At 41.0% G+C, this 51495-nt stretch overlaps 1 protein-coding gene and 1 pseudogene across 3 annotated transcripts; both read right to left on the bottom strand.

Annotated features, from left to right (window-relative positions):
* Positions 1-21592: 21592 nt before the first annotated feature.
* On the bottom strand, positions 21593-23959 carry TCEAL1 (transcription elongation factor A like 1). 3 transcript variants are annotated; one of them, XM_027053384.2, is made up of 3 exons: positions 23451-23959; positions 22964-23030; positions 21593-22615 (listed from the first exon to the last, which is right to left on the bottom strand). In XM_027053384.2, the coding sequence occupies exon 3, from the start codon at positions 22601-22603 to the stop codon at positions 22124-22126; it is 480 nt and encodes a 159-aa protein (XP_026909185.1). In that variant the 5' UTR covers positions 22604-22615; positions 22964-23030; positions 23451-23959; the 3' UTR covers positions 21593-22123. The 3 variants fall into 3 exon arrangements, with proteins under 3 accessions (XP_026909185.1, XP_026909186.1, XP_053057463.1); XM_027053385.2 differs by lacking the exon at positions 23451-23959 and adding an exon at positions 23180-23311; XM_053201488.1 differs by lacking the exon at positions 23451-23959 and adding an exon at positions 23278-23302.
* A 23451-nt stretch (positions 23960-47410) lies between these two features.
* LOC113597415 (transcription elongation factor A protein-like 3) lies at positions 47411-48592 on the bottom strand (annotated as a pseudogene).
* Positions 48593-51495: the final 2903 nt, after the last annotated feature.

The following is a 51495-nucleotide window of genomic DNA, read 5'->3' as shown; positions in this document are numbered from 1 at the left end:
CCCTTTGGGAACAGAGAAAATCATACTTCCTGTTCCCATAGCACCCCCAGCCTCTTGCTGTTGGGTAAGGCCGCACGACTAGTTTGGGCCAGTCAGCTCTGCACAGCAGTCATTTCTATTACTTCTAGATTATCACTTTAGAAGAATGAGTGAGAGATCTCCATGACACTTCACTTGCCAGTGACCAGCAATGTTCCAGGTAGTGGAGACTTTGTCACCTGGAGTCTCTGACAGACTATGGGAAGCAGAGCCCTCTCACTCATGACCTTCACCAATATATGTTGGGCATTTATTGTGTGCTAGGAATAAGCATTTGCCCATTAAGCCACAGAGGCTTGGGGGGTTTTTACCCCAGCATAAGCTTAGCTTAACCTGACAAACACAGCAATGACTCTCAAAATTTAGAGTCCAACAGTCACCTGTGAAACTTGTTAAAATGCCTATTGTGTCACAAAAATATACTGAGGGCATATCTATGGATTAGTGTGATTACTCTCTTAGCTGATTTAATACATCGTTCAAAATTGCATACATTTTCATTTTGAACCTTATAATAGTATATGGTACCCAGGTAATAGATACACTCTTTGGAAAAACAAAAGACACAAGAAAAAAGCAAAAATTAACATAAAAATCCAGAATTCTGACATACAGATTTATTGCTAATCTTCGGGTGTTATCGTGTCAGGAAATTTCTTGTGAAAAAAAGACCAGGATAGGAATGGAAAAAAAGAATCCATTGTACTTCTTTCGAGAGAGCTCTGTCAAGTCTAAATGCCGCGCGCGCGTGCATGCGCGCGCGCGCGCGCACACACACACACACACACACTCACCCGGTTGTACACATACACGCGCACGTGTGGGAGTGTACACCTCAAGGTGGGAGTATAAAGAATGCAATCCCAGAAAGGATTGTCCGCCTGCCCCACCACTGGGGGCTACCGGTATCAGCCAAGCTCGTGCCCATCTGCTGGTATCCAGGGTGCTTACCTCGCTTTCTCCATTTTTCGCTCGACCCGCCCACATCCCCCGCAATAGGAAGCTGGCACCAACGCAGGTTCCCGCCCACCTCCCCAGCATTCCCCATTGCCCACCATTTTCTGAATCTAAATGAATGGAGGGTGGTCCTGTGGTGTGAGAAGTGCTTTACAAGACCTGCTGGGAGTCCTCTTACCCTCTTTTCTCTTCCAGTGATTGGCAGGTGGCTCCCACATTCACACTGTCTTGCAGGGAACCTGGGCATTTTCTTCTTCCTCTTTACCTGGGCCGGTGACCAGCCTGTTTTCAATGCAATAGGGAGCTGATACCCAAATCTGACCGCCCGTCTCCTCCCCAGATCCCTCACCCTAGCCCACAAGTTTTGCTCCCAAATGGACCCGATCAAGGGCAGGAAAAGGGTATAGGCAGTGCAGTCCTAGACTCGCTTTGGTGTTCGCCCTCGCCTTCGGATACCCTTAGCCTCCAGATACTTTCTGCTCTTTCAAACTTCCTGAGATCCGGGGCAGGCAGTAGTCTCCTCCTCTAATGTTTGGGGTCCAGAAGCTCACCCGCCTGCCTGCAAGGTAATAGGGAGATGGTGCTGGGGCAGGAAAGAGGACTCAGAGTACAGTGACTTAAATTCACGCCTGCGTTTTAACCAGTGAAGCCCGCGTTATCAGTGAGCACAGATAACCCTTCCTACAACACAGCAGCAGGAATTAGGTTGTCCCTCCCTACCCCGTCTCCTCCCCCCAGCCAACTTGACTCTGTTAGTCTTTTCAGTCTTTCCCAGAAACATGAAAAGTGTGTCATCTTCCTGGAATTTCTACTTGCCTTTCTCAGATTATCAGGGAGGATCAACCCGTGTCTCCTTTTTTTTCCTCTCTTGCTCCCTAGACTGTCCCCCTCCCCCCTCCCTCAAGACCCAGATCTCTACCATATCCTTTGCAATCCTGTCCAGGCACTGAAATGGGGTTAAGGATATGAGGCCCCAAGTGAGAGAGATTTTTATGAGTTTTTTTTTTTTAAATATTTGTCAGTTCTGTTCCATACGGTTATTATTACTGATACTAATATCCACCTACATCCAGTTTTTCATTAGACAAGAGAAAAGAGCTGTTTGTTGTCATTTGGGAAGCAGGCGGTAGATTCAAGTGTGTGTGGGTAAACAAATAATCCAGCCACCTGTTTTTTCTGCTCAGTAACACAAATATAGATCCTTTAGGCAGCCACTTTTTTGAAAGTTTGAAATGTACACAGCAGCTGGGGGCTGCCCTTGTGAGGGGGGTAGGATGGTTTTCCACAAAGTCAGTCTCTGAGGTCATATAATCTCATAGTACTAAGGACAACTTGGAATTTCAGATTTTGAAAGCTGGTCACATTGGGATGCCCAGTGGCTCAGTCAGATAAGCATCCGACTTTGGCTCAGGTCATGATCTCACGGCTGGTGAGTATGAGCCCCGGGTCAGGTTCTGTGGTGAAAGCTCAGGACCTGGAGCCTGCTTCAGCTTCTGTGTCTCCTTCTCTCTCTGTCCCTCCACGCTCACGCTCTGCCTCTCCCTGAAAAATAAATAAACATTAAAAAAAAAACTGGTCACAATATTCTGGTCTTCAAAATTATTATTAATTCAACTTCTACAGTTGATCTATTTCCCACTTCCATACCACGCTCATATTCTTATTAACGCTTTCCAACTGCAAACAAAATTTTCATACTACTTACCACTCCAGAGATAAGAGCTAGGTTGCAGGGCCTAAAACTTAAACTTTGGGGACTGTCTTTAAAAAAAGAAGCATTTTTTAAAGTTCATTTATTTATTTTGAGAGAGAGAGACAGCCCAAACAGTGGCGGGCAGAGAGAGAGAGGGAGAGAGAGAATCTCAATCAGGCTCCACACTGTGAGGAGTGCAATGCAGGGCTCAAACTCACAAAACCTGAGATCATGACAAGAAATGAAATCAAGACTCAGACACTGAACTGATTGAGGCACCCAGGCACCCCAAGAAAAGAAGCATTTGCTAAGCATATTAAGTCAATCAGAGGAAGACAAATACCATATTATTTCACTCATATGTGGAATTTAACAACAACAACAACAACAACAACAACAACAAAAACGGATGAACATAGGGGAAATGGGGGTGTGGGTAGAGAGAAGAGAGAAACAAACAACAAGAGACTCTTAACAAGGGGCTCCTGGGTGGCTGAGTCGGTTAAGATTTTGACTCTTGGTTTCATGCTCAGATCATCATCTTGTGGTTCGTAGGTTGGAGCCCTTCGACGGGCTCTGTGCTGACAGTTGTGGAGCCGGCTTGGATTCTCTGTTTCCCTCTCTCTCTGCCTCTCTCCCTGCTTGCTCTCTATCTCTCTCTCTCAAAATAAATAAACATTAAAAAAAAATAAACCCAAAGCTGAAGAAATTCAATGAAATATCAGAGCTCAGCTCAGCATGAATTTACTTCCCAGATATGGGCAGATTGGTATCTCAAACAAGTAGACACAAGAAGTCTAAGCTATCTATGGTCACTATTACTAAGTGGAAGAGCTGGGTCCAAGGAAGTGAGTGTTTCAACTGAATCTCATTGAACCTCCATTTCTGTCAATGTCCTCCAGCCAAAGACCACAAAGAGCACACCTGGGGTTGAACAAGTTGAGCTTATTGCTTGTTGCCAGGAAGGCCAACACAAGGTGGAAAGTGGGGATGTTGAGGTGTCTCTCTTTGTTGCAATGAACAATAATCCCAGCTTGAATCAACCGCAGGCATGTCCTGGTGGTGTTTGGCTGAAGGGCATTGACAGTGTATGATGTCCGAGAGTCTACATTTTTGCTTCTGCCATTTAGTAACTGTGTGACCTCAGTCAAGTCACTTAAGTTCTCTGATATTCAATTTGCTTATCTGTAAATTGTACATAGTAACAGTATTCACTTCTTTCAGCTGCTATAAGACCTACAAGGAAAATTTGTTTAAAAAAACGTAAGTGTCCAGGTTGTGTCTCAACTGGCACCTAGACTAAATAGCTCAGGAATCCAGTGGCCTAGTGAATCTGGGTGCCTGTGATTTTTCTGCAGATAGTGGGCACTGCTCTACTGGCCCTGGAGTTGGCCTCAGTGAGAGGCTTGTAGCCTGCAGTATACCCTTCTCCCCCAGTTAGGGAACCCTTCACCTGAGAGCAATTTCTGCAACCCTCATCCTGGACATACTTGTTCTCTAATTGTAGTGTACTGGGTAGTGGGAAGAAGACTAGACTCAGACTGAGAAAAACTGGGTTTCAATCCTAACCCTTTCAGTGCTAGCTGTGGGCTTCAGAAGCCTCAGTTTACTCGTGTGTAAAAATGGGTATAACAAACCCTACTTCATGTCTTGTGCAACTAACAAAGATTATGATTTTGCATGAGGAGTGGGGTGATAAAATGATTCTTTCCTTAGTTGACAGCAAGGTTTCTGTTCAGAAAAAGACAGTCTCTTTTAAGGAGAATACTCTGATATGGCAATTGCAGGGAAGAAGGAGAAGTTCTGATGGAAAGGACTGGAAGATAACACATATGTAGCTAAACTGCCCTTCATAAGAAACAAACATGAATTTGGGGTGGGACAAAGAGGGAAAAAAAGGAAATGGGAGAAGGGAGAAAGAAGCAAGAGTGGATCTATGACAGGAGAATGGTTTGCAGAGAACTCCCAAATAGTAATGCAGCCAAGAACTTCTAAATGCAGGAGTGTTTAGTAATCAATTTTTGATTGTTTATACTGCTATAACATATGACCCTTCATCTACTCAAACTTTGATAAATTATGTTAGTTGCATAAATGCTTCATGTGAGAGGTCTTCATAGAAATCCAGGAAGAAAAGCAAGGATTCTCTCTCTCTCCGTCTCTCTCTGCCCCTTCCCTGCTTATGCTCTCTCTCAAAATAAATCAGTAAACTTAAAAAAAAGATACTCTTAACAATAGAGAACAAACTAAGGATTGATAGAGGGAGGTGCGTGGGAGATGGGCTAGAGGGGTGATGGATATTAAGGAGGACACTTCTGATGAGCTCTGGGTATTGTATGTAAGTGAAGAATCGTGAATTCTACTTCTGAAATCGATATTGCACTGTATGTCAACTAACTAGAATTTGGGGCACTTGGGTGGCTCAGTCAGTTAATCGTCTGACTATTGATTTTGCCACAGGTCTTGATTTCACAGTTCGTGAGTTCGAGCCACATGTGGGGCTCCACACTACCTGTGCAGAGCCTGCTTGGGATTCTCTCTCTCTCTCTCTCTCTCTCTCTCTCTCTCTCTCTCTCTCTCCCTCCCTCCCTCCCTCCCCTCTGTCTCTCTCTCTCTGCCCCTTCTCCACTCAATCTCTCTCCCCATCAAAATAAATACACTTCAAAAAACCAGACTAATAGAATTTAAAAAAAGAAGCATTAAAAAGGTATGTGTGTACATGATGCAGGCACTTAGGTACCAAAGCTAATATTTATATATAATGAGAAAAATATTACAAAATTTGGACAGCTGACATATGTGAAACATCCCCATTTCCGTAGAAATCTTGACACAACATGAACAAACCTTTTAGAATCTCTGAAAGTACGAAAGAGTTTTATTTGAGCCCAAGTTAGGATAGCTGCCTGGGAAAGAAATCCTTCACTGGAAAATAAAGTGTTCTGGAGAACACTTCACAGGAAAGAAAAGTGTTCTGGAGAATGAATAGTCTTTACAGGGCTATATAGTTTTTATACCTTGTAAAAGCTCAAAAGACTATAGGTTAGCATATAGGCAGGAATCGGGAGTTTTACTGTAAAGGAATGCAGGCAGTAAGAGCAATTATCCATATCTCAAGGTCAAGATGGTTTTTCTTTAGGCTACTCATTCACAAAGCAGGTGTACAATGTATGTATGGCATGTGTGGTGGGCCATAAACCAGGATTTTGGTTTGAACAAAGTTTATATACAGTCATGGTGACTTAGAAAGAAATCTAAAATGACTTCCCTTGTTTATCAGGCCTTTAGAGAGTTTTTCTCTCATCCCAAATAACATTTTAATTAATTAACTGCCTGGCACACCTCTAATTTTTTCCCCTACAATTTTTTGGCTACAAACTCTTGGGTCCTCTCTTCACATGACAGCTTTGTAATATCATTTTTTCCTAGAGGAAATGTTAAGATAATTCAATCTTTCCTTTGCATAGTTAACCAATTTATTATGATTATTGATAAAACTTTCAGCTTTACTACTCATTATTGGTGATGGGCAAATTTTTAGTATTGTCCAATTTGAGTAAACAGCTGTCAAACTCTATCAAGTTTCTTCCTTATGTGGGTTTAAGATTTTATTTTAAATTTTCTTGTGCAAATTCTTATCTTAAATATTCTTTTGGGGTGCCTGGGTGTCTCAGTTGGTTAAGCACCTGACTTCAGCTCAGGTCATGATCTAGCAGTCCTTGGGTTCAAGCCCCACATCTGGCTCTGTGCTGACAGCTCAGAGTCTGGAGCCTGCTTCAGATTCTGTTTCTCTTTCTCTCTCTTTCTCTCTGCCCCTCCCCTGCTTGCACTTTGACTCTCTCTCTCTCAAAAATAAATAAACATTAAATTTTTTTTTAAATATTCTTTTTTTTTTCTATGTCTATTTATTATTTTGAGAGAGACAGATAGAGAGTGAGCAGGAGAGGGGCAGAGAGAGAGGGAGACAGAGAATCCCAAGCAGGATCCACACTGCCAGTGCAGATCCCAACTTGGGGCTTAAACCCACGAACCATGGGATCATGACCTGAGCCCATCAAGAGTCAGGTGCTTAACCCACTGAGCCACTCAGGTGCCTCTTATCTTAAATATTCTTAATGATTACAGTCACAGTGTCATGTCAGTGTCCTGAAGGGGAGTAGAATTTGCCACCCCCAAATGTGTCTCTTTGGCATATTTGGCACAAGGATTATTTTAGGTTTTCTTTAAAAAACAAAAACAAAAACAAAAACAACAAAAACAAAAACCCACCAGCATCCACAGGAAAAGCTCTGAAAACTAAGTAGAAGCTATCCTTTTGAAAGAGGCATTTACATTTATAAAGGGAAATATTCATTTGTAACGGTGTCTCTCTCTGTGTACCAAGAAAAAAAAGGGTGACTAAATCTCTAGAAATTCTTGCTTTGCCTGGCTGGCTCAGTCAGTGGAGCATGAGTTTTGATCTTGGGGTCCTGAGTTCAAGTCCCATGTAGGATGTAGAGATTACTAAAGAAAAAATCTCTAGAAACTCCTATCAATGGGAAAGGCAAAGACCTAAATCTACATAACAACCTTACCCTTGTTTACTAAGCTTTGCCTAGTAACCTCCCTTAACTGACTCTCCCACTCCCAACGTTTTTTGTCTTTAGCTAGAGTTGGTATTTAAAGTGGTGATTTGGGCCATTTTGGGGAGTTACTCAGTTTTCCTGGGTTTCTCCCACATATATAGGAGATAAATATGTTATTAAACTAGTTTTTCTCCTGTTAATCTTTTATTACAGTGGGTGGCTGGTCTCAGCCAAGAATCTAGAAGGATAAAGGGAAAATTATTTTTCTTCCCGTACCCTTCAAGATTATCCAGCTGGACTAAGAATTAGATTTACATGAGACAGATTAATAGGGAAAAAAAAACCCTTTATTATGTGCACACAGAGGCCCTGTCATGAAATTGAGACCTAAAGAAATGACCAAAGCAGCTAGTTTTTATACTTTTTAGACAGAGACTAAATAAATCTGTGAGGAATTGACAGGACAAAGAAAACTTAACTTTGGGAGCTTCAATTAGTAATGAATTCTTTTTTTAATTTTTTAACGTTTATTTATTATTGAGAGACAGAGCATGAGCATGGGTGGGGTAGAGAGAGGGGAGACACAGAATCTGAAGCAGGCTCCAGACTCTGAGCTGTCTGCACAGAGCCCAACGCGGGGCTCGAACTCACAAACCACGAGATGATGGCCTGAGCCCAAGTTGACGCCTAACCAACTGAGCCACCCAGGTGCCCCAGTTAGTAATGCATTCTAAACAGAATTCAGGCTGGGGTAGTAAATTAATAAAAAGTAACAAGGTTGTTAATACAGTTTTCTCAGCCCTGAATTCCCTATCTCTGATGATAAGACAGGATACAGTGAGGGTGCTTTTCACATGGGAGATTTATTTCCTTTTGTCAGGATAGAGGAGGGTCTGAGTGTCCTTCTTACAAATAAAGTAACTTTTAAAAATAATAATATTCCAGGGGCTCCTGGCTGGCTCAGTTGGTACAGTACGTGACTCTTGATCTCAGGGTCTTGAGTTTGAGCTTTATGTTGGGAGTAGAGTTTATTTTTTTAAGGAAACACATACATACATACATAAAGTAATCATATGCCAAAGTGCCACATTTTGGGCATCTTGCCCTTGGTCTCTACAATGGTATCTTAGTCAATGTCAATATTTCATGCCAAATCACCAAGAAATTAATATGAACCTGTGTAGATGTGATCGGGCAAAGCCACAAGCATGGTTTGTGTAGCAAAGGCAAGAATCCATTTTTGATAACTCATACTGTACATATAGGACAGCAATGGAAGTCAAGATGAAAAAAATACCTTGGGATCAGGGAATGAAGTAGGAAATAATGTCAAATGCTGTCAAGTTGCTGGTGTTAAGCAAAGCATATGAAAGTTATTAAGAATGCAGCATTAGGCTCATTAGCCTTAGACTCACACAACCCTAGTTTGAATCCTAGAGCTTCTACTCACCACCTTATGAAGACTTTCTAGTAATTACTTAATTATACACAGAAGGCACTGATAAACACATGAATAAATTATCTAATTAAACCCAAACTAAAAATGATCCCAAATCAACTTCCTGTTAGCTTGATCCAAAACATGCCCACATCCATCCCACCACCAAAAATATGATAGGAAGTAGGAGTGGCAGAAGACAGTAGTCTTAAATTGCAGTCAATATTCTTGCTTTAATGTACTTTACAAAAATATAAGAGACATAGCATGGCCTTTATATTACTTTTCTATTGCCATGTAACAAGATATGAAACTTAGCTATTTAAATTAACACCCATTTATTTGGATCACAGTTTCGTAAGTCAGAAGTCCAGATGTGTTATGATGGTTCTCTGCTCAGGATCTCTTAAGGTGTCAGACAGCCTGCATTCTCATCTGGAGCTTAGAACCCTTTTTCAAGCCTACATGACTGTGGCAGAATTCAGTTCCTTGTGGTTGTAGGACTGAGATCATACTTTGCTCCTAGCCAGTAGCTAGAACCATTCTCAGCTTAGAGATCATCCACATTCCTTGCCACATGGCTCCTCTATCTTCAAAGCCAAAAGTGGAAAATATCAGTCCTGTTGAATCTCTTTCCTTTCATGCTTCAAATCTCTCTGACACAAGGAAGAGCTATCTCTTTAAGGACTCCATCCAATTAGGTTGGGCCCACTTAGTGATTGTCCTTTGATTGACTCAATGATTTGAGACTCTGCATCAGAAAAATCTCTTTTGCCATGTAATGCAACATAATCATAGGTCATCTTATATTCACAGGTTCCATCTATAATCAAAAGGAGGGAATCAGGGAAGTGTGAAGGTCATTGAGGGGATCATCTTAGAACTTTGCCAACTATTACCCTTCCCAGAGGCCTAATATGGTGCCCATACAAATCCAGGGACCATGAAATGTAAGCTTCATTAGTTTCAAGGTGAATTCACCTCTGCATTACCTCCACTCATTCTGAGTTTTTCACTTTACCTATACAACTGCATTCTGCTAAAGGGACCCCTAAACCTCAACCATACATAATCATGAAATAGTTCCTGCTTACAGTTCTAACAGAAGTTACAAGCTGAATGACCAACACTGGTTTTGCATTTACCTATATTGGGGATGATAGAACCTTACATCTTGGGCATGCAATGAAAGGTAGTCATGATTTCTTGTATATCCACTAGAGTATTTTGGATTGAGACTGGATAGGTTGGGGGAAACACAAAGGCAAACCACAAGGAAATGGTCCTTGTCCTTTAGAGACATTTGGGAACCTTATCATTACTTAGCCTGCTATGTGGCCCACATGGGGATGGTTGCTTGCATAGGGGAGTGGGCTATTCCACACATGCTCTCTCAGCAGTCTGTGAGGTAGGGATTATTAGTCAGTCCATAGGAATTTGGAGAGAATAATGTCCAGTGCAGATTGGAGTTACTAGAGAAAAATTCAAAGGAGAAGCAAATGACCAAATTAATCTACTTTATTTCCTGATTTCACCTTGCCATTCTCTTCAAACACTGGATGGTAACCCCACAATCCATTGAATAATCTTAGATTCTCTATCTTGACATTTAAGACAACCCGAGTCACATATTCTCGGCTTTGTCAACCATTTTTCCTCTGCTTCAGCCAAAAGAGACCCCTAATTAGTGTGACCCAAACATGCTTTATACTTACCCACTCTGTGCACTTGCTGTGCCATTCTCCTAGAATGAGTAATTCCTGAAAAGAAAGGAATAGAAATAGGTAATATAAAAGAAAGTACATCTTGTAAAACAATTGTTCCTTGGGATGTTTCAGGAGAGCCATGAGAAGCCAGCCCTATGACAGCAAAGTCTTCACGGCACCATTGCTTCTGGAAAGAACGAGATAGTTTATCTCAACCTAGAGAAAAAGGGATTCTTTCAGAGCACTATAGATCCATTGCTTAGTTTGTAGTCTATGTCTTATTTCATTACTTATCATGGTATGTACATGATCTCTTCACTTTGAACACTTTTGATCCTTTCTTCCATCCTTTCTCATGTCTCCACTTTTGCTACAAGTTCCTCAATTTATTCCATGCACTCTTTGAATAAACATTCTAGAACTCTTCTTCAGCCAAATGGAGCATAGGTGGAAATATTCTCCTCCCAATGAAGTAGATCTTAATCAATCTTGCTCACACACACAAAAAAGCCCTTAAGCTGACTGCATTGAAAACTCCTTCTCTGAAGAGCAAACAGAGAAGAGAGGAATTCCCAGTGTGATCATAGAAAGAATGTTAACGCTTACAGCCTGGACATTAGGCCTTGGTGAAGTGGCTCACTGTGTAGCAGATAATGTTGCTTTGTAGGTTAGTCCAAAATTCTTTCTGAGAGCTGACTAGACTGGGAGTTTAAAAAGTAGTGCACCCGCAGGTCTGTGCTCCTCTGACTTGGTGAGTATTTCAGGTTATAGGGTCTGCCAAGACCACCAAGCTGCCACGACCACCACAAGGCACAGAATGGGTTGCTACAGGGATGCCTGGGTGGCTCAGTAGGTTAAGTGTCAACTCTTGAATTCAACTCAAGTTATGATCTCATGGTTCCTGAGTTCGAGCCCCACGAGTTCGAGCCCCACGAGTTTGAGCACGTGTCAGGCTCTGTGCTGACAGTGGGAGTCTGTTTGGGATTCTCTCTCCCTCTATCTCTGCCCCTCCCTGGCACTCTCACAAGCTCTCTCTCTCTCAAAATAAATAAACAGTTAAAAAAAAAGAATGGGTTGCTGCATTCATTCACAAGCACTGTCACTTCTTTTATATACTTTGCATTGTATATTTGTTACTTTAGTAGTAACCAGTGTCACACCACTTGGCACCAAATCCAAATCATCATTCTTGCACATCTCTGAATTCAGACTAGACTAAAAATTTAGAAATATAAATTTGTAAATGCTATAAGGATACAATTTAATAAATCGGCTTTTGACCTCATTTATATATGAGAAAATAGAGAGAGAAAAAGATTAAATATGTTTCTAAATTCATCTAGCAAGCCAGGAAAAAGATTGGCCCTGGAATGCATGTCTGTGGAATCCCAGCTATTGTTACTAGATTCCTTGACTAGCCTATATAATTCAGGAGGGACTTTTCCCCACATCTCACCTTCCAGAGTCTTTCAGAATATGTTACAGGGGTATTCCCTTAGTGAAAGCTGCTCACAAAAAGTGGACAGTACAGGCCTTTTCAGGTAGCAGGAGTTGAAGGTATCAGAAGGCAAGCAGGGCAGCCATGCAAGCAAGGGGGAAGGCAGTCAGCCCCTGGCAGCTGCTGCCATGACAACCGTATCCAGGGGCGTGGCCTTTCTCTGGGGGATCTGAGGAAGCCCAGAGTGAGTTTCTGGTTTAGGGATTCCTGTTCCCTGATGAGGCTGCACTTCTGTGGCAGAAACAGAGCCCCTCCCTCTGAGTCTGTCTACAGCACAGACTCCATGGAGGTCTGGTTTTACTTTGCAGGGCCTGTCTGCCTGGAGTTGAGGAGAAATGCCCTCCCCAGCTCAGAGGTTCCCCCTTCTTCTGCCGCCTCTGCATTCTTTCTTAATGACACCCATGGCAGTACTTTAGTCTCAAGACTATCTGCTGTTGATTGCAGCAGGCCCTATTCAGCCTATAGCTCTCAGGCTCTCCCAAATAGCCAAGTGGAAATGGAATGACAAGAGTCTTCTCTTTTCTGCTTCTGGCCATCCTAACTGGGACTACCTCCTCTCCTCTCCTCTCCTCTCCTCTCCTCTCCTCTCCTCTCCTCTCTTCTTCTCTCCTCCCCTCCCCTCTCCTCTCCTCCCCTCTTCTTTCCTCACTCCTCTAGTCTCCTCTCCTCTCCCTCTCTCCTCCCCTCCTGTCCCTTCCTCACCCCTCCCCTCCCCTTCTATGTCTCTCTCCCTCTCTCTCTCTGCTTATGCCCAGAGAAACAAGGAAGGGACTCTGAGGAAAGGTGGGGTAGCAACTCAGGCTTCTGGGGAATACTTCGGGGCTGGGAAGACAGGCCCAACAGGGGCCAAAGGGAGGCAGTACTGTTGCAGGATTTTTTACTTCAATACCCGGGGTTTGTCATCTTGTTGCTTTTTATAGGTTTTTTTTTTTTTAATTTTTTTAATGTTTATTTATTTTTGAGACAGAGAGAGACAGAACATGAATGGGGGAGGGTCAGAGAGAGAGAGGGAGACACAGAATCTGAAGCAGGCTCCAGGCTCTCAGCTGTCAGCACAGAGCCCGACATGGGGCTTGAACTCACGGACCGTGAGATCATGACCTGAGCCAAAGTCAGACGGTTAACCGACTGAGCCACCCAGGCGCCCCATCTTGTTGCTTTTTAGAATGAAGAGGTGGACACAAAATGAGCAGCAGCCAAAGTTTATTAGAGTATAAAATCAGACAGGAGGAAGAGTATGAAAGCTCTCTTTATGGAGAGGGGGCATTTGAAAGTGAATGCCGGCAACAATAAGCAAGGGCCTTTGTTTTATAAGGTTCTGGTCCCAGCCCTCCCCCCTCATTCCCTTCCCCCCTTGTTCCTTCTCAGGTTCTACCCTTATTGGCTTGATAGTTTTAGGTGCTGGGTTGTCCATTCCTGATTGGCTCAGCTCCACTGTATGAGGGGTGGTCTATGGCCATATCATTCCTTCTGGGTCATATGTCTTATGGTCTACTAGTTATTTTTAGTTAGGTCTTTTGTCAAATTCCTGAGGGGTAGTAGGTGGTGTCTGTCACATTCTTAAGAGGAACCTTAGGCCCAAGGGGGTTTTCTGTGGTCAGATGCTCCAAGTATTGTTCCAAAATATGTTTTTCCCCACTCAGGAACCTCAGGTCCTAACCTTTCCCTCTCTGCCTACAGAATCCTGTCTTTTCCTCTCATAGTACCAGGCTCTGGGCTGGGCAGGACCCAGACTGTAACTTACTCACTGGAAGGTTCTGGAGGCCTGGGAACTTTACCCCTCTTCATGCCTCTGTTTGTTTGCTCCTTGTCCCTAAAAGATGGAGGAAGGGGTTGTGGTAGAACAATCAGGGGCGCCTGGGTGGCTTAGTCAGTTAAGCGTCCAACTTCAGCTCAGGTCATGATGTCACCATCAGTGATTTCGAGCCCCATGTCAGGCTCTGTGCTGGCAGCTCAGAGCTTTGGATTCTGTTTCCTTCTCTCTCTGCCCCTCTCCCATTTGCGCTCTCTCTCTCTCTCTCTCAAAACTAAATAAACATTAAACGAAATAAAAAAAAAAAAGAACAATCAGTGAGGTTCCTTCCAGCTCTAAGATGCTAGGACTTCACCCTACCTACAATGGTGAGGAGGGGCTTCTCTTAGGAACACCATTTGGCCTGAGTGGGGACCTCTCCAGATTGTGGCTGCTGCTGCTGTTTTCCTCAGAATCCAGACAAGCTCAGGGCACAGAACTTGTCCTATGTTGTCCTTCCCTGCTAGACTCCAACATATATACTCACAGCCTTCCCCTTAGCCTCAGGGACTCTCAGATGGACCCAGAACAATTGCAGTCTGAGATCTGAATGACAGAGGTTGGAATAGAGAAGACAAATTCACAATCTTGGATATTTGCTTCGAAAAACTTACATTTAATGAGTGTTTTGCTGTCTTCTGTCCTGTACATGCTGATGAATAAGACACAAATGTCCCTGAAGAATTCACTGACTTATAGGGGAGATAGATGTCTAAACACAGTTTTAACACAGGATAATAATAATGTCTGAGTCACCTGGTGATTTAGGAGCACCAGGAAAAGAACACCTAACTCAGCTTGCTCTGGTGACTGCCAGGGAAGTCCTTTGGGAGTAAGTGATAGTGTAGTTGAATTTTAATGATTGAATAAGATTTTGTTTAACAGAGAAGGGAAGGGCAGTCTAGACAGAAGAAGCAGCAGGAAAGAGTTTGAGGCAAAGTCTTGGAGGCTTGGCCTCAAGGGTCTGACTGGACCAAACCAGTCCAAGTCTGACAAGAATTCAGATGCCAAATGTCCATCACAGAGGTGAGTTTGGCAGTATACCCTAAGTGTACCCTATAGCCCCACAATCCTGGTCACTAATCCCTGAGAAATACTTATGTATATGCACAGAGAAGCATGCAGAAAAAAGGCCGTTGCAGCATGGTTGTATTAGGAAAGCACTGGAAACCATCTCAATCTCTATCATTGAATAAACTACAGTATGTTCATTCACACTATGCAATGTATGCAGCAGTTACATATGAATTTGATCTATAGGTCTAACGTGGGATTTTTTTTTTTTTTTTTGAGCACAGCAAACTCAATTCTGACACTGAGGGAGTGTCAGATCCCACAGATTAAGGGCTGGGTCCCACAAGATTTCACCCCACCCCCTTCAAATGCCAACCTTAAGAGGTACAGGGGTGAGGTCCAAAAGGATCCCAAATGCAGGAGTTTCTGTCCTCAAAGAACTTGGGTGCGCCATCCTCCCAGGAGGTAGATGTATTCACCAACCTGGAAGCTCATCAAATCTTGTTCAAAAGTTTTCATATAGCTTAGTCTGTAGCTTTGCTCACCTTCCTCTTCCCAGAAGTTGGCGAGAGGGGCTGGAAGTTCAACTTGGTCTTTCTGGTAACCAGTGTAACCTTGAGGCTGTCAAAGGGTCCCACCCTAGATCACTTTATTATCATAAACTTAAAAGGGGCTCCTTATGAATGACAAAAGACATTCCTATCACTCAGGAAATTCCAAGGGTTTGAGGAGTTTTATGCAAGGAACTGGGGACAAAGACCAAAAATGTATTTATTATATATCACAATAGGTAACAACATAGATAGATTTGCAAGACACATAGTTGAGTAAAAAAAGAAAAGAACATTTTGTCGAATGAAATGTAGGGTATAATGCCATTTATATAATGTCATTTGGATTCTGTGAATATGTGTGTATGTGCATGCATGTGTATGTAAGCGTGTGTGCATGTGATTTGTGTTTCTTCTTATGTGAATTACTTCTCCATGTACTTTGCTCATTTTCTATTGGGTGAGTAGAGATTTATATTTTTCAAAGATATCTCTAAATCTGTAATATGTTTTAAATATTTCATCTCAATTTCTCTTGTGCCATTTAATATTCCTTGAGATTTTTAAAAAAGGTTTTGAGGGATGCCTGGGTGGCTCAGCCTGTTAAACGTCCGACTCTTAGTTCCTGCTCAGGTCATGATCTCACAGCTTGTGATTTCGAGCCCCTCATCAGGCTCTGTGCTGACAGTGTAGAGCCTGCTTGGGATTTTCTCTTTCTCTATCTCTCTCTGTCCCTCCCCTGCTCACACACACACACACACACACACACACACACACTTTCTCTCTCTCTCAAAATAAATAAATAAACTTAAAAAAGAAAGATTTTGAAAGACATAATTCCTTATTAATTTTTGTGGTTACAAAAGCATGTTTGTAGGGGCACCTGGGTAGCTCAGTTGGAAGAGCATGCAATTCTTGATCTCAGGATCATGAGTTTGAGCCCCACCTTGAGTGTAGAGATTACTAAAAAAAATATTTTTTAAAAAAAACTTATGCTTGTAGCAAAAAATTCAAGCTCAACAAGGGTGGGCCATGAGACTAGAGGAGTGTTCCCAACTTTTCTGACATCCAAAGATGAATACCATTAGACTCAGCAATAAGAAAGAAGGTGTGAAATTTTAGGAGTCAGTAAGACATAATATTAAGAGTTCTGACTTAGGAGTCAGACACATTTGAGTTCAAATCTAGATTCTTCCACTTATTGGCTGTGTGATCCAGATTTTTTGAGCTTCAGTTTCTTCATATATAATAAGGTAATAATGTTTTCCTCAATGAGTTGTAATGACTAAAGAAGATCCCAAATATAAAGTACCTGGCCCAAAATAGTTTCTTGATCATTTTGAATTTCTTTCCCCAACTCCAAACAAAGCTGGTGTTCTTTCCTCTACATTATGCTTTTGGGGGACCTGTCCATTCATGTGGCCTTCAGACATAGGCCTCTGAGATCAAAGAGAACAATTTTATCTTCCCTATAGACATCACCATCAAAGGGTGTGGTTAATAGAATACCCATATAGATGAATGTCATGGCATATGTGCAAAGAAAAATAAAGGAATAAATAAAATATATGCTATAAGATATAACTACAAATATATAAATAACAGATAAAAGTATTTGAATGTATAATATATAAATAGGTAAAATAATACACATTATATTTAAAAAGTAAATTGATAGAGTACATAAAAGGAGATATACACACAATAAGTAAACATACATCAATATTAACAATTATTTCTCCTAGATAGGGGAATTATAGGTAATTTATCTTTCCTTTTCTACTTTTCTACATATGCATATATTTTGTAGTAGGAACATATAACTTCCACAATCAGAAAAAAAGTGAAAATAGTATAAGACTTTTTAGTTTAAACACATGGACACATGCACACATATACTTATCTTGACTTGAGACAGGGAAAAACCATCTAAGCATACGTTGCTTCTTGTGCCACCTCAGCCCCCAGGAAGAGGCTGATACTGTGTCATTCCAGTGTGAATCAGGGTTGAGGTATTCCCCTCCCTCATATCAAGCCAATAGTTTCTCTCCTTCCCTCTCTCCTTTGTTAGTGGTGTTGAACTCATAGTTCTGGCTCTGGTCACCAGATGGCGTGCTTACTTCTAGTTTCTAATATTATTTAAGGGGCGCCTAGGTGCTCAGTCAGTTAAGCCTCTGACTTCAGCTCCCGTCATGATCTCACCACTCATGGGTTTGAGACTGGCATGGGGCTCTGTGCTGACAGCTCAGAGCCTGGAGCTTCCTTTGGATTCTGTCTCCGTCTCTCTCTTCCCCTCCTCCACTCATGCTGTGTTTCTCTTTCTCTCAAATATAAATAAATATTGACAATTAAAAAAAAATAAAACCATACTATTTAAAACCAATATTGTCTTGGTAAAGAGATTTAAAGAAAACGTTCATTTTTTTTACATATAAGTTATGAATCAGTACATTCAGTACAATCCCACTTCCGTTTGAAAAATACATATTCATAGAAAAAGTTAGAAGGATATATAATTGGGTTCTTCATTCAATAATCGGGCTCTTCATTAATTCAATTCAATAAATATTCAAGTGGTCTTTACTACATATCAGGTACCACCAGCCACAGTCCATATTTCCATGCCAATTTCTTTTCCAAACTCTAGACACTTACATCTAACTTCCTAGTGTACATTTCCAACTGGAGAAAGATAATAATGTAAAAATTCACCCAAATGCACAAGCTTACAATACTTATTAACTCTAAATCAATTATTCCCTAAGGCCTGAAAAACTACAATCTAAATTGGAGGTAGTGTGGGATGCCTAGCTGGCTCAGTTGGTGGAACATGAGACTCCTGACCTCAGGGTTGTGAGTTTTAAGCCCTACATTGGGGTAGAGCTTACTTTAAATTAATTAATTAAAAAATAAGTTGGAGTGTATAGAGTGGGGAGAATGCAGAATTTGGTTCTGACAAATATGAATTAGAACACAGGCTCTGTCTCTTATTTATCTGTATAATTTTCTTTCTTTTTTTTTGTATAATTGTATTTCTTATTCATAAAAATAATTGAGTTTGGGTTAGTATTTCTGAATGGGAGAGGAAGGGATCTCTGGGTGTTTTACAAGGAGCCCGAACCTGATCTCTCTATGCTACCTCACCAGAGGGGCTCCCACTCTCAAGCACTGTGTCCTAAAAGCCAGATCATTCTGGTTAAAAGAGGGCTTTCTCTAGGGGCTAGAGTCCTCAATGCTTTTTGCTGTGGGGTTGCCCAGGCAAGTTGCTTCTTGGATATGTGATTGAAATACTAGCCTTCTGTTTGGGCATGGAGGTGGTTAAGAGACTCAGAGAACCAGGCTGTAGATGCTGCTGAACCTCTACCACCAATGCCCCTGGCCCCCAAGTCATGAGGAGGTCCTAAAATGCATAGGGGTACTCACACAGGAGGTGAACCCCCTTTTCTCCTAAGTGGTTGGACCACATGCCTTTGCAAATTCCCTTTACCTGGAGTCTCCTCTGCCTCTGGGCCTAGGATGACACAGACATCAGAGGCACTACATATACAGAGCAATGTTCACTGCAGAATCACCAAAACAGGCTGGGGAACGTCTGAGGCCCCTTGGGGAGTCTACACAAGGTGGTAGAAGAAGGATGCTTGAGGTCTTGTCTGAGGTCTAATCCCATTTATGGAAAGGCTAACTTATTAAACTCAGAGAAGAGCCAGCTCCTTCTGCTTCAGCCTCAAGTTACTTGGTCAGACCCAGGTCGGACATCTGCCTACTTAAAGATTATCCCAACCAATGTTTCCAGTTATGAATCCTTGGGACTTTATCTCTTCCTCTAAAAAAAGTTCCCCAAAAGAGAAAGGGAAAATGAAGGAAAGGCAAAGTGTTCTGACTTGGCAATGGGGACAGTTGTTGCCCCCCAGGTAAGTATGTCCAGGACAATCTGGCCATCAGCCTCAGAGGGTCTGGTGCCTGCTGCAGCCTGGAGCAGAGAAACCAAAATCAGATGTACCCTGCAGAGGAGTGTGACTTGGATGAACCCTTCCACATCCTGCCTGAATGCCACCCCTCTGAAAGCCAGAGAGTTGGATTCTTCCTGTCTTATCAAACTGGTACAGTGAGCCTCTGGAAACTTATTTCACTCCAATGGAATCCAGCCCAACCAGCATCCATCAAGCTGCCATGACCTTGAAGAATGGTCTGGAGACATGAAGATCCCCCCCAAATGGCAACATACAGTGAAAAATAAAAACAAAAGAAAAGTCAAGGGCACAGGGCTGGCTTACCATTTTGTGAGCTGATTACCAAACAACTTTAAATTTACTTTTGATGCATTTTTCTCATATTGGAAGAAAGGAATGCAAGGCATTCCATAATGTCAGTCATGGAAAATCTATCTTGTTATTTTATTGTCCTCTTAGCTTTTCATTCTGTGTATAGTCTTGCTTCGCTGCAAGACTATATAATTTTTTGTTTTTAAAAAATAATGTTTTCATTTATTTTTGAGACAGAGAGAGACAGAGCATGAGCAGGGGAGCGGCAGAGAGAGAGGGAGACACAGAATCTGAAGCAGGCTCCAGGCTCTGAGCTGTCAGCACAGAGCTCCATGTGGGGCTCAAACTCACAGACTGTGAGATCATGACCTGAGCTGAAGTTGGACACTTAACCGACTGAGCCACCCAGGCGCCCCAAATTCTTTATCTTATGTAGTAAAATTGATAAGGTTGTTTTTAGTTTCTTAAAAATATGCTTGGACAAGGCTTTCACTTTTTTAAATAAGTGTATTTTGAGAGAGAGAGACACAGCATGAGCAGGGGAGGGGCAGAGAGAGAGAATCCTAAGTAGGCTCCACACTGCCAGATGCAGGGCTAGAACTCATGAACTGTGAGACCTACCAAGAGTAGGTCACTTAACCGGACAGAGGCAGCCAGGCGCCCCAAGCCTTTTACCCTTTTAAATTCTGATACAATAATCTGCATTTTCTTTTATATTATAATTTATTCTTACTAAAACCAGGAGTATGCTGCATATAGCAGTGGTTCTCTAACTTGTGTGGTAATTGACAGAAAAGGAAATGCAGTGGGTCTGGGGTAGAGCCCAGTCTTTGCATTTTTTATAAGAGAAATGCTGATACATAAAATATGTAAATAATTTTAATGTTGAATTTGGTGAAGGAATTCCTCCCCACAGTGATCCTTTTGGAACTGCAAATCATACTTTCTAGAGAAGTGAACATACTGAAGCTACATAGTCAATCAGACAAACTCAGGATTCATGACTGGGTCATAATTTTAAAAAATTAACCACTATCCATGTTTCTAGAATCAACAGGAACAATAAAACAAAATCTTAGATGTTATGAGGGTAGTTTGAGAAATCATAATATCTGATACACACAGGCATATATATGTATACGCATACACATAGATAATACTTCAATGACTTACAAAGTACTTTTGAATGTTTCTTGGTGATGAGGGGTGGGGTAGAGGGGAAATGTCCTAACTTGAGGCTAAGTCTTACCTTCCTCTCTAATTTATAAAAGTTGAGCAAGTCAGCTGACTTGGTTAAGGGAAGCCTGCCAGAAGACCTTGGGAGGGAACTCACCCTAAGGCAAATATTAGGTACCTAAAACCTTAGTCATTTTTGGAGATTATTGGGAGAGATTCCAATTCTGAATACATAGCATTGTGTCTGGCTTGCAAGTTTGTCTCCTAGCCCAGGTCTCAGCGAACTCATGTTTGAATCCAGTGGAGAAACGAGAGGCTTTCAGAAAAAAAGGGACAATTTTGCTAAGAATTCTTTAAAACATTGAGGTTTAAGCAGCACTGGGATGATATGCACCTGTATAATATTAAAACCGAAGGAGGGGCATTCTCCATTTACCTGTAGGAGACTGAGTTCAGCTTTGGCCCAGAGGGACTCCAGAGAAATCAGTGAAGCTTTGCAACTGGAGGACCCAGGCACCTTGGCTGTGGTGGGGGTCATGGAAGGACCAAGACCAAGGGAAAAAGGCAGCTATTCCCAGTAGATGTGGCAGTGTCCAAGGGAAGGGAATAGCAGGACAGAAATAGAATGTGTCATTCACCTGGAATCTCACAGGAATTATTTGTGAGTGTAAGTGAAACCTCCTTTGGGTTCTATCCACTGGATATTTGAAGGGTATCTTATAGGGGTTGGGGGTCCTGCATATGCAGGTGGAGGAAAACCATAGAGCTCTAGGATCTTCATTTGGCTCCACAGCAGCCTTGTAAATCCAGCATTATTCCTATTTAAATAGAAAAAGAATGACCTTTAAATAGAAGTACCTGGTTTATTTTTCTGCCTAAGAGATTTAAAGGAAACATGGGATTTACTTTTCTTTAAAGTTCTGACAAGTATTTATTAAGTGCCACATTGTCTTTATAAGTTGATTGACAGTTTTTAAATTTTTCCCCATATTGTTTTTCTCAACAAAAGCAATATGTTTGTCTTGAAAAATGAGAAGCTCCCATTAAGCAAAATGAAAAACCAAAACACCTGTTATTTTACCACATGGATAGCCACTGTTAAGACATTTAAGTATATACTTTCAGTTTTTTCTTTGCATAATAATATACAAATATACATTTTTTACAAAAATGGGATGCTACATATACTTTTTGAAAATTGTTTTCACTTCACAATATATAATGTACACCTTTTCATGCAAATGGGTGAGAGGGAGACTTGCAGCTTTTGGGTGGGGAAAACCCAATTTTATGCCAGTTACAAGCAAAACACCTAAAATAAAGCCACGCAAAAAGTTAAAATTGAGATGGGGAAAGTGCATGACATGAGAAAATGCAAACAAAGTTCAGGTGGCAACCTTCTATCAGGGGAAACAATTAAAGGCCGAACACATTAAATAGGATAAGGACGGTTCCGCCTCGCCTTCCAATGCATGACCATTAATTTGTTTCGTACTCTTTTCATTTCTTCCATCTCCTCTGCCACCTTTATCATCTCCTCGTTGCTCAAATTTCGGCCGTGTATGTCCCCTCTAAATTGCGGGCGAGAGCGAGCCAGCCTCTCTTTGAAGCTTCCTTCTTCCAGCTTATGTTTTCCCACTCCACAAGGAGGCTGCTCCATGGGAGGGCGCTCTTCAAAAAGGTCCCTTCTAGAAAGGCGCTCCGGAGGAGGGCGCTCCTCGGACACGAGCATCTCGGGAAGGAGCTCAGGAAGGAGCTCCTCAGGAAAGAACTCCTCCTCTGACGACTGCTCCTCGGAAGACGGTTCTTCCGGAGACTGCTTTACGGGAGAGTGTTCCGCAGGAGGCCGTTCCTCATCCGTCTTGGGCGCGCTCTCTGGCTGTTCCTCATTTTCTTTGCATGATTTTTCCATGTTGAGGATCCTCTTTAAGTACAGTTATTCATAGGAGACAAGGCAGAGTCGAGTAAACACACTTGGTGGCTGGATCAAAACCCTGGCCACGGGTTCCCATAACTGCCTTTTCCTAAGTTGGGGGCCCAGGTCCCCCACCTATGCTTGTCGAGGGGCTCTCTGGCCCTGGGGACCGCGCCGCACCCTGTTAGCCCCGATCGCCCCCTCCTTCCCGAAAGCCCACCATTTTCCCAGCAGGCCTTGCCAGAGGCCTCTCCCATTGTGACAGGGGCGGGGCGGGGCGGTGGTACTGCGGACCCCATTCCAGTCAGCGTCCTCCCACGCACCCCATCCCGGGCCATTGCCCACCACTTCCCTGACCTGGACCTCTCCTGGCGGTTTGCTCTAGGCCTCCTCTCCTCGAGGCGCACCGCTGTGACCCGCAGACCTGCAGACAGACGCAAGACAGGGTAGGGGGCGGAGAGTGGGGAGGAGGGAAGGACTAATTGACAACATACGTCCCTTTCCTGGGCATTAGCCGCCGCCCCCGCGTCAGCCCCCACTGCCTCCCCTCCCCCATGCCCCACCATCCTATACCTCGCAGTGTTCGTCATTTCTTTTCAGGCGGCAAGTGGAAGCGAAGGATTATTTAGAAACTATTTCTAAGTCTGTGACTCCCAGGGGGCCCCACTCACCTCCCCACCTCGCCCCAAGGCCACCATTTTCTACACCGAAATGTGGGGGGGGGGGGGGAGGGGGGGCGGGGCTGGATATAGGGAAAGGCCTGATACTCTCTGCCATCCTGATCCCAGGGGTTATTGGGCAGCATCGACACTCAAACCGATTTAAGGGGACCAAGGGGACTTACTTCCTCCTGCTTTTTCCCCTTGACCAAAGGGCAGTAGGCAGACGGTGTCTGGACAAGCAAAAAGGACCTGTACGAGAGGGACTTGGGCAGACATAGGCTCCTGGTCACGTGAGGGCCGCGCGTCACAGCCTAGCTCAGATCTCCAGTTAACCACTTTGACCGGCGGCCTTGCTGCAGCACCCTTCCTGTATTTCGCAACTGTCAACACACCAGGCATCGTCGCTCACCTCTTTGTTTATATTTGCCTTTTCTGGTTACCAGAGACTGTCAGCATCCAGTCTTGGGAGTTATTGCCTCTTCCTCTTTGCTGCTTACCCTGATACCACCTCTTATTCTCCTGTTGTCAAACACCAAGGCCCATTATTTCACCTACAGTCCAGATCCTGCACTGAAATTTGACTATTTTTACTTAATGAATCAGTATCATGTCTCCTTTCCCAGTCTTAATCCACATCCATACCCATGACTCCATCATGTCCGTTTATGCTCTATCAACATGGTTTTCACTTCTTGTCACTTTTATGGAAGATAAGCTTTCACTTTTCCATGACCTGAGGATTTTTTTGAGCCCCCAAACCTGTATCACAAATAGAGGCTGCAGTCTAAATTCGTAATCATTCAGTTCTAGAACTCTAGAAAGAGTTGTTTGTAAAGTATGCAAATCTAAAAACATAAATACTTTGATGATTTTCATAAATCAAAGTACACATTTGTCCATCTAAGTACAAAACATCTAAAGATTTATTTTCTGAAATGGGAGCATTTGGGGTGGAGAGTGTGGCATTATATATACAATTAAAAAAAATTTAGGTAAACTCCACGCCACACATGGGGTTCCAACTCGACCCAGAGATCAAGAGTTGCATGTTCCACCAAGTGAGCCAGCCAGGCACCCCTATATATACTATTATGTGTGTGTGTATCACACACACACACGCAAACACACACTCTTCAGTAATTATTCATAATAGAAGAAATATTTTTCTGGGACTCTAAATCCTTAACCGGCCACCTCTTGGTGTTGCTGGTTGATAAAGTGTATATTAATTCATTAAATCAGCAAATATCTGGGTCCTGGACTGCTGTATCCAAAAGATTCAGCGCAGAAGACATTCATATTCAACTATGCAATAATTCTGTTCACACATGGAGTAGCAGGATTAAAACTATATTAACATACTCAATTGTCTTTACAAGTATGTATGTTTGAATCTAATGGTGTTTTTTTTTTAAGTTTATTTATTTTGAGAGGGTGAGCGTGAGTTTGGGGGGGAGGTGCAGAGAGAGAGAGAGGGCGAGAGGGAGAATTCCAAGCAGACTCCATGCCATCAGCACGCAGCCGGAAGCGGAGCTCGAGCTCACAAACCATGCCATCATGACCTGAGCCAAAGTGGGACTTTTAACAGACTGAGCCACCCAGGTGCCCCTGAATCTAATGGTGTTATGATCTTCAATCTCCCATCCCTGCATCTTACCTACTCACATCAGCCTGGATGCTACTTCTCATGCAGGTGCCCTTTCTTCTGGAAAGTAGACTATACCTCTCCTCTCTGTATTTTATACTTTCAGGGTTGATGGCTGTCAGATCTGTTAGGACCCTGGGATTTTTTTTTTTTCAAGCCCAGGCCATCTAGTAAGTTTCCAAACAGAAATTCATTCAGGAAATTTCCCAGTTTAAGAGCTTTTTTTTCCAACATCTAATTTATTTTGTGTTGAGATAGAAGCAAGACAGATATTAGTTCACTTTTATATCTTTTCTCTAACTTTTACTTTTCCATTTTTCAGTGATGTGTGTCTTTTAAAAGCCAAGTTTCACTATACCTTCTTTATTCTTTTCACCAAAGTTTGGCCTCATCTCTTTCCAAGAGGACCCCCATTTTATTCGCATTTCATCATTTCTGACCTTTTCCCCCTTACATCCTGTGATGGAGAACTCACTACCTTAAAAGACACCCATTGAAATTTCAGACAGTTTTATTCAGAGTAGTTTTTACTTTTGTTGAGCTGAGGTCTGCCTCCCAGTAGTTGACATACATTTGGTGTTGATTCTGCTTTCTGGAGTGGTACAAAACAAGTATTAGAGTTAATATTCTAGTTCTTTCCCTTTCCCAGCTGTGAGACATACCAGGCAATCCACTTGAATTTTCTGTGACTCAACTTCTTCATCTGCAAAATTGGAGACATAATAGTACGTATCTCAATGGATTGATAAAATCAGTAAATGAGTCAGTATATGTAAAGGACTTGGAAAGGTGCCTAGTACATAGAAAGCACCCTGTAAGCATTAACTATAATAATATTAATAGTAATAATAATAGTATGACCTAACACTAATAATATTACTAATTATTGTTTTTTAATTAACACTAATTGAACACTTATGCCAGGCATTGTGCTAAGCATTTTCAATATGCTATCTCATTTAATCCTTAAACAATCACACCAAGACTTTTTTAGTCTTAACCTCCCCAGTTATTTTCAGTTCTTTCTAATGTGATATACTTTTTCAAAGTCACTCACCATCCTACATGCTCCTGAATTCATAAATGTCTCTGAAAAAATACTGAATGTTCTGCCTTGTGTTGAATGGAGTGATCTTATCACACCCTTCACTATAGAATAGCCACTATACACCTGTAGATGAATCCTAAGATCATAGTTAGATTTTGTGGATGCCATATTACACAGTTGAATCCACTTTAAATTGCAATCACCTGACACTCCCAAATCTGTTTCACACATCCCTGTTAATAGCCTTATATGAATCACTTTAATTTTAAAAATTTTAATTCCAGTACAGTTAACATATAGTGTTAAATTACTTTCAGGTGTACAATATAGTATTCAATAATTCTATCTATATATTACTTAGTGCTCATGAAGATAAGTTATCCTTAATCTCTTTTACCTATTTCACCCATTCCTCACCCCCTACTTCCTCTCTGGTAACCATTTGTTCTCTATAGTTAAGAGTGTGGGTTTTGGGTTTTTTTTTTTTTTTGGTGTATCTCTTTTTCCCCTCTGTTTATTCATTTCTTAGATTCTACATATGAGTGGGGCGTCTGGGTGGCTCAGTTGGTTAAGTGTTAAGTGTCTGACTTTAGCTCAGGTCATGATCTTGCGTTCGTGAGTTCAAGCCCTGCATCGGGCTCTGTGCTGACAGCTCAGAGCCTGGAGCCTGCTTCTGATTCTTTGTCTCCCTCTCTCTGCCCCTCCCCTGCTCATGCTCTGTCTCTGTCTCTGTCTCTCTCTCTCTCAAAAATAAACATTAAAAATTCTACATATGAGTGAATCATATGGTATTTGTCTTTCTCTGACTGGCTTATTTCACTTAGCCTTATACTCTAGCTCCATCCATGTTTCAGATGGCAAGATTTCATTCTTTTTTATGGCTGAATAATATTCCACTGTGTATATATACAACATCTTCTTTATCCATTCATCTATCAATGGACACTTGGGCTGCTTTCATAGTTTGGCTATTGTAAACACTGCAAAAAACAGGGGTGCATATATGTGAATAATTTTAATTTTAACCCAAGTATAGAAGCTTCTGTTTTTCTGGGTTAAATGTTGTCTTGTTAGATTTACTCCCTTATTCTTGGACAGAATCCAAATTCTGTCATTCAGTACATTACTACAAAATATTAATTTAAAGCATGCCATTAGTACTAAATAGGATGATAAATTCAGCAAGCTCAGGAAAGATCTGGAGGAGATCTCAGCAAAGAACTCTAACTTCACATGAAAAAATTATTTTCCCCTGTTGGGTTTGGCAGCCAAGAGTGTGCCCTGCCAGGCCAGTTCCCCTCCTTTCCTCTCTCAATGTGACTTTGTAGGGTGGGATTCCTTTCTAGCGCTGCTGATAGAGGACACAGTTGCCTCTGAAAGCTCCCAAACCACTATAAATTAACCCTTGATGAGAATTTAGTAAACATGGGGGTCAGAAAAGGGAGATATAAAGAATTAGAACGGGGAATGGAAGAATGAAAACAATGTCTTTGTGTTGGCTCTAAGTCTCTGCCTGACAGTAACTGATTTGGGGTTCCCTTGAGAGAAAGCGCTCTCAAGAGGAAGTAAGATGATGGTGCATCTGCCTTGGTGACACCATTTGTTACAAGGGAATGTGGACTGCTACTTGTTTGTGTGTAGTTGGGGTGGGAGCTATGAAATAACCCTTCTCTTGGATTTGATTTGATACTGCTGACTTAGGGCCCTGTGAGGACATGTTGCTTAGGTCAAAATTTCTAGGGAAGATTTAAGTCTAAGAAATGCCATTTTAAAGGTGAAACTAAGGTCCTTGGAGGTTACAAATTGTTCCGATGGAAACACACGTGATACTAGCCGAGATAGGATTGAAACCCTAGCAGTATGATGTAAGAGAGGCAACCTTTAACCACCTTGTAAAACAGCTCCTGGGCAGTGGGCTCCAGGCGCATTTACATGCAGCCAGGGTGGACAGTACAGGCCTTTTCAGGTAGCAGGAGTTGAAGGTATCAGAAGGCAAGCAGGGCAGCCATGCAAGCAAGGGGGAAGGCAGTCAGCCCCTGGCAGCTGCTGCCATGACAACCGTATCCAGGGGCGTGGCCTTTCTCTGGGGGATCTGAGGAAGCCCAGAGTGAGTTTCTGGTTTAGGGATTCCTGTTCCCTGATGAGGCTGCACTTCTGTGGCAGAAACAGAGCCCCTCCCTCTGAGTCTGTCTACAGCACAGACTCCATGGAGGTCTGGTTTTACTTTGCAGGGCCTGTCTGCCTGGAGTTGAGGAGAAATGCCCTCCCCAGCTCAGAGGTTCCCCCTTCTTCTGCCGCCTCTGCATTCTTTCTTAATGACACCCATGGCAGTACTTTAGTCTCAAGACTATCTGCTGTTGATTGCAGCAGGCCCTATTCAGCCTATAGCTCTCAGGCTCTCCCAAATAGCCAAGTGGAAATGGAATGACAAGAGTCTTCTCTTTTCTGCTTCCGGCCTCATCCTAACTGGGGTACATTCTCATTCTCTCTCTCTCTCTCTCTCTGTCTCTCATTCTCTCTCTTCCTCCCTTTCCCTCTCTCCCTCCCTACCCTCTGTCACTCTGCTTATGTCCAGAGAAACAAGGAAGGGACTCTGAGTAGCAACTCTGGCTGCTGGGAAATTACTCATGGACTGGGAAGGCAGGTCCAACCTGAGCCAAAGGGAGGCAGTACCAGGCTCTGGGCTGGGCAGGATCCAGGCTGTCACTTACTCACTGGAAGACTCTGGAGGCCTGGGAGCCTTCTACCCATCTTCATGCCTCTGTCTGTGTCCTCCTTCTCTCTAAAAGGTGGAGGAAAGAGTTGTGGTAGAACAATGAATGAGGTCCCTTTCTGCTCTAGGATGCTAGGACTTCATGCTGCCTACCATGGTGAGGAGGGGCTTCCCTTAGGAACACCGTTTGGCCTGAGTGGGGACCTCTCCAGACTGTGGCTGCTTCTGCTGCTTTTCCCAGAATCCAAACAAGCTCAGAGCATAGAACTTGTCCTATGTTGGCCTTCCCTGCTAGACTCCAACATATATACTCACAGCCTTCCCCTTGGCCTCAGGGACTCTCAGAAGGGCCCAGGACAACCCCAGTCTCAGGGCTGGATGACAGAGGTTGGGACAGAGGCAGGGTAAGCTACATAATTTGTGATGCCCTGTGTAAAATGATAATGCAAGGCCCCTTGTTCAAAGAGCAAGAAAAATGTGCCTTTAAAGGGACTGAAATATAAAGCTTTTCTTTCTCCTGTGGTCTTTCGATTTTCCATGTTCTTTTTTTAAATAGACTTCATTTTTTAGAACAGTTTTAGATTCAAAGAAAAATTAAGAAGATATAGAGAATTCGCATATATTCCACATCCAGTAACACCTTACATTAATATGGTACATTTGTTAGAACTAAGGAAACAATATTGACATATTATCATTAGCTGAAGTCTATATTTTATTAAAATTTCCTTTGTTTTTTCCTAGTCCTTTGTTTTACCTTTTCTACTCCTGGGCCCCATCCAGAATACCACATTACTTTTAGTTGTCATATCTCCTTAGGCTCCCCTTGGCTATTACAGTTTCTTGGACTTTCTCTGATTTTGATGACATTTACAATTTTGAGTACTAGTCAGGTCTTCATAGAATGGTCATCTAATAGGATTTGGCTGGTTTTTTTCTCTTGGTTAGACTGGGATAATGGGTTTTTGGGAGGAATATCACAGAGATAAAGTACCATTTCATCACATCATATCAAAGCTACATACTATCATAGGATTTATAAACATTACTGTTGACCTTGACATGGTGCTTTTTATTTATTAGGTAATATTGTTCTACTTTTGCACTGCTGGTGGGTAGGAATACAAACTGGTATAGCTACTCTGGAAAACAGTATGGAGGTTCCTCAAAAAATTAAAAATAGAATTACCCCGGGCGCCTGGGTGGCACAGTCAATTAAGCGCCTGACTTCACCTCAGGTCATGATCTCATGGTTTGTGAGTTCGAGCCCTGCATCAGGCCCTGTGCTGACAGCTCAGAGCCTGGAGCCTGCTTCAGGTTCTGTGTCTCCCTCTCTCTCTGCCTCTACCCTGCTCACTCTCTGTCTCTCTCTCTCTCTCTCTCTCAAAAACTGAATAAATGGTAAATAAATAAATAAATAAATAAATAAATAACCTGGGTATTAAAAAAAAAAAGAATTACCCTATGACCCAGCAATTGCACTACTAGGTATTTATCCAAAGGATACAAAAATGCTGATTCAAGGGGGCACACACACCCAATGTTTATAGCACAACTATCAACAATAGCCAAATTATGGAAAGAGCCAAAATGTCCATCGACTAACGAATGAATGGATAAAGAAGAAATGGCATATATAGACAATGGAATATTACACAATGATCAAAAAGAATGAAATCTCATCATTTGCAACAAAATGGATGGAACTAGAGTGTATTATTATGCTAAGCAAAATAAGTCAGTCAGGGAAGATAAATATCTTATGATTTCATTCATATGTGGAATTTAAGAAACAAAACAGATGAACAAAGGGGAATGGAAGGAAAATTAAGACAAAAACAGAGAGGGAGGCAGAGCCTAAGAGATTCTTAAATATAGAAACAAGCTGAGGTTTGCTGGAGGGGTGTTGAGTGGGGGGAGATTGGTAATGGGCATTAAGGAGGACACTTGTTGGGATGAGCACTGGGTGTTACATGTAAGTGATAAATCACTAAATTCTATTCCTGAAACCATTATTACACTATATGTTAACTAACTTTTGTTTAAAGAAAATTTTAAAAATAAAATAAAAAGCAAAATATGGAAAAATAATATTGTTCTAAGAAAGGGAAAAGTAAAATTTTAAATTATTGGCATGAATTATATAGTTCAGCATTGTATTCTTTGATGCTAGTTTTATTTTTTTATCAAAAATTTTTAAAATGTTTGTTTATTTTTGAAGAAGACAGAGACAGAGTGTGAGTGGGGGAGGAGTAGAGAGCGAGGGAGATGCAGAATCTGAAGCAGGCTCCAGGCTCTGAGCTGTCAGCACAGAGCCTGCTTATGCAGGGCTTGAACTCATGAACTGTGAGATCATGAAAGCTGAAGTTGGATGCTTATCCGACAGAGCCACCCAGGTGCCCCTTGATGCTAGTTTTAAATGCAAACACAAGAGCATTGGACTCCTTTTTATATTTTTTATTACTTTTTTTAACGATTATTTATTTCGAGAAAGAGAGAGAGAGAGAGAGCAAGCAAGCAGGGGAAGGGCAGAGAGAGAGGGAGAGAGAGAATCCCATGCAGGCTCCATGCCACCAGCACAGAGCCCAATGTGGGACTTGAACTCATGAACTGTGAGACCATGACCCGAGCTGAAACCAAGAGTTGGATGCTTAACTGACTGAACTACCCAGGCACCCCAAGAGCATTTGACTCCTATGTAGAATCACCAAAATTGCACAGTTCATCTTTTGTAGCTTATACATGCATATGTATTTATTTCTTACCAGAATGAAGGAAATGTTGCACAAAACTAAACTATTTTTATTTCTCTTCTTGATACCTGCACATATGGACATTCTACAAAAGAACTGAAAAGAGAATGAACTGTGGGTTGCTCTCACTTTCCCTTTCATTCTTTAAGTTTTTTTTTTAATTTATGTAATCTTTTACCCAATGTGGGGCTCAAACTCACAACCCCAAGATCAAGGGTCACATGCTTTTCTGAGCTAGGCAGGTGCCTCTCCCTTTCCTTCTTTGTCATATTTTCAATATAAGTGGTTGACAAATATAAGGAAATAACACATGTAAGAAAGGATATGATTGGGTTTCTTGGTCATTTGTGTTTTTTAGAATGTGATTTTGTGTTGGAAGTAAGTTCTGAATAGAACCAAAAGGGTGGCCTCTGCTGACTGTTAGGAGTGACAGAAATAACATGCTTACCATTTACTTGCTTTGAGTCTTGTTCAAATGCATCATGTGATATCTTTGTATGGTTTTGGTAACAGAATAATACTGGCCTCATAGAATGAGTGAGGAAGTATTCTCTTCTATTTTTTTGGAAAAATTTTTGAAGAAGTGATACTCATTGATTTTTATATGTTTGGTAGAATTCACTGGTGAAGCCATCTAGACCTAGACTTTTCCATCTCAGTAGATTTTTGTTTACTAATTAATTCCGTTATTATAGGTGTGTTCATATTTGCGATTTTATCTGGAGTCAGTTTTGGTAGTTTGTGTCTTTCTAGGAATTTGCCCATTTTGTCTATGTTATCTAATGTATTGGCATACACTTATTCATAGCATTCCTTCATAGTCCTTTTATTTCTGTAAAGTCAGTAGTAATATCCTCTCTTTCATTTCTGACTCTAGTAATTTGAATTTTCTTTCTTTCTTTCCCCTGGGTAATCAATCTAAATGTTTGTCAATTTTGGTGATATTTATAGAGAACCAGCTTTTTTATATGTTTTTTTTTAAATTTATTTTTGAGAGAGAGACAGATTGCAAGCAGGGGAGGGGCAGAGAGAGGGAGACACAGAATCTGAAGCAAGTTCTAGGCTCTGAGCTGTCAGCACAGAGCCCGACATCGGGCTCAAACTCATGAACCATGAGATCATGACCTGAGCTGAAGTCATAGGCTCAACCAACTGAGCCACCCAGATGCCCTGAGAATCAGCTTTTGGTTCTATTGATTTTCTCTGTTTTTTCTATTATCTGTTTCATTAGTTTCTGTCTAGTCTTTTTTAATGCCTTCCTTCTATTTGCTTTAGGTTTAGTTTGCTCTTTTTTAGGGTCTTACAGTAGAAAGTTAGGTTATTGATTTGAGATCTTCCTTTTTTCATAGGCATTTACAGCAATAGGCATTGCTTTAGCTGCATCCCATAAGTTTTGGTATGTAATATCTTCAGTTTTATTCATCTCAATATACTTTATAATTTACCATTTGATTTCTTTTTGATCCATTTGTTATGTAGGAGTGGTTGTTTAATCTCCACATATTTGTGATTTTCACAAATTTCTTTCTGTTTTTTTTTCTACTTTTATTCTGTAGTAGAAGAAAACAACTTAGTGGTATTTCTAATCTTTCAAATTTATTGTGGTTTGTTTTATTGCCTAGCATATGGTCTATTCTGGAGTATGTTCCATGTGCACTTGAGAAGAATGTATACCCACTTGCTGGTCAGTGAGATGTTCTATAGACTTCTATTAGGTCTAGTTGGTTTGTAATTTTGTTCAAGTCTTCTATTTTTTTAAAGAAATCTCTACTCCCAATGTGGGGCTTGAATTCATGACCCCAAGATCAAGAGTCTTATGCTCTACTGACTGGCCCAGCCAGTTGCCCCAAGCTTCTATTTTCTTGTTGATCTTCTGCCTAATTGTTCTATTATATATTTTTAAAGTTTTTATTTATTTATTTTGAGAGAGAGAGAGAGAGAGAGAGAGAGAGAGAATGAGGAAGGTGCAGAGAGAGAGAGAGGGAGAGAGAGAGAGAATCCCAAGCAGGCTCTACACCATCAGCACAAAGCCCAGTGTGGGGCTTGAAATCGCCAAGCACAAGATTGTGACTCAGGCTGAATTCGGACTCTTAACCCACTGAGTCACCCAGGGCCCCTGTTCTATCTATTATTAAAAGTTGAAAGTCTCCAACAGTTATAATTGAATTGTTTCTTTCTCCCTTCATTTCTATTAGTCTTTCCTCATGTGTTTTGATGCTGTTAGGTGCATATATAACTGTTATATCTTTCTGGTGGATTGGCCCTTTTTAAAATTTTTTTATTTTGCTATAGAGCATGAGCAGGGGTAGGGACTGAGAGAGCAGAGAATCCCAAGTACCCTCTACACTGTCAGCGCATAGCCCAACACGGGACTCAATTCCACATACCATGAGACCGGGACCTGAACCAAAATCAAGAGTCAGATGCTCAACCAATTAAGCCACCTGGGTGCCCCTGATCCTTTTATTGGTATAAAATACCTCTATCTCTATGAAAATTTTTTGTTCTAAAGTCTGTTTTGTCTGATATTACTATAGCTATTCCAACTTTCTTGTGGTTACCGTTTGTATAATATATTGTTTTTATCCTTTAGCTTTCAATCTATTTGTATTTAAAAATTTTTAAATATTTATTTTTGAGAGAGAGAGAGAGAGAAAGAGAGACATAGTGCAAGTGGGGGAGGGGCAGAGAGAGAGAGAAATAGACACAGAATCTAAAGCAGGCTCCAGATTCTGAGCTGTCAGCACAGAGCCTGACGCAGGGCTTGAACCCATGAACCGTAAGATCATGACCTGAGCCAAAGTTGGACACTTAATCAACTGAGCCACCGAGTCGACCCTTTTTGTGTTTTTGAATTTAAAATGCATCTCCTAACTAAGAATCATGAAATACCTAGGAATAAACCTAACCAAAGATGTAACAGATCTGTATGCTGAAAACCATAGAAAGCTTATGAAGGGAATTGAAGAAGATACAAAGAAATGGAAAAACATTCCATGCTCATAGATTGGAAGAATAAATATTGTCAAAATGTCAACACTACCCGAAGCAATATACACATTCAATGCCAGTCCCAATCAAAATTGCACCAGCATTCTTCTCGAAGCTAGAACAAGCAATCCTAAAATTTGTATGGAACCACAAAAGACCCTGAATAGCCAATGTAATACTGAAGAAGAAAACCAAAGCGGGACGCATCACAATCCCAGATTTTAGCATCTCTTACAAAGCTGTAATCATCAAGACAGTATGGTACTGGCACAAAAACAGACACTCAGATCAATGGAACAGAATAGAGAACCCAGAAATGGACCCACAAACATATGGCCAACTAATCTTTGACAAAGCAGGAAAGAATATCCAATGGAATAAAGACAGTCTTTTCAGCAAGTGGTGCTGGGAAAACTGGACAGCGACATGCAGAAGAATGAACCTGGACCACTTCTTACACCATACACAAAAACAAACTCAAAATGGATGAAAGACCTCAATGTAAGACAGGAAACCATCAAAATCCTCAAGGAGAAAGCAGGCAAAAACTTCTTTGACCTTGGCCACAGCAACTTCTTACTCAACACGTCTCCAGAGGCAAGGCAAACAAAAGCAAAAATGAACTACTGGGACCTCAACAAAATAAAAAGCTTCTGCACAACGAAGGAAACAATCAGCAAAACTAAAAGGCAACTGAGAGAATGGGAGAAGATATTTACAAATGACATATTAGATAAAGGGTTAAATCCAAAATCTACAAAGAACTTATCAAACTCAACACCCAAAAAACGAATAATCCAGTGAAGAAATGGGCAAAAGACATGAATGGACAATTCTCCAAAGAAGACATCCAGATGGCCAACCAACACATGAAAAAATGCTCAACATCACTCATCATCAGGGAAATACAAGTCAAAACCACAATGAGATACCACCTCACACCTATCAGAATGGCTAACATTAACAACTCAGGCAACAACAGACGTTGGCGAGGATGCGGAGACAGAGAATCTCTTTTGCACCTGGTGGGAATGCAAACTGGTGCAGCCAGTCTGGAAAACAGTGTGGATATTCCTCAAAAAATTAAAAATAGAACTACCTTATGACCCAGCAATTTCACTACTAGGTATTTATCCAAGGGATACAGGTGTGCTGTTTTGAAGGGACACATGCACCCCAATGTTTATAGCAGCACTATCAACAATAGTCAAAGTATGGAAAGAACCCAAATGTCCATCAATGGATGAATGGATAACGATGTGGTATAAGTATCACTCAACAATCAAAAAGAGCGAAATCTTGCCATTTGCAACTAGGCGGATGGAACTAGAGGGTATTATGCTAAGCGAAATTAGAGAGAGACAAAATCATATGACTTCACTCATAGAAGGACTTTAAGACACAGAACATGAATACAAGGGAAGGGAAGCCAAAATGATATAAAAACAGGGAGGAGGACAAAACATAAGAGACTCTTAATATGGAGAACAGCAGGTTACTGGAGGGGTTGTGGGAGGGGGGATGGGCTAGATGGGTAAGGGGCATTAAGGAATCTACTCCTGAAATCATTGTTGCACTATATGCTAACTAATTTGGATGTAAATAAAAAATAAAATAAAATAAAATAATTTTATCAAAAAAATACTTATGACCCAGGTTGAATTAATTTTGATATATTTATGATGGTAGTGGTGTAAATTCAATCTGTGGCATGTGGATATCCAGTTGTTCCACCACTTTAGTTTCAAAGCTGTTCTTTCCCTGTTAATTCTCTTGGCATGTATGTCAAAAATCAATTGACCTTAAGTATGAGGATTTGCGTTTGGGCTCTCAATTATTTTCCACTGATCTATGTATTTATCTTCATGGCAGTACCACACTGTTATTTTGTAGTAACTTTTGAAATTAGGAAGTATGAGATAGCTAATGTGGTTCTTTCTAAGATTATTGTGTCTGTTCTGGATCCCATAAATTTGGAATTATTTTATCATTTTCTACATAGAATCCAGATAGGATTTTGATAGGGATTGCATTGAATCTGTAGATCAATTAGGAAATATTGTCGTTTGAACAATACTGTCGTTCAATCCATGAACATGAGTATTCCCTTTATTTAGGTCTTCTTTATTTTATTTCAACAACGTTTTGTGTTTTCAATTTATAAGTCTGACATTTCCTTTTTTAGATATATTTCTAGCAATGTTTTTGTTTTTGGTGTTACTGTAAATGGAATGATTTTCTTTTTTTTTAAATGTTTATTTTTTATTTTTATTTTTGAGAGAGAGAGAGAGAGAGAACAAGTGGGGGAGGGTCAGAGAGAGAGGAGACACAGAATCTGAAGCAGGCTCCAGGCTCTGAGCTGTCCACACAGATCTTGACGTGGGGCTCGAACTCACAAACCCGTGAGATCACGACCTGAGCCAAAGTCGGCCCCTTAACTGACTGAGCCACCCAGGCGCCCCAATGGAATTATTTTCTTAAGTTCATTCTCAGATTGTTAATTTCTAGTGTAAAGAAATAGAATTGATTTTTATATATTGATATTGTATCCTTTCACAATGTTCCACTAATGTATTAGTTCTCATAATGTGTAATGGATTCCTTAGGATTTGCTATATACAAAAATATGTTATCTTCAAATAGAGATCCTTTTACTTATTTATTTCCTAACTGGATGCCTTTTTATTTATTTTTCTTGACTAATTGCCCTGGATAGAACTTGTAGTACAATCAGCCCAGAGCCTAAATTGGGGCTTGATTGCACAGCTGTGACATCATGACCTGAACCAAAATCAAGAGTTGGACGCTGAACCGACTGAGCCACCTAGGCACCCCAACTAACTGGAATTTAAATAAAACTTAAAAAGAAAGTCCAATGAATGAATGTAGAGAGAAAAGTTGTTTCAGTAGCAAACTATAACATACTTTTGTGAATATTTGATTCTAGTCCTATTTGAGTTTTTGTTATCTATCTGTAAACTGGATTTGATTATAAATTTTTCTAATTTTTTATTTTTGTTTTGCAGTCAGGTTTGTATTTTATGTGGACACCTTGAACAGTAATGTGGGGTGCTCTGGGGAGTTGAGAGGGTAGTAGTACAAGTGAAAAATGATCTAATTTTTCTAAATATCTGGCTACAATTCTCCAGATTAATGTTTCCAACTTTTCCCCAACTTTCTGATTTAGAATCCCTGAGAACAGAGTGCCCTGGATCCTTGTTGAAAGGGATCATACCAGGTTCTCTTCACTATCCATATGGCACCAAACTTCAGGGCCTTGAACCTTAGTTCCGCATCTCCCAATTAAAAAGGGCTCCACCAGACTCTGAGAACTGAACACCAGGTGGAGATCTAATATTAATATTAACTAGGGAAGTTCCTCCCCAGAAACAGATGACATCTTGAGATGGACAGCTCTCCATATCATGGATCAAGATCTTCATCTTTAATATGAAAACTATGTATTTATTTATTTTTGCCTTTTAGCTACTTGCTTTTTCTCTGTTAAGACGATGATGCTCTTTAACTGGCAGCTATCACTTAATCTAACACTAAGGCTGTAAGTGCACAATAAAAGTCCCTAGGCTTTCTTGCTTTGGTGGTTTTAGATAATAGATTTACTTTAGATTACTTGTTGGCTCAATAAGGAGGAGTTTGTGCCATAGCAAATGCCTCCTACTCTACCTGGACCAGCACCTCTGGTATTGTAGTAAATATAAGGAATTAACAAACAATCTACTTGGCTGAAACAGATTGATGTCACTTCAGGCACATTCTTTAATTTATTTGATATCAACTAGTTTGGTTCATGGGACCCCTGACTAAGGAGCATACTTCAGTCTTTTGGTTTTATCCCGTGATAATCATCATTGTAGTCTCCCTGGTGTGTTGTGTTCTCTCATGGGTCTTAAATACATATTCACAGTTATCAGCAGTACAGCAGATGGTCTCACTGTGCTTGAAAAAACAAAAAGATGAACAACAAAATGCATTGCAAAAACAATTCTTTCACAAACCTGACATCATAACCTATGAGTTTCATGAGACAAGAATAGTTTAAACATGATGGTGACTGAGAATGGCACTAATACCAAAATTTTGGTTAATCTCTTATGTATGAGAAGATGACCAAAAGGAGGCAATTATTAAAGTAATTGAACAAACAGGTCATTAGACCGAACTGGCTCTAATGACTTGGTAGCCTAATTAAACAAACTAAAACCTAAACCAGAGTCAATTCCTATAAATGCTTCAAGGTTAAGGAAAACAATCACAAACAGCCAATTAGGCTTCCCAGATAATGCAACCACTTAAGATATATCCAATTAAATAATTTTATCACTTTGCTTCTGCATATTCTCTATAAAAATCCTGCCCCTCACTCCAGTCTATGGAGCACTCTTAACCTTTTCCAATGTGGCACTGTTCGATTTGAATTGATGTTTGCTCAAATTCTTAAAAATGTTAATATGCTTAAGTGTATCTTTTAACAACACTTTGGGTGATTTGTAAAGTACTGGCATTTATTTATTTAAACATTGGTAGATATAAAGAAAAAACACACTCTTCTGTGTCTACTCTCAATACTCTACCACAACACTATTTCACTATGACAGCAGTTGTGTGGGCTTTCCACACATTAAGCAATTCTGCAACACTCACTAGGTGTTCTATGTGTTAACTCAATTCTGACACTGTGTATAAGGAGATAGCATCATATCCCACAGGTAGAGTGGTTCTACAACCCTGCACCCACCCCCACTTCAGATGTCAATTGTAATTCCAGGACACCTGTGCTTCTGACTGGCTGTAGATTGGAGGCTCCCATGACCCCCACCTCAGGTTTAATTAATTTGGAGCAACTCATAGAACTCAGGAAAACATTTTACTTACTAGATTACCAATTTATCATAAAATGATATAACTCAGGAACAGACAAATAGAAGAGATGAATAGGGCAAGGTATGTGGGAAAGGATGTGGAGCTCCCATGCCTTCTCTGGGAGAGCTACTCTACCAAAACTTCCGTGTGTTTGCCAACTGAGAAGCTTCTTGAACCCCATATTCAGGGATTTTTATGGAGACTTCATTACATAGACATGATTGATTAAATTATCAGCCATTGGCAATTAACCTCTAGCCCCTTTTCCCTCTCCTGAGGTGGGATGGGGGAGTGAGGGATAGGCTGAAAGTTTCATCCCTCTAATTATGGTTAGTTCACTTGGCGACCAGCCTCCTCCACCCTAGGGACTTTTCAAAGGTCAGCTCGTTAATATAAACTGGTATGGTTGAAAAGGGCTTGTTATGAATAACAAGACACCTTTATTGCTCTCATCACTTAGGCAATTCCAAGGGTTTTAGGAGCTCTGTGTCAGGAACAGGACAAAGACCAAATACACATATTTATTATTATTATTGTTATTATTATTATTTAAAGTTTATTTATTTTAGAGAGAGAGAGAGAGACAGAGAGGAGAGAGAGAATTCCAAGCAGGCTCCATGCTGTCAGTACAGAGCCCAACATGGGGCTTGATCTCAAACCGAACCATGAGATCATGACCTGAGCCAAAATCAAGAATCAGAGGCTTAACCAACTGAGCCTCCCAGGCATCCCTATAGTTTTTATTATAAGCCACGATATCACAGTAGATTTCACCAGTGCATCTATCTGGACCTGGGCTTTACTTTGCAGGAAGTTTTTGGTGTTTTGTTTTGTTTTTTAAATAACAAATTCCCTATTCAGACTTTGTATTTCTTCTTGACTTGGCTTTGGTAGTTTAAGTCTTTCTAGGAATGTCCATTTCATCTATGTTACCTGATTCATTGTCATACAATTTTTTATAGTATTGTCTTACAATCATTTTTATTTGTATAAGGTTGATAGTGGTATCCTCTGTTTCATTCCTGATTTTAGTAATGTGAATCTTCTCACTTTTTTTTCTTTTTGTTGGTCAGTGCATCTAATGATTTGTTGCCTTTGTTGTTCTTTTCAAAGAAGAAAAGTTCAAGTCATTGATGTTCTTTGTTTTTGTGTTCCCTATCTCATTAATTTTTGTTCTAATCTTTATTATTTCCTTTTTTAATTTGCTTTGTGTTCAGTTTGGTATTCTCTTTCCAGTTTCTTGAGTAGTGGAAGACTAGTTACTGAGATCTTTCTTCTTTTTAAAATATGGGTGTTTACAGCTACAACTTTTCCTCTAAGCTCTGCTTTAGCTGCATCCATAAGTTTTCATATGTAGTGTTTTCATTTTCTTTATCTCAAGTGATTCTGTAATCCCCCTCCCCCTTTTTTGACCTATTGGTTATTTAGGAGTGTGTTTTTAATTTCCTTAATATTTGTGAATTCCCCACATGAGGTCATGTTATTGATTTCTAATTTCATGCCATTTTGGTCATAGAACATATTTTGTATGATTTTAATCCTTTTAGGTATTTTGAGATTTATTCTATTGCTTAACATAATTATTTGGAAAAAAAGTAGAACAAACTAAATGAAAGCAAACAGAAGGAAGGAAATAATAATGATTAGTGTGAAAATAAATGTAATAGAGTATAGGAAAATAGAGATAATCCATGAAACTAAATTGGTTCCTTAAAAAGATCAACAAAATTAACAAACTGTTAGCTACACTTACTGTGAAAAAACAACAAGACTCTCATTATTAAAATCAGGAACAAAAGTGGGGACATCACTGCTGACCTTACAAAAATGAAGAGGATTGTAAGGGAAATCTGTGAACAGTTACAAGTCAACAAACTAGATAACCTATAAGTAATGGACATTTTCTTAAAAGATACACTCTACTGGGGCACTTGGGTGGCTCAGTTGGTTGAGCATCCAACTTCGCCTCAGTTCATGATCTCACAGTTTGTGGATTTGAGCCCCATGTCAGGCTCTGTGCTGACAGCTCAGAGCCTGGAGCCTACTTCGGATTCTGTGTCTCCCTCTCTATCTCTGCCCCTCTTCTGCTCTCACTCTGTCTCTCTCTCTCAAAGATAAAAATTTAAAAAAAAGATATACTGTACTGAAGCTGATTCAAGAAGAATTAGAAAATCTGAATAGACCTATATCAAGTAAAGTGATGGAATTAGTAATCAAAAAACTTCACAAAGAAAAGCCCAGGCCCAGACAGATTCACTGGTTTATTCTACTAAACTTTTATTTATTTTTTTTAAAATTAATGTTTATTTATTTATTTTTGAGAGTGAAAGAGAGACAGAGCAGAGGAGGGGCAGAGAGAGAGGGGGGACACAGAATCTGAAGCAGGCTCCAGGCTCTGAGATGTCAGCACAGAGCCCTACGTGGGCTTGAACTCACAAACTGTGAGATCATGACCTGAGCCAAAGTCAGCCGCCTAACCAACTGAGCCACCCAGGCACCCCAATTCTACTAAAATTTTAAAGAAAAATTAATAAACGTCTAGGTTTACACATTCATTATTTATTATTACACATTTAAACACATTCAATAATGTGAGAAATACCCTGATACCAAACCAGATAAAAATATCAAGAAAGAAAACTATTAAACAATGTCCCTTATGTATATAGACACAGAATACTAACAAAATAATCCAGCATCATATATAAAGGATACCATGACCAAGTGGAATTCACTCCAGGAATGCAAGCTCTTTGACATCTGAAAATCAATCAACATAAAATGCCATATTCATACAATAAAGAAAGAAACCATCATCTCACTAGGCACAGAAGAAGCATTTGACAAAATGGGAACTTCCTCAACCTGACAAAGATATAATGTAACTACACCTTATGTTATACTTCATAATGAAAGATTTAATGCTTTTTCCTTAAGATCAGGAACAAAGCAAGAATATTTTAGCCCCATGCATTTATTCCATATTGTACTGGAGGCTCTAGCAGGGCAATTAGGTAAAAAAGTAAATAAATAAAAATAAAAAATAAAAGGCTCTAGATTTGAAGGAAGAAGTAAATTTATGCTCATAGACAGCATGATCTTGTAAATAATATTCCTAAGGTATGCACACACAAGAAAGCTTTTAGAACTATTAAGTGTATTCAAAAAAGTTGCAGAATACCATAACAACATACAAAATGAGTTGTATTTCTATGTGCTAGCAATGAACTATCTGAAAATGAAAATTAAGAAAATATTCTACTTACAATAGGATAAAATAGAGTACTTAAAAAATTTAATGTTTATTTTTGAGAGAGAGAGAGACAGAGCATGAGTGGGGGAGGGCAGAGAGGGAGGGAGACACAGAATCCAAAGTAGGCTCTGAGCTGTTAGCACAGAGCCTGACATGGGGCTCAAACTCATGAATTGTGAGATCATGACCTGAGCCAAAGTCAGACACTTAACTGACTGAGCCACCTAGGTGCCCCCAAAAGAATAATTCTTTTAAATATTTGTATTTTAGATACAGAGTATGAGTGGGGGAGGGGCAGAGAGAGAGGGAGACAGAGAATCCAAAGTGGGCTCCCCACTAATGATGCGATGTGGGGCTCGAACTTCCCAACCATGAGATCATGACCTGAGCCAAAGTTGGACACTTAACCGACTGAGCCACCTAGGCTCCCCCAAAAGAATATTTTTTTTTGAGAATAAATATAACCAAAGACATGCAAGCATTGTACACTGGAAAAATTTTTAAATGTTGTTTGAAGAAATTAAATCAGACCTAAATAAATGTAAAGATATTCTGTGTTCATGGATTGGAAGACTTAATATTGTTAACTTGGCAATACTTCCCAAACTGACCTGCAGATTTCCTGCAACCCCTATCAAAGTTCCAGCTGACACCTTTTCAGAATTTGACAAGTTGATCTCAAAAATTTTTTGGACATCCAAAATACCCAGAATATTCAAAACAATATTGAAAAAAGAGAAAATTGGAGGCCTCAGAGTTCTCTATTTCCAAATTTAGTACAAAGCTACAATAATCAAGACAGTGTGGTACTTGCATAAGGATAGACATATAGATATAGTTCAGAGTCTAGAACTAAACCCTAAATATAGTTCAGAGTCTAAAACTAAACCCTCATACTTATGGTCAATGGATTTTTGACAAATGTGCCAAGACAATTCAATGGGAGAAAAAATTGTTTTTTTTTCAGGAAATGGTGCTAGGACAACTAGATAGCTACATGCAAAATAATTAATTTGAACCCGTACCTCACATCCTAAAAAAACTAAAAATGAATCATAGTTCTATGTATAAGAGCTAAGCCTATAATATTCTCATGACACTAAAAGCATAGGCAATGAAAGATAAAATAGATGAATTGGGCTTAGTCAAAATGAAAATCTTTTGTGCTTCAAAAGACAGCATCCACAAAGTTAAAAATCAACCTACAGAATGGGAGATAATACTTGCAAATCAAATGTCTGACAAGGGACTTTTACCCAGAACATATAAAGATCTCTTAAATCACCATTTAAAGGACAAGTAACTGAATTTATTTTTTAGTGGCCAAATGTTTTGAGTAGACCTTTCTCTAAAGAAGATATACAAATGGTGGTGACTATGCTCATGAAAACATGTGCAATATCATTACCTATTATGGAAATGCAAATCACACTATAGTGAGATACCACTTCATATCAATAGGGATAGATAAAATAAAAAGACTATAACAGTCCTGGTGAGAATGTGAAGAAATTGGAAACTCATACATTGTTGGTAGGAATGTAAAATGGTGCAGCCACTTTGAAATACATTTTAGAGTTCCACATGGGGCACCCAGGTGCCCCTTACTGTCTGCATTTAAATGTTTTATCACTAGCATTTTCCTTTTTCTATTTCTTAGTAGGAAAAACTGGAACGTATTAAGTAGATAGTGGCAGAAAAATAATTTCAAAGTCTTTAAACCACTAAAACATTAAATAATCAATATTTTACTTTGCAGCTACAGACTATTCCATATTTTTTTCCTATTTTTAAATGAAGTTTTAATAATTTTAGGTTTTGCATTTTGATTTGAACCATTCTGACTTCATATTTTGTATATGGTATGAGGCAAGGGTAGGTTGTTTTTGTATATGGATGTCTGCTACAGACTGAATATTTGTGTAACCCCAAAATTTGTATGTTAAATCCTAACATCCAATGGTGTTTGGAGGTGGGACCTTTGGGAAGTGTTTAGATCATGTGGTGGAGCTGTCATGAATGTGGTTAGTTCCATTATACAAGAGACCCCAGAGGGGCGCCTGGGTGGCTCAGTTGGTTAAGTGTCCAACTCTTGATTTTGGCTCAGGTCATGATCTCAGGGTTCATGAGTTTGAGCCCCACATTGAGTTCTACGCTGACAGCGCAAAGTCTGTTTGGGATTCTCTCTCTCCCTCTCCATCTTCCTCATTCTCTCTATTTCTTAGAAATAAACATTTAAAAAAAGACACCAGAAATCTCCTTTGCACCTTATGTCATGTGAAAACATCTTTTTATGAACCAGGAATAAGGCCTCACACCAGACACCAAATTACCTGTGGTTTGATCTTAGACTTCCCAGATTCCAGAACTGTGAGAAATAAATGTTGTTTAAGCCACACAGTCTATAGTATTTCTGTTATAGCAGCCAGAACTAAGACAACATCTAATTGTTCCAGAATCATTTATTGACAAGTACCTTTTTCTCCATCGAATTACTTTGGGATCTTTAAAAAAATTTTTTTAATGTTTACTTATTTTTAAGAGAGAGTGCGAGTGGGGGAGGGGCAGAAAGAGAGGGAGACACAGAATTCAAAACAGGCTCCAGGCTCTGAGCAGTTAGCACAGAGCCCAACACAGGGCTCGAACTCATGAGCTGCAAGATTATGACCTGAGCCAAAGTCGGACACTTAACCGAATGAGCCACCCAGGCTCCCCACTTTGGGATCTTGTTAAAAAATGAATTGACTATATATATGTGGATCTATCTCTGGAATGTCTGTTTTATTCCATTGATCTATAAGTCTATCCTTATGCCAGTACTACACAGTCTTGATTACTGTAGCTTTAGTTAGTCTTGAAGTCAGGCAGTGAGTCCTCCAATTTTATTCTTCATTTTCAAAATATTCTGGCTATCTTATGTCCTTTGTGCTTTCCATATAACTTTTAGAATCCCAGTTTTCTGGGATTTCTATTGGGATGGCATCAACTTTACAGATTAGTTTTAGAGAGAATTTATTTCCATATTAACACTATTGAGTCTTCTAATCCATGAACAATTATCTGTTTAAACTCAGGGCTCCTGATCCAATCAATTTATTAAGCACATGTGTAAAGGGCAGTGTAAGGGATATCAGGATGAATAAGAAAGTGTTTTGATCAAAGTACATACTGGTGGGTTAAAGAAAATGCCTAACATTGAGAGTTTTTAATTTTTTTAAGAGTACTATTAGCGTTTTCAGTTGGAATTAGTTTGCAATGGAAAGGGGTATTTTCAGCTTGAAACTCAGTTGTGTAACCTCTGTGATTATGTGTGGACAGGTCTTTTGATTTTATATAACTAGCCAGCCTGGAGACTTTTTAGAAAACTCACACTAAGAAAGGTGTATGTAAGTTTAGACATGGTTTACCTGGGGTACTGTAGTGTAATATTCAGTTCAAATCATCATCTACTGTGTGCTCCATAGATTAGTCTCAGGACACAGGCCCCTAGCGGACCCCTAATATCCGAGTCCTTTGAAGAGAAAAAAAAAACTCTAAGCACATATAAAATGAATTAAAAATGGTAATGACTGTGCTCAGAACTATGTAATACAGGGAGGCCCAAGTAGCTGTGTGGGGCACTACCATCTGAGCAGGCACAATTCTGAAGTTGGGAGAGGGGTTTTATCCACACTCCTATGGCAGTCCAGTAGGTATTTTGGCCCTTTGGGGACTATAGGGAATCAGAGGGGCTTTGTCATCATGAGGACTCCATGTCAATAGCTGTTAGCAGAGGATACAGGGCAGAGCAGAACAAGAATGCCCAGCAGATATCCAGAGAAAGATGGCATCCTCTTCTCAGCTGTTTGGACTTGTTCCTAGGCACAGGCGAGACCTAAAATCAGCCCTCTCCTGAGTGTCTGGCAGTCCAGGGTCCTACTATTGCAAAGGTGCCAGCCCAACGTAGCTCACATACTCAGTATCCCATCTGATCCACTCAGCAATCTCTGAGGTTAAGTTTTATTCCCATTTCACAGATGACAAGACTGACTTTTACAGCACTGGATCTGTTGTTATAACCATCAGGTTGATTTCTCTAGCTATGAATCCCAGAGATAACACAAGTTTTACTTATCATTTTACATTCTGGAAGGCACGGGAATGGGCACGCTCACAGAGGAATGGCATGGAGGGGTCAGGTGACTGGACTTATGTTTGAGTACAGATGAGACCTATTTTTGGCTACCACGCAGGAAAAACCATCACCTACTTTTTAGCGTACGTACACATTTCAGAACTTTCTCTATGCACAAAGCCATTATGCAAACATTTATATACTTTTAAAAAAGTTTTTAATGTTTATTTTTTGAAAAGGAGAGAAACAGAGCACAAGCAGGGTAGGAGCAGAGAGACACAGAATCTGAAGCAGGCTCCAGGCTCTGAGCTGTCAGCACAGAGCCTGATGTGGGGCCCAAACCCATGAACTGTGAGATCATGACCTGAGCCAAAGTCGGATGTTTAACCGACTGAGCCACCCAGGCGCCCCAAACATTTATATTTTTACAAAAATGGGCCGATACTGTATATGTGGTTCTGAAAACTGTTTTTTCTTTATTGTTATTTTACAATGTACCATGAACATCTTTTCCATGCACATGGGTGAAAATCCCCTACTAAAAGACAGAGGACACTGTAGTTGGATCAAAAGGCTGCTGGTAACAAGAGTGACACCTAAAGCAAAGTATCAGCCTAAGTTTAAAGCACATAGCCTGGCAAATGCCTGCCAGGAAAAGCAGGATCAGCAATATTCTCATTAGAGAAATCAGAAATGAACGCCAAAGACATTAAAGATACGGGATATCATGTAAGCCCCTTTGGCCCCTACCTCCGCCCCTCATTCCCCTGACACCCCGTTGCCCCCTTGGGGCAAAGGGATCCTGTACATCTCTTTGCATCCAATGAAAACCACCCATTTTCTGTTTTTTCCTTAGCTCTTCCTGAGCCCTTGACACATCTCCACATTCTCTCATCATCTCCTCACTGCCCAAGTGCCTTTCCTGAAAGTCCTCCTGATAGTCCTTGGGGGAATCGTCTGTCCCCCTGTCCGTTTTTCTTTTTGCTTTCCTAGGCACATAATCTTCAGCTGGGCGCTTTTCGGCAGCCCGCGACTCACTCTCAGCCTTTGCCAGGGATTCTGGCTTGTCCTCACTGTGTGGTTTTCCCTCATTTTCAGACTTGCCCTGCTTTTCTTGCTTTCCCTCATCTTCTGGTTGTCCCTCATCATCTGGCTGTCCCTCATTCTGGAGCTTTCCCTCATGCTCTGGCTTCCCCTCCACTTCCAGCTTTTCTTCCTCATCTGATTTTCCTTCATCTTCTGTATCTACTTCATCTTCTGGCGTTCCCTCGATTTCCAGCTTTCCTTCATTTTCATTGTAGAGTTTTTCCATGTTGAGAATTCCCCCTCTTTTCCTGTACTGGGGGGTGGGGTTGGGTGGTAAGGGGAAGAGAAGATAAAGAAGACAAGGGAGACTGAGGGCTTGGAGGTGGAATGCAGGTCCTGATAGTACTGGCATCTTTCCCCTTGGCTGGGTTCCTTTGACCTGGCCCAGCCCTCCAAGTGTGTCTTCTGCCCACCCTCTACCCCACAATTCATCCCACACTTGAGAGCCAACCATTTCCTTGGCAGGCCCTACCATCTTCTCTACCATCCTAAAGCGTGGTGGGGTCTGTGCAATATATGTGGTGGGGGATGGGCAGTGGGGCTCTCAAATTCTGCCCAAGCTGTGCTTTCTACACCCTCCCCTCACTGTTTTTGTTCAGTGTCCCTCCCTCCTTTCACTCACCCGCAGGGATTCTGAACAGGTTCTTCCTATTTTTCTAGTCTTGCAGAGTGCTGGGGACAGACACACAGACCTGCAGACAGACAGGAGACAGGGGCAGGGCGTCTCAGCAATTTGCTCTCAGCAAATTGATGTTTCTTCCCTGAATCTGGGCCCTCCTCATGCAACATTTCCCTCACTTACCTCCCCCGCATCCCAGCCGCCATTACTTTCCAGGCCTCAGGCTCCAGACCAGGATGCTGTCCAAACTGTTTGGATCTCTGTGACCCCCTCCCCTGCAGACAAGCCGCCCGCCCTCACCCTCTTTTTGCGGAGGTCAATATTTCCACTTAGGTGCAGAGTGTGAGAGGGGGTTATTTCTAGAATATGTCTGTCTACATTTCACTGTCGCACTGCGGGGGCGCCCCCCTCCCATTTCAGGTCCAAAAATGTATGGAGAGCGCAGAGGAGGGGCGTCGAGGAGGCGACAGAGCCTGCTGCAAGATGCTCCCTCCTCACCTGCCCACCTCCCCGCCGCGTCCCCCTCCTCCCCAACCTCCCGGACCCCTCCCCACCCCGCGCTGCTCCCAGATCCTACTCCCATCCACCTCCACCCCTGCCCGGGGCCACCGGCAGCACCCACCTTCACACCGACCTGAGGGACCTGCGGGGCCCGGGGCAGCCCTGTGCCTCCTCGGGCTCGCCAAAGCCCGCCGGCCCCTCGCCCGCCGCCCGGGCAGCTCAGGGAGCTGGTTCTGCGCGGGCGACGGGAGCGGACAGCACAGGCACCGGACCGCAGGGTGGGTGAGCAGGCGGGCGCGGGGGCTGCTGCCCACGTCGGCGCCCGACCGGTCACGTGAGCGCCGCGTCACCCAAGCTCGGTTCCCCACCCCGCTCCGCCCCCTCATCCCCATCCCGTAGGGACCAGCCAGCCACAGACGGTGGGGAGCAGTGTGGCAAAAGGGGGTCGCCGAGAGGGCAGCCCAGAGGCTTCTTTATCGCAGGTGCTTTACCTGGCGCGCATCTCAGGTCCTCACACAGCATCCCTCTGAGAGGTACGTCATTGCCAGGTGTGACAGCTGATCGCAGGGAGGGTACCCGACTTTGCCGAGAGCACTCAGCAACGGAATCCCACAGGCTGCTTTCAAGACAGGCTCTGCCAGACTCCAGAGCTCTGGTGGTAGTGTCCACCAAAGTAGAGCTGCCACCTTGAGTAGCTGTGTTCCTGGGCCTCCTCTCTCCTCAGTCCACACGTTCTCTCTCCCTGAGTTATTTCTGTTCATTTCCCTCTAAGCACAGATGATTCTCAAATCTCCATCACCAGGCTATCCTCTCCCTTGAGTCTTAGACCCGTGTTTTGCTTTCCTACCAGCAGTATAGGAGAGTGCTTGTTTCTTCACACCTCCTCCAACATGTGTTAGAATACTTCTTTTCACTAACATGATACGTGAGTAGTAGTGTCTCAATGGTATTTTACTTTGCATGTTTATTGAGTTTTAATATCATTGTGAATTGTCTGTTCATGTCTTTTCTACATTTTTCTATTGGGTTGTTGGTCCTTCTCCCCTCAGGTTTCAGTATTCTTTTTACATCAATTATATTATGCCTTTATGTTATATATGTTGCAAATATTTACTTCGAGCTTGTGAGTTGCTTTTCTTCTTTGTATATATTTCTGCCATGCATAAAAAAGTCAAATTTATCAAACTTTTCTTTTATTGAATCTAGATTTTGATTCATAGTTAAGAATTCATTTCCTACATGAAGTCAGAGAGGAATTCACCCATGTTTTCTTTTAGTACTCATATGGTTAACTTTGTCTTGAGAGCATCTTTGGTTAAGAATAGAAGTTAAGTGATACAACAGTGCCAAACTGAGTTGAATCTACTGCTGACTCAAGACACTAGAGTAACAAAAATCAAACCCAAGGCTTATTACAAGGCTTATTACATCACCCATATGATACTAGGAACCTCAAATGTTTCAGTTAAAGGGTAAGTGTAAATTGGAAATAAACTAGCTCTCATAAAGTCTTTTAGTTTGGCTTTGCAACATCTAGGTGGACTAGTAAACTTTAAGCTTTGAATAGATTATGTTGGTTCCAGCCAAGAAAAACCCTTATAAACCCTGACCAAGGAAAACAAAATCTCTGGAGTAAGCATACATCATCCTAGGCCCCAAATAATTTCAACCAACAATTGTTCACGTACAATGTCCACCGAGAGAGATGACCAGGAATATAAGAAAAAAGGACATTATAAGTAAGAAGCAGTAGAGACAATAGCCAACACAAATCTGTTGGCCTTCAATTATCTGAATCATCAGATAAAGATTATTAAACCACAATGCTTAGTGAATTCAGATTAAAAAAAAATCAAAATCTTGAAAATTCAACAGGAAGCTAGAAATCAGAAAAAGTGAAAAAAGGGAATTCTAAAACTACAAAAACACTTTGCTGAAATTAGAATCTCAATGGATGGCTTTAGTATCAGATTAGATGTGGCTCAAAAGAGAATTAAAGAACTACAAATTATTTCAGAAGAAACTATCCATAAAACTGCACAGGTATTCAAAAAGATGGAAAACACAGATGGGAGGGCATGATCAAGATCTAACAAATGTTTACTTGGAGTTCCAGAAGGAAAAGAGAAATGGAAGTGTTCAGAGGCAACTTTTGAGAATACAACTGAGGATTTTTTCAGAACTGATGAAAGACATTGATCCATAGATCTAAGTCCAAGAAATCCCAAACAGGATAAAAAGAAACTCACACATAGATGCATAATAGTGAACTTGCAGAGAATCAAAGAAAATCACAAAAGTAGCCAGAAAAAATAGAGTATGCCTTGAAAGGAACAAAATTTAGGCTGATTGATAGCTTCTCATTAGCAACAATGGAGGTATGAAAATGGTAGAATGATGGCTTTAATGACTTGAAAGAAATGCCAGCCAAAAAATTGATAACCAGCAAAAATACCTTCAAAATTGAAGGTGAAATGAAGACCTTTACAAATAAATAAAAACAGGGTTTGCCATTGGCAGGCATGAACCAAAGAAAGTATTGAATGATACAAGGCATTCTTCAGATAACAGGAAAGTGATCCCAGATGGAATACTGGAGATAAGAAAGAGAAAAGAGAAAGAT

The sequence above is a fragment of the Acinonyx jubatus genome, chromosome X, assembly GCF_027475565.1.
Source record: "Acinonyx jubatus isolate Ajub_Pintada_27869175 chromosome X, VMU_Ajub_asm_v1.0, whole genome shotgun sequence".
Lineage (NCBI taxonomy): Eukaryota > Metazoa > Chordata > Mammalia > Carnivora > Felidae > Acinonyx > Acinonyx jubatus.
This window is presented reverse-complemented; position numbering and strand designations above follow the sequence as displayed.

Coding starts and splice junctions, on each gene's coding strand:
- TCEAL1 (XM_027053384.2), bottom strand. CDS start 22,603: ATGGAAAAATCATGCAAAGAAAATGAGGAACAGCCAGAGAGCGCGCCC.